At 36.4% G+C, this 72,089-nt stretch overlaps 2 protein-coding genes across 2 annotated transcripts; both read right to left on the bottom strand.

Moving 5' to 3' along the window:
- Window positions 1-20,632: 20,632 nt before the first annotated feature.
- LOC149572442 (glutamine-dependent NAD(+) synthetase-like) lies at window positions 20,633-47,810 on the bottom strand. Its single transcript, XM_089815839.1, has 4 exons — window positions 47,635-47,810; window positions 21,558-21,603; window positions 21,229-21,357; window positions 20,633-20,888 (listed from the first exon to the last, which is right to left on the bottom strand). The coding sequence occupies exons 1-4, from the start codon at window positions 47,808-47,810 to the stop codon at window positions 20,664-20,666; spliced, it is 576 nt and encodes a 191-aa protein (XP_089671965.1). The 3' UTR covers window positions 20,633-20,663.
- Window positions 47,811-52,859: 5,049 nt separating this feature from the next.
- On the bottom strand, window positions 52,860-57,282 carry LOC149572441 (sugar transporter ERD6-like 4). The gene is made up of 18 exons (XM_089811295.1): window positions 57,055-57,282; window positions 56,885-56,947; window positions 56,705-56,794; window positions 56,433-56,492; window positions 56,251-56,316; window positions 56,048-56,113; window positions 55,861-55,936; window positions 55,697-55,761; window positions 55,483-55,572; window positions 55,167-55,247; window positions 54,944-55,028; window positions 54,641-54,687; window positions 54,492-54,554; window positions 54,331-54,390; window positions 54,052-54,117; window positions 53,807-53,866; window positions 53,547-53,661; window positions 52,860-52,972 (listed from the first exon to the last, which is right to left on the bottom strand). The coding sequence occupies exons 1-18, from the start codon at window positions 57,280-57,282 to the stop codon at window positions 52,860-52,862; spliced, it is 1,494 nt and encodes a 497-aa protein (XP_089667421.1).
- Between the last annotated feature and the right edge of the window lie 14,807 nt (window positions 57,283-72,089).

Here is a 72,089-nt window from a genome sequence, read left to right as displayed (position 1 = left end):
TTAATTCTCATGAGAGATGGGTTTGTGTGAACTAATTAGAGAAATAAATAAATTTACACATCTTCCGCACAATCTATGAAAATGACATTGTCATACATCTAGTATAAAATTCTACAAAGACAAGAAACTACCAAGAAAACGTTGCCTCAATATAATTATAGATAGAAAGGAATGCAAAGTCTTCTCATGGTTGTAACTAAAACTTTTTAAAATTTAGATTATATAAAATAATCGAAAGGAATTTTGCATTTGATATTATAACTTTTTATAAAGCATTTAATAGTAGTTTGAATGACTTTTTAAGAGACCTTACATCTATTGTCTATTTAATAAGCTTCAAAATTAGATTTCCATCATGTAATACAATGTAATTTAGGCAATAATAGGGTTAAGGTAGTTATTCATTCCTTTTCTTTTGGATTGGTTTATTTAGGAGGAATTATTTTATTTGGAGAAGAAATTTGATAGTTAAGTATAAATTGTGGTTATTGTTAAGGATATTGAGATGATTATTGTGAATGTCTAATATTTTAATGTTTTTTCGATACGGATGATCTTTTGGGAAGATCTAATTCTTCATCTTTGCGAGCATCACCTAGATGCAATAAAGTGTTAAATGTTCCATTCATTCTTTTGAGATATGAGTTCTTCCTAACCATTACTTATGAAAGAAGAATCAATGACTTTGACTTGACATGGATTAATGTAACTATAATAAAAAGATAAGAATTTTCTCATTGAAAAGAGACAAAGTTTGATCTTCCATAAGAGTGAGTTCATTCATAAAGCTTAGTATGATTATATCTATTTATTTATGTAGATAATATTATATACACATAGCTAACAAAGGCCAAACTACCATACATGTACCAAAGTAAATATTAAGGAATTTAATGTTTTAATCATGTACTATCATTTATATGATTTTTCAATTTATTATTAATGATAATGTAAAAGAAATAAGAGAAAGGTAAGGATAAAACTTCAACTTTTATAAATCATCCAAACCAAACTATGCATTAATTTGTTGAACACGAACTTCCATATCCCTAAAGAACCCACATAAGGTAAATCAAACAAGTAGTTCATTAAGAGTCCATGTAAACCAAATTTAAAGATGCAAAGTATGACATTGTTTGCTTCTATGTGTGGATTAATATGTTGAAACTCATATTGATTCGAATGATAAATTAACTCTTTTATTTGCTTTACATGGGATTAATCTAAAAATAGAAATAGGTTATATTAGAATTATAGTTAAAATAACATATGATGCCCATGTTTATTGTTCGAGTAAGAAAATAATGCATAACACTAACATTACCATGTTTGTAGTGTAATGCCTCGCCCGGAGATCCTTGGAAACAAGGATTCAAATCAAGCCAAGATATATATATTTTTTACAAATATGAATGCACATGACAACATCATACAGGGATCACAACGATCGCAACGGAAGACTTCAACACAATCCCGGCAACCAACGAATCTCCGAACGCCACTACCCAATTGACACACCCAAACAAAAGCCAACAACCACCACAACAAGATGAGGGCACAAGAAATGACCACTCATCAACAAAACACCAAGCTAGGGTAAAATGCAGAATCCCATAATTTGGCTAAGCCTGAAATCCTGAAAATTGGCTAAGTCTAGATTTCTGAAGCCCTGAAATTTCCTAGAATCCATAACTTATCTCTGAGAGGTCTGAAGCCTATCTCAAACGATTTGTCGCATATATTAAAATATATCTTAAGTATATACGTCAACTTATACTTAAACGATATATTTTAAACCCCGAAGGACTACAACAGAAACCCAAAAATTGAATTTCAAATGAAACATCCTCAATTCAAAATGCAACAACATAGGCTTGAAGAACGCCCAAAAGGGTATCCATAACAACTCTCAAAAAGATTGGATCACGAAGAAAAGTGCCCGCTGATGGCACGCGCAGGTTTTTCACAAAAATTGTGCGACACTTTTTACTAAGGGAGGGCGACACTTCTCCCTTACTGAGTGCGACACTTCTCAAGAAGGCGTGCGATACTGGAAAAGTATCACGCGACATTTCCCATAAAGCCGTGCGACACTCTTCCAGTGTCGTACGACACTTCTCCAGTAATACGTGCGACACTTTATAGTCTCGTGCGACATTCTTTCTATGGGCATGCAATACTTTATCAATGCCGCACAATGCTGAACAAATGTCGCCCATAGAAAGTAAAAACACTTCTAGAACTCAAAAACGGGAAAAAAATTGACAAAAGAACCTCCACACCAGGGAGTACCGGATCCACGAAGGCTCGAGGAATGAACACTTGAGTGCAAGAACAACACAGAATGAAGAACACCAAACCATCTAAACTATAGTAGCAAGAACACACTGAATTAAACATCTCAGAGAACAAAAGCATCATCGCAATGTACATAAATACATCTCAAGAACAAAAAAACCAAACTAAGTACGCGGTTCCTCCCAACCATCAATAGCATCATAAGACCATCGTGGGTCCTAGCCATCCCCCGCGTGTAACATCCCAAGCCACCGACCAGATCGTCGGTACTGTCGTAATAGCGACGTCACTACTAAAAACATGCAAAAATATAAGCATAAGAAAATCTAACATGCTAGTAGAAAAGCATAAGATAATCCTACAGTAGATAACATCACCTATCACATGCTAAACAACAATAAGCAATAGATATGCTAATACAACAATTCACAGCATCTAATCATATGCTAAACATCATAATAAGGGAATGCATCAAATAAACTAACATCATCTAAACATGATATACAAGCATCCCAATGATAGCATAAATCACAAGAAAGCATACTCCGGAACCCAAAGTACCAAGTGAAGACATCCAGCAACGGTCGCACTAGAACAAAGATCATCTCTGTACACCGATCCCTAGTAGTGGTGAAGGTAGCTACACCTCCCAACCACATGGCACCCGTGGGTCCACACCCGCCGTGCTAATGGAGATAATAATCCAACCAAAAACACACAAAAGAACATCCATGGCTAACACTCACACCAGACAGTATGATGGCTGCAACCAAGAACCTAAGACAATGCAAGGAGTAAAGGTCCTGGTCAGACACTCAAAAGGCTACTAAGTAGGGGTTGACATCATGGAGAGTCGCTTGGCATCGACAAGCCCAAGCTCGGATCGTGCGTTTCAACTCCTCAATGGAGGGCCCCACACACACATTTTATTATCTTAAGTTTTATTACCAGTCACACATTTTCTTTAATTATCACTAATTTAAAACTTCCTCTGCCAACCCTATGGGACTAAGGTCACCAGGCTGCGAGATAGAAGCCCCCTCCATATGCTACCCTACCCTACCCATGCTCATCCTATGACAAGTGCCCGTGGGCATGCATACTCCCATCCCAACCCAAATGATCATAACTTTCGGCAAATCCACAGAAGATCGGGCCTCGCAAGTCACCCAACAAATGTACGCGTACGTACTCGTGTGTGGCGCACCACCATCATGAAGATCATAACACAAGGATATGAATGAGAACACAATGCAAAGAAAACACCCAACTGAAAGCAACACGGGAAGGACGGATTCTACAGGAATCCCAAAGCCAATAAAATCATACATCATTAAATCACTCAATCAGACTCAATTCGAGAGTATGGATTCTACACGAATCACAATGATGTAATAAGACCAAACTTCATGAACTCACTCAACCGGCCTCAATCCGAGAGTATGGATTCTAAACGAATCCTAGCGTTCGTGAACAAAAGCAAAGGTCCAAAAAAAACCATAACAAATATAATATCACTCAACCGAACACAATGTCGGGAGTACGGATGCAACACGCATCCCAATGCAACATAAAATTGCAAAACTGGTCTGACTGATATCCAAACGGATCATCAAGGTCCACGACCCACATTGTGCCAAGAAAACTCGAGAAAATAGGGCAGTACGCAAAACGAGGTAAAAACCCAAAAAATTTGGAAAACTTCAAAATTAAAACCCATTTGGCCTTTGGGTTCAAAAACCCCAAAAATCCAAAAATAAATGGAATCGGACACCATATGCAAAAATCGCCAGCATAACGGTGCAAAATCCCAAATCCTCATCCCAACAAATAGGAAAATGTTCATACCTGCCCAACTGGGTAGAACTAGCATACAAAAATAGAGGGGAACACTAGTTCTCAGCCTCCAAACAAACGGCTACCAAAAACAGAAGCAGAAACAATAAAACAGGAAAGCCCTACCTCACAGCCAAAAGGGAAAAACGAGAATCTGAATCATAAAATAAATATCCCGCAGAAGTAGCTGAAAAATTGCGGCAATCCAAGGTTTCCCTGAGCTGGATCCAACGAGCCCAACCTCGCGATGATCCCACTCCCGTAGCTCCCACAACGAACAAAACAGTAAATCCTCATGAAGAGGATTTTGGGTTTTACTCTCCAACTTTCCCATTTGAAAGTGAGAAGTGAGGAATTAAATTCCTTTTTGGATATTTATTCACTTTTCAAGTGAATAATCAATTAGGGCATTTAACCAGCCAATCTAGTTAAACCCCGAATCGACCCAAACGAAAATAGGCTATTCCTATAAATAGGAATTCATCTATGGCAAAGCTGCCAAAAATTAAAATAAATCAATTAAAAAGCTCGAAAACCCAACAACACATAAATCTCCTAAACAACTTTCGCAACAAAGCGAAACTCTAAATGCACAGACACGCTTACTGGTCTAATCACATAATGCAAATGAGTTCGGATTTAATAATCATCGAAAGGTTTAAATTAAACATTTAATTAAGGATACGTCGACCATACAAGGATGACATTGGTAAAATATGAATGGTTGAGTCACTAACTCCATGTGCCACTGCCAGGGATATAAATCCTGCACACTAAACAACACGATCAAGTGCAATTGCATATAATAACATAGCCGAAGCAATAAATGCATTAAATCACCTAATTTAACCATTTATTTAACTATATTAAAATAATCTATTTACATCACTCACATTCGCAAAAGGCATAGCAACGCAGGAATGAAGTAAATAACCATAGCATTAAATCCATCACATAACAAAATCAGAGGTATGTCCAAATACCAGATAACCAGATAACATCATAAAACACACTGTCATCTCAAAATGGCATCATCATGCAATATGATTAACTGAACAACATAGTAGTCTAATATCTATGATACTGGAATCAAAGAGTAACATCTGACCCTCGGGTCCTCTCAAATGTAAACATAATATGAGTAACAAATATCTCTCTAATCAGAAATATAACAAGGTAAATATCCGCAGCACATAACCCAATAAATCAACATGGACAATCCATTTAATTACTTACGCATTAAATAAGGCACTTAAAACACATAAGCGAACACAGTCATAAACATGACTAACCACTGCTACAGGTACCCAGTCCAGTGTAGCATGCTAATAGAACATAGTGCAATCTCTGCACACATCTCAAGGTAATCACGGAACAACCTTATGATACCACATCGATCCTGGTAACCACTGGCATAAACCTCAGTGAACCAAAAATCACATCATAATCTCAAAGATCAGTCAAAAGCATAATCAAAGCAACTGATACAAAAACATAAATCCAAACACCTCAACGGTGTAGACCACTCAGGGTCACAATCATGATCCCATCACAAAAAAAGATCAGCAAGGTTGCATCCATCAGGATGACTTACAAAATTCAAATGGGAGAGGCACTACATCATCCTCCCCCCCCCCCCCCAAAAGACTAGGCTTACTCCTGGAAGCCTGCAATCCAAGAATAGAAACCAAAACACACAAGAACCAAAATCAAAAGCAAGCAATAGGAATGACTCAAAAACTTTTTACAAGTCAAACCCAAATCACTCCAACATTCTCAAACCATCATGTTAACCCCCAAATAGGTTAACCACGAGAGAAAGGGTGACACATAGGCACAAGGTCCTCCAACAAGGAACCTTCTATGCGCTAGGAAAAACCATCTAGCCATAAAATCAACAATACAAGGTAAGGAACAAGCCTCTCTACCTTGTCAAAAGGTGCCCAACTACAACATGCACCAACTACAAGACCACAAACAAGGTCAAAATAAGGCACACTTCCAACAAGAGTTGGAATCATGGGGAAATAACCATCCCAAACTCCCAAGAAAACTATCATGTCACACATGATCATTCTAGAATCCACGTAAACTCACCCTTAGAATAAAGAGGATGAAAGTTTACCAACAAAAGGACACACTCCAAAAGACTACTCACCACCAAGCGTAGGAGCATGACACCTCACCAAGGCACAAAAACTCAACTACCACTGGAAACTAGGGTAACACAACCCAACCAGACAAGATATCACCTTCTCACAAGGTTCAAAGACTTTCGTCAATGGACACAATCATCAAATGTCTGCATACCAACTTACGAGATGGTACCATGTGTCCAACGATACCATGTCTCTCTAGCACCATGCTAGGAAAACTACACCCAATCTACTGCTAAAATCAATCTCTAGCCTCAAGTCAACGGTTAAAGAGAAAACTTGACTGAGACAGTCCACATGAAGATATACGCTTAGGGAGAAGGATACTACAGAGTATTAGGACTAAGAGGGAGTCTCTCTCTCAACCTCTACACTAAACAGTCCATGATGCGTTAGGAAACTCACAATTTCACCAACCATCAACATACTGACTAGAAAGCACTAACTGAGCTAGTGGCATAACCATACTAGCCTACTCTCACAAGAGAGAAAAGGATAAGGAGATGCACCCAAGGCAATGTCCAAGAAGGAGAATCTAGACTCATCAAAGAACTGAGTCACTCCCAAATGACAAGGCAACATCATCCTCAACCAAGGAACGCTCACAAACCACACTACACCTCACAAGGGCGGTTCAGTGCAATAGGAAATACAAAACCCAAGCACAAACCCCAACAAGTACCTAGTAGATTATAAAGACAAGATAACTCTTCCGTTATTGAATCACATGAGGAGTTAAAGTTCTCCAATGGCCATAAATACGATATGTCATGATTGAATTGGCCTCTACTTGAAAAGGTACTCAAAACATTGATCAACAACTCCAAAAGCCAAAGCCTCACAACTGAACTCGGATTGAATCCATTTGAAAAGCGTCGAAAAGATATTGAAAGGGACTACAACAAGAAGAAGCTAAGAGAGACCTAAGACCTACGATCTGAGCCACCACTCAAATCAAAACAACAAAGACAAAACCAACAGCCTTGGTCACCAAGACAAGCAACAGACGAAATGTCCAAATCCACACAAGAGCACACATGCCCAAAACAACATAAGGCATGGAATGAAAGATAAATCACACATTGAAACCATCATTACTTTTCTTTCATAAATTCATTAATTAAACATAATATAAGCACTAATGCACAATGAACTGAAAGGTTTCAAGCAAGGGTCCAAGAGTCACCATAAAACAAGTACATACCTTTCAATTTCTTTCAAAAATAACATTCCATTTACTCATCTTTTAAACCATCCAATTACATTAACACTTAAAATCTATCAGACACACTAGCATGTTCTCCATGATAATATCTCTTGTACATACTACCAGAGGTTCGAGATGAACATGATAGAGTCACAACACACAATAGGGCAGCAGTGAAACACATCTAGAATAGTCATCATGAAACAAAATCAAAGAGCCCAAATGGGGGAATTATCAATTCCAACAGTAAGTATCAAAAAGAGCTCATTTCAACAATAAGTCAAATGTGACAACTGCCACAAAGAGAGCGATAGATAAAATTTGATGACTACTCCAAGAGAGGAAAATACTAAAAACCAATGCTAGCCCAACAACATGAGGAAAGTACCTCCATCCCAATAAAATAAGGCATCAAACAAATCACATTACAGGTGATGACTGAGTACAGTCACACAAGAGGGATAAATCACCACACAATGCTAAGGAATACATCATCCTAGCAATGTTAGAGAACACACTCACACACATCAAACAATATACCATCAGTAATCTCCTGCATATGCAAAAAACAAAAATTTTCATGCAATGCAACATTTAAATGTTCATCAAATTAATAAAGTTCTACATAAGCTTAAGAAGCAATCAGATTGGGAACTTAAGTCATTAACCCAAATATATAATGCAAAACTACAACTTTGCAATGATTCACAATAAACACTCATTTTCAATGAAAGGAACCATTTCATCATTATATCAACAAAATAAAGAATCACAATAAGATTCATTCATCAACTTACAATCAGGCAAAAACAGGGAAACAATGCACCCACTCCACAAGGAGAAACAAAAAGAGGCACACAAGCCAACACATGGACACCAATCAGTGGTTCCATCCAAAAGGAGTCACACAAGCAACCAACCAACAAGGCGCAACGATTTTGCTCACAAAATCAGGAAGACTCACTTCCTTCTCCTCACACTACTCTAGTTGCATCTACTGGACAAGCAAGTCCATCATGAGTAGATACCAAAGCAACAAAGATCACGAGTTCTCATCAAGACACTCACACTCAACAAACGCAGCAACAACTACAAGGGCAACATAACACAGAGATCCCAATGTTTGAACATGGGCTCTGATACCAAATGTAATGCCCCACCCGGAGATCCTTGGAAACAAGGATTCAAATCAAGCCAAGATATTTTTTTTTTTACAAGTATGAATGCACATGACAACATCATACAGGGATCACAACGATCGCAACAGAAGACTTCAACACAATCCCGACAACCAACGAATCTCCGAACGCCACTACCCAACTGACACACCCAAACAAAATCCAACAACCACCACAACAAGATGAGGGCACAAGAAATGACCAATCATCAACAAAACACCAAGCTGGGGTAAAATGCAGAATCTCAAAATTTGGCTAAGCCTGAAATCCTGAAGCCCTGAAAATTGGCTAAGTTTGGATTTCTGAAGCCCTAAAATTTCCTAGAATCCATAACTTATCTCTGAGAGGTCTGAAGCCTATCTCAAACGATTTGTCGCATATATTAAAATATATCTTAAGTATAAGGAATTAAATATACATCAACTTATACTTATGAATTTCAAATGAAACCTCCTCAATTCAAAATGCAACAACATAGGCTTGAAGAATGCCCAAAAGGGTATCTAGAACCACTCTCGAAAAGATCGGATCATGACGAAAAGTGCCCGCTGATGGCACGCGCAGGTTTTTCACAAAAACCGTGCGACACTTTTTACTAAGGGAGGGCGACACTTCTCCCTTACTGAGTGCGACACTTCTCAAGAAGGCGTGCGATACTGGAAAAGTATCGCGCGAAATTTTCCATAAAGTCATGCGACACTCTTCCAGTGTCGTACGACACTTCTCCAGTAATACGTGCGACACTTTACAGTCTCGTGCGACATTCTTTCTATGGGCGTACGATACTTTATCAGTGTCGCACAATGCTGAACAAATGTCGCCCATAGAAAGTAAAAACACTTCCAGAACTCAAAAACAGGAAAAAAATTGACAAAAGAACCTCCACACCGGGGAGTACCGGATCCATGAAGGCTCGAGGAATGAACACTTGAGTGCAAGAACAACACAGAATGAAGAACACCAAACCATCTAAACTATAGCAGCAAGAACACACTGAATTAAACATCGCAGAGAACAAAAGCATCATCGCAATGTACATAAATACATCTCAAGAACAAAACAACCAAACTAAGTATGCAGTTCCTCCCAACCATCAATAGCGTCATAAGACCATTGTGGGTCCTAGCCATCCCCCGTGCGTAACATCCCAAGCCACCGACCAGATCGTCGATACTATCGTAATAGGGACGTCACTACTAAAAACATGCAACAATATAAGCATAAGGAAATCTAACATGCTAGTAGAAAAGCATAAGATAATCCTATAGTAGATAACATCACCTATCACATGCTAAATAGCAATAAGCAACAGATATGCTAATACAACAATTCACAGCATCTAATCATATGCTAAACATCATAATAAGGGAACGCGTCAAATAAACTAACATCATCTAAACATGATATACAAGCATCCCAATGAAAGCATAAATCACAAGAAAGCATACTTCGTAACCCAAAGTACCAAGTGAAGACATCCAGCAACGGTCGCACTAGGACAAAGATCATCTCTGTACACCAATCCCTAGCAGTGGTGAAGGTAGCTACGCCTCCCAACCACGTGGCACTCGTGGGTCCACACCCGCCGTGCTGATGGAGATAATGATCCAACCAAAAACACACAAAAGAACATCCATGGCTAACACTCACGCCAGACAGTATGATGGCTGCAACCAAGAACCTAAGACAATGCAAGGAGTAAAGGTCTTGGTTAGACACTCAAAAGGCTACTAAGTAGGGGCTAACATCATGGAGAGTCGCTTGGCATCGACAAGCCCGAGCTCAGATCGTGCGTTTCAACTCCTCAACGGAGGGCCTTGCACACACATTTTATTATCTTAAGTTTTATTACCAGTCACATTTTCTTTAATTATCACTTATTTAAAACTTCCTCTGCCAACCCTATGGGACTAAGGTCACCAGGCTGCGAGATAGAACCCCCTCCATATGCTACCCTACCCTACCCATGCTCATCCTACGACAAGTGCCCATGGGCATGCATACTCCCATCCCAACCCAAATGATCATAACTTCCAGCAAATCCACGAAAGATCGGGCCTTGCAAGTCACCCAACAAATGTACGCGTACGTACTCGTGTGTGGTGCACCACCATCCCGAAGATCATAACACAAGGATAGGAATGAGAACACAATGCAAAGAAAAAACCCAACTGAAAGCGACACGGGAAGCACGGATTCTACAGGAATCCCAAAGCCAATAAAATCATACATCATTAAATCACTCAATCGGCCTCAATTCGATAGTATGGATTCTACACGAATCCCAATGATGCAATAAGACCAAACTTCATGAACTCCCTCAACCGGCCTCAATCCGAGAGTATGGATTCTACACGAATCCTAGCGTTCGCGAACAAAAGCAAAGGTCCAAAAGAAACCATAACAAATATAAAATCACTCAATCGAACACAACGTCGAGAGTACGGATGCAACACGCATCCCAATGCAACATAAAAGTGCAAAACTGGTTTGACTGATATCCAAACAGATCATCAAGGTCCACGACCCACATTGTGCTAAGAAAACCCTAGAAAATAGGGCGGCACACAAAACGAGGTAAAAACCCAATTTTTTTAGAAAACTTCAAAATTAAAACCCATTTGGCCTTTGGGTTCAAAAACCCCAAAAATCCAAAAATAAATGGAATCGGACACCGTATGCAAAAACGGCCAGCAGAACAGTGCAAGATCCCAAACCCTCATCCCAACAAACAGGAAAATGTTTATACCCGCCCAACCGGGTAGAACTAGCATACAAAAATAGAGGGGAACACTAGTTCTCAACCTCCAAACAAATGGCTACCAAAAATAGAAGCAGAAACGGAGCAGAAACAATAAAACAGGAAAGCCCTACCTCACAGCCAAAAGGGCAAAACGGGAATCTGAACCATAAAATAAATATCCTGCAGAAGTAGCTGAAAAATCGCGGCAATCCAAGGTTTCCTCGAGCTGGATCCAACGAGCCCAACCTCGCGATGATCCCACGCCCGTAGCTCCCACAACGAACAAAACAGTAAATCCTCATGAAGAGGATTTTGGGTTTTACTCTCCAACTTTCCCATTTGAAAGTGAGAAGTGAGGAATTAAATTCCTTTTTGGATATTTATTCACTTTTCAAGTGAATAATCGATTAGGGCATTTAACCAGCCAATCTAGTTAAACCCCGAATCGACCCAAACGAAAACAGGTTATTCCTATAAATAGGAATTCATCTATGGCAAAGCTGCTAGAAATTAAAATAAATCTATTAAAAAGCTCAAAAACCCAAAAACACATAAATCTCCTAAACAACTTTCGCGACAAAGCGAAACTCTAAATGCACAGACACGCTTACTGGTATAATCACATAATGCAAATGAGTTCGGATTTAATAATCACCGAAAGGTTTAAATTAAACATTTAATTAAGGATACGTCGACCATACAAGGACGACATTGGTAAAATATGAATGGTTGAGTCACTAACTCCATGTGCCACTGCCAGGGATATAAATCTTGCACACTAAACAACACGATCAAGTGCAATTGAATATAATAACATAGCCGAAGCAATAAATGCATTAAATCACCTAATTTAACCATTTATTTAATTATATTAAAATAATCTATTTACATCACTCATGTTCGCAAAAGGCATAGCAACACAGGAATGAAGTAAATAACCATACATTAAATCCATCACACAACAAAATCAAAGGTATGTCCAAATACCAGATAACCAGATAACATCATAAAACACACTGTCATCTCAAAATGGCATCATCATGCAATATGATTAACTGAACAACATAGTAGTCTAATATCTATGATATTGGAATCAAAGAGTAACATCTGACCCTCGGGTCCTCTCAAATGTAAACATAACATGAGTAACAAATATCTCTCTAATCAGAAATATAACAAGGTAAATGTCCGTAGCACATAACCCAATAAATCAACATGGACAATCCATTTAATTACTTACGCATTAAATAAGGCACTTAAAACACATAAGCAAACACAGTCATAAACATGACTAACCACTGCTACAGGTACCCAGTCCAGTGTAGCATGCTAATAGAACATAGTGCAATCTCTGCACACATCTCAAGGTAATCACGGAACAACCTTATGATACCACATCGATCCTGGTAACCACTGGCACAAACCTCAGTGAACCAAAAATCACATCATAATCTCAAAGATCAGTCAAAAGCATAATCAAAGCAACTGATACAGAAAGCTAAATCCAAACACCTCAACGGTGTAGATCACTCAGGGTCACAATCATGATCCCATCACAACAAAAGATCAACAAGGTTGCATCCATCAGGATGACTTACAAAATTCAAATGGGAGAGGCACTACATGTAGCTACAAGAACATATCAAACATAATTTGGCTTCATTGAAGAAATCATGCCTAATGACAAAACAACAATTGATGTGTCTTAAGGTTTTGAATTATGTTGTATTTGGGCATTCAACCACAAGTTATAATGCCATCTTATGCAAATTTATAGTTTTTTGCTATCGGCATACCCCTTGCACCTACTTTGGGTGCAAGTGTTAGTTTAAAAAAAATGTTGATTACTTAAATCAAAGTACCAAGATATGTAGTAAGTTTGAGGGGTAATATTAATGGTATTAAAAAATTGGGTAAAATTGTAAAACAGTAGAAGATAATAAATGTGTTTAAAATAAGAAATATATTTAACTTCATATTTGATTAAAATATCTATATTTGAATAACATTTTACAAATTACAAAAATAAACATCAATGTAAAACTAGTAATAAATATATTTAAAATAAGAAATATGGGTGATCCCACAATAATGGGTTCCACTTTTTGACCAATTTTGACACTGAAATCAATATTTTTGCAACAAACATCACGTTCAAGTGACTATATCTTCAAAACTATAAATAATTTCAAGATGACATAAACTAGTGATTTTGAGTACTTTGTTCCTACTTTGCAATCATATTTTTTAATCTAAAAACAAATTTATTTATGTCAATTTTTTTTATCTCCTCCGAAAGGTGGTACATAATAAAATTCAATATTTTAAAAAGTGACAGTTTGTTTGACACACATAACTTTTTTTCGAGAAATGATAATGAAGTAATTCTTTCGACTTTAGATTTGTAACATCAATATCCAGAGGATGCATTTGGCTTGATTTATTTTGGTTGAATATTGTATAGTTTATGAAGTTTTGAAGTGACATGAATCGTAATTCAGATATACGTTCCGTTTGACACAGATAATTTGAAGTCAATTTATCATAAACCATTTTTTTTTGAATAGAAAGGTATCTCAATAAGCTAGTTCCTCCATATTTTTCAAAAAAAAATTGACCTAATTTACTAATTTTTCCGAGGTGTCAAAGTCGGTTGATGTTCAATCGGTAATGAACCTATAATGAGTTAAACTCATATTTGAAAGTCTTAATGATTAAATTATGTATTAAAATTATAGTCATTGGAAAGCTTGCTCCGAGAAGAACATTTTGACATTTTTAATTTTATAGTAGGAGATCATTCTCTTGCAATCCTCTAACAAGGTGACATTTCTATTTGAAGTGTCTTAAAGACCTCTAATAAGGCCAGTCCTGATAGGGTGATCAAATCCTCTAATAGGTTCACACCTAACAGTGTGTTTTGTAACCTTTAACAAGGTTGAATCCTAATAGGGCTCACTTCAGAAAAGTGAAAATCAATAACTAGTTGGAATTGGAGGTTTTTCCCAAATTGGGTTTCAACGTTAAATCTTGGTGTCACTTGTGTTCATGCTATTTATTTTATTTGTATGTAACTAAGTAATGTAAGATTAATCATAGATAATATGTTAAGATTTTCATGTTAAACAATTTCCAAGTTGGTTCAGTGTTTGTCAAGTTACAACATTTTCTAGTTTAAACCGAGTGATTGTGTGTTTACTGAGCATCAATATTTTCAATAGTCTGACATCTAAGGGATCTGAGATTTATTATTGTGGTAATTGATTCACCCCTCCCCTCTTAGTTACTCCTCTTATATTTCCAATACTGGGAAGGTAATAAAGAGGTAGACTATTTGTCTAACTAAGCATTATCTTTTGTAAATAAAGGTGAGATAAAAGTCAAAGGCTTTAGTGAATTAAAAGATCGTTACTATATATTTATTTTGAATCATACTAAGATAAGTTGCACATTTTGGAATGATGTAACCAAAATATATAGTAACCAAGACAAATTGAGTTATTAAGAACTTTTCAAATGTTATGTGGAAACTTATGGTTCACTCTTTTGGGATCAAATCATATAAATCTCATAATGACCTATGGAAAAAGTTTGATCTAAGTTTTGACCACATTTGAAAGAAAACTTATGTAGCTTCAACCTTTGTAAACATCTCTCCATACTTTTGATTAAACACAAAAGTTTAGTGATGACTTGTGAGGGGTGATAGAGAGAACTACTCGAGATACTTCAAATGTAAAGTTAACTCAAAATTTGAAAAGCTCCAATAGGGTTAAGATGCTTGCAATAGCTAACAATAGTTTGAATATAGATATAAATATAAAGAGATATGAAAAATGCTAAAGAAAAAAATATCTAGCCAAAAGTAGAGGGATTTTAGCTTGGTTTGTGTATTAGGAGTGGGTAAGAAGAAGGGATTATAGGACAATATATTTTTAGAATAAGGAGATTCTTTAGTATGCTACCAATACACGTGCTATAACCCAAGTTCACAAAGTGAAGCCTCTATGTGCCCTTTGAAATACTTACTTTTTAAATTTTCTTCTGATTCCTATCTATTAATCCTTACTTGATTCACATGCTTAATTTTTTTCTCCCTTCTTCATTTGATGATCTCCTCTCGAGAATATGACCTTCCTTTTATATCTTATTCTCAAGGGACTCACAACCTCTCATGATTTCTATCCCTTTGAAAGAAGTACACCTATTCATACTTAATTATTATCTTTGGAAAATAATTATTCATTTCTAAACTGATTGATTGCTTCCTTATTTCAATGATTATTAATTGAAGAATGGATGTCCTTAAATTAAATGATCTCCCTTTACTATCTCAAGTTCCAAGGAATCACAACTCTTCATTTCATGCCTTTTTAAATGGTAATAATTGTTATGTTTTGTTTAATTTATAAATTAAATGTCATATCACAAAAAGGACATCACACTAGAGTTGAAATTATTTTTAAGTATAGAAGCTTTGTAGTTCAAACACTAATGCATCTATGTTATCATTTGTAATTTGTATTACAATCTATATTTTGTGTTGTCTAGAAATGTCATACAATTGAATTGCTTTTATTAATTTCAATTTTTTTTGGCATGACTCCATATAAGTAAAATAGAATTTGAATATTTTTTTTACTATAAAATGAAGAAAATAATATAATATTATCTTATTGAGATAAGGAAATAAATAATAAATACAAATATAATATGGGAAATGGATATCACCAATGGTAAAGAGAATGAAACTTTCTTGGAAAGTTGAGTTTTCAATGTGTTACTTTAACTGCGATGAAAACATTGGTTATTGATGTCAATAACGTTTTTTTCCAATCCATTTTACCACTTTCTAGCATTAGCAAGGTAGATTGAGAGTCTTTTTGCACATGCTCAATTGTTTAGTTAGGGAAGTAAGAATCATTCAAGGTCTTCGTTGACCTTGAGTCGTCTCATCTCAAAGGATTGAGATATTGCCCCAGATTTGTCTAATCTTACATACTAACCTTATATAAGCAAGATAGCACATGCAAATTTTGCCTTCAAAATAAATTTAGTCATTAAGCACATAATTAGACAATATATTAATGAAGACATCTTTTGGTTTCACAAGTGATCTATAGGTGTTGAATCCATTAATGACTCTAACATGGTATTAGAGCTTCAAGTTTGTAAGTCACTTCTCAAATCTAAGAGATAATTGGGTAGAAGCTTCTCTTAAATACACGTCAAGACAAAATGAACATCATTGTTAAATTGTGGCAACTTTATAAGGCCTATTTGCATATGTGCGACAATATATTGGAGGCAAAATTTCAAGCATATTTTTAGGATTTAAGAGTATCTTGAAAGACATTTTATTTTACAATTGTATGGAGTCCTAATTGTACATATCCATACATAGGATACACCATTGTTAGGGGTAGTTGTATCCACAAGTGTTGATGAGATGAAATCAACACCTCAAGAAAATATTTTGCAAACTACATCATTGTACCCATTTGCATCATTGGTGTAAGAACCTACACCATTGGGCATGAATTGCTTTATTTAATCAATTAAAGACTTTTCTTTTTGAAATCAACAATTGGTCTTCATTATTTTGCACTTTTATTGGCTGCTCCTAGCTCGTTGCTCCCTCCATCACTTGGGCCAAATGGCCATTGGGGTCCCATCCGCTCAACCTGTTTCTTCCGACAGTAGATCAGGGGTTAGGTTTTATGCTTCTGTTGTTGGTGGCAATGTTGCCTCTTTTGTGGATGTGGCAGATTTTGAAGCCATTGTCCATGGTTTGGGGGTTCTGACTGTGGATTGCCCAATTTTTTCCTTGGTTGTGACTCCTGTCATGGTTTGCAAACCTATCTGGTTGGAGTTGGAGGATGATATTGCCGAAGAAATTACTCATACAATTGAGGACTTGTTTGAGAGGGCAACTATTTTCAGATTTCAAGGCTTATGGCCTTCCCTTCAAGCTCTTCATGCTTGGATTTCTAAGCACTGAGACCTGTTGATTTTTGAATTTGTCCAAATTTACCCTATGGCTAAGGGTTTTCTCATAGTAAAATTTGATGTTGCCGACAACAGGAGGGCTATTTTGTGTAGTCAATTTAGTTAGGAGGATCATTACCCTTTGTTGGCCAAACCCTGGCACGAGGGTTTCGACCCTATATATGAATCTTTTTCTTGTATGCCTCTTTGGGTCAAGCTCTCGAATGTTCACCTTCACCTGTGGCTGGATTCGGTTCTTGAAGCTGTGGGTGATGCCATCGGTGACTCCCAAATGGTGGATTCTAAATCTTCTGATATCATGCATACTACTTATGCTCACATCCTCGTGGTGGTTGATACTTTTTAGAGCCTCCCTGAGAAGATCAAACTTGAGGTCCCTAATGGTTCTTGGATTCATACTCTAGACTATGAAGGAATTCCTTTGCATTGTAAGGTCTCCTCCAGGACAGGATATATTGCAATGCATTGCCCTATGAAAATGAGGAAATCAAAGAAAAGACCTTCTTGGTGGTCTGGGGCTTTGGTTCAACATTATTCTATCCTTAAAGACTTTGCTTCTATGGTTTTCCTTGTGACTATGGTTGCTGCGAGTGTCTGTAGCTCTGCCTTGTCTGACTAGGCTATTGATTCATTGTTGATTGTAGATGTCGAGGGTGCCCCTCCCTCTACGGGTCAAGTTCCTATGGGCAATTTTTTCTAGTGAGGTTTTGCTTGTTTCTCCAGTTGGGTCAGATGTCGATGCTTTGGTTTGGGAGGAGGCTTCTCTGGTGGAGGAAGGTTGGACAAAGGTTAAAGGAAAAAAAATACAAACGTTCCCAACAGTCATCTGATCGACTTCTTAGATCTCACTCTTTTGGGATTAAAGGGTTCTAAATGGTTCTATTGAGTTTTATTAGGTGGCAAAAGTGTACTGTGTTATCTGTGAGGCCACCTTGGTCACCTTATTTTGGTTGGTGATCTATTTCACTTCTGGTCTATTGTATATTTTGTTTGGGCTCCATTGAAAATATTCTGATGTGCAAAGGGTTTCAGGCACCCTTCAAAACCTATTTTACTTAATTAAAAAAAATTGGTCTTCATTTGGCAATCAATTTCAAATAAGCATCTTCCATGATCATGTAGCTAACAAGAGGGCTAAATTCAAGCAATGTTTACAGAACACCCAAAATGTACCATTTCTTGAAATTGTCAATTAATTAAAAATTAAAATAAAATGAATACATTATTTTTTCTAATTAATCATTAATTACAATAAATTGAGAATTTTGGTTGCTTTGTAGAAAATGATCTAAAGGCATGTGTGGAATGTCCTTTTTTTTTTGTCTCCAAGGCTCCATCTAGATCCATTGCCAAATGTAACAACTGAGAACATGTGTTTTTCTAACTTTAAGAGCTCTACTTGAACCCACTTGGTCAAATGGAGTTCGACGACCAATACCAAGGGCCAACCTTGCCCTTCATATGCCCAAACATGGCCCTCAATTTAAAATTTGCACATACAAGAAACCATTTGGGCTACATTATGAAAACAAGACATCACCAAAAAGCTAGCTTTGTAAGTTTAGTAGCTAAGAAAAATATTTTTTCTAGTTTTTTGTTTCATACCAATTTTTGCTTCTTGTGGTGAAATCTAGTTTCTTATCCTTTAAGCTCACAATTCTGTTCTTGTCCCTGTTTTTGTGATTCTTGTGACATCATAAAGGTATTCAAGAGCTCTTGATCTACATGTTCACTTGTAATTTTAGTCTAACTCAGTTTTAGTACTTTTGGCATATTCTTTTGTAAATTTCCTAAAAATAAGGAACTTTCTTTTGAATAAAGGGGTCAATTGCTTGTATTGTCAAAAATAAATTGTTGTTCCTCTATTTTATGATTTTAGCATATATTTTTCAAATGTTGTTCTGAATGCATTTAATCATCATGAAGAGAAATCACAAATAGATGTCAAATTGCTCAAGTTGATATTGGAATGGATCAAATTCCACATAGATTGAGAACCCAAAAGTGTTGTCGAAAGAAGAATATAACTTGCTAGGTGAGATGAAATTGTTGGTACTTTGATTTTGTCCATTTCTTTAGATCTTTGATATCACGTTGCATCTTCAACATACTAAATGACATTTAGACTTTTTCGAAGGGTCTCTTTGTGAAGCAAAATAAGAATATGCAAGTTGAAAATGAGCTCATTGGTCTTAATCTATCAAGATTTGACAATATATAAAATCTTTTCACAAGGGCCAATTCTAATAGATTGCAATGGAGTTAAAAAAGAGGATGATCAATTAATTGTTTCTATCCTTACTATTTGATTATTCTATTTCTATTTCTACAATCTATACTATTATTGTTGTTTTAGATACTACAAAGAAATGTTTTTTCTTAAATGTTTTTGTAGCTTCTTATAAGGGAAATAAACAAATTTTAGATTTTCCTAAGACTAAGTAGAAAAACAAATTATTCTAAACGACCACCAACACCATAGATAATAGCCATCTAAGTTAAATAGTAATTGCTTGCAAAAATTGGTTAAAAGGCCACCCGTAAAACTTATTAAACTAATTTAAACTGGATTAAGTCTTTTGTGTTCATCAAAAGTGATTATAAACTCTTTTGACATTTTGTGAACAATAATATTATGTAGTTATCTCAAGCTTAAAATTATTTTGTTAAACACATGATTTTGTAATATTAAACATATCATGTGAGAAACTCGTTTTTCAATCATCTCTATTGATTAACCATTCCTCGATTCACCTCTACCCCTAGGACTTATTATTGCTCGGCCTACCAATCGGTCTACCAGTCTACATCTAGACATGAGAAAAAAGTGGAAACAATATAATAGATTGTAAATAGGGAAGTTTCTACTAAAATTTAAATACATCTATTAAAAAAAAATACTTTCCCATACATGGATAAATCTATGAAGGGAAATCGAAATTAAAATATGATTTGTTTAAAGGCCAAAACCAAATTATAAACATGCAAGCAGAAATTGTTGTCATCACGATCAGAATAATGTTAAAGAACAAAGGCTATAAATAGCATATCAGTTCACAACGGGCTATCCCATAACTAAATCTTCAATAAAATAAGGCGAGTTTCCTGTGACATATAGCTTGGGCCAAAAGTCTCTTTAGTCCACTAAGATATCCAATGATAATAGAACACTGAATAGCCGAATATTTATACAATATAAAGCGTAAGCAGCCAAGCAAGATCTTTGAGGTCAATTACTAAATCCCAGCAGATGGGTTTGCTGAATTTGCCGCTGGCACACCCATACCAGAGCCACGGGCACTTGCAATTTCTACTTGTGTTGGACCATCACACGTTGTGTAAGGACCATTGATAACCTGATCTTGCTCTACAAGTTCATCTATTTTTCGAAACTGCCAAGGCCAACGAGTATTATAGAGGAACTGCCTAAGATCAAACCGGTTGTCCTCTGGAGAATAACTCTGCGATCAAATGCAAGATCCAAAACAATTAGAGGGAACCCAATTTAGTTTAAAAAGGAATCTTGGATTCTCTCATTCAATGTTGAGCATGAGATAGGGTTACATGATCTAAACTAAATAAATCTTTATAACCTTTAGGACATCCTACAGAAGCACAAGCAGTTTTAATTTTTTCCTTGACTTATGTTTAACGTGCCAGAGTCATGCGTTGAAGAACGAATATTAGAACTCTTGATCAATTCGTAAAACAGTCTTGCAATGTGCATCCATACGGCTTCTACGATAGGTTTTTATGTAAGAAACAATATGACTTCTAAAACCAAATGATAGATGTACGCACCTCAGCATGGTACGAAGGGGTCAAGGTTGTCATCTTATGTCGATTTAAAGAATAATATCGGAAGAAATATTTAACTTTTTCTGCAACTTCTGCAGGAGTCAAGCGACCACACCATCTGTGGCAAAGGTGCTGGAGGTACAACCAGAACAAGAGAAAATTAAGACCTATTGTTGATTACATAAGTGATCTAAGACATGCTTTTATTATTAAAACCTCTCCTCAATCTCATCTCGTAAGTTATCTCTACATAAATGTCATGATTCATTAGTCCTACGAGTACTTCAATGACGACTTGAAACTTAACATAAAAAATGGAAATTAATTAGTACATAGAACCCGCAGACTGTTTTGCATATAACACGACCATATAAATGCCTGTCAAAAATGATTCAGCCAATTAGGCAGTTCACTGATTTAAACAAATGACCACCTTAAAAAATGGTTAAGATTGAACATGAAGGCCAAAAATTGTGAAACTCAGACTCCAAAATTTAAAGCAAAATGGGACTCGTCCTTCTCTGTGCAACAATCTCTCTCCATGCAGTTGCCAGAACCTAAGGCGTAATCAAAAGTTAAACTTACAGAAAAGAAGTCATTGAAATCAATTTCACTTGGCAAGCCCAGAGAGGAAAAATTAAGCGAGAAAAAACTGCAATGAGTTGATTAAAAGTAGTATCGATTCATCTAATTTTGAAGGTTTCCAAATTTTATGATTAGTTTTGAAGTCAATTATACATAGTGCTTCGTGTCCTAATGATGTGAAGACATTTGTATACAAAGAAAGTCCAATTTCACAATGGGATGTAGAGCCAAAGGAACCAGCACAAATTGGCAAGGAAGCTACAATTACAGGGGGCAGGGCTGGTTGGTATTAGTTTGGCAGAGATTGACCATGTGTGATTCAGTAGTTCTAATGAGTAGTTTGGGCATGATTAAAGGTCTCCCTTCACTACATTTAGTTATTTTGACATTATTCTACTCATTGTAATCATCTTGATAAAATCCTGAATATAACAAAAAATTTGAATTTGACATTTTCATTGTTCAGACTATAATCCTAAATTGTTAATGTTGAATGTTCACTTCGAATTTCAGTAGGATTCAAATATTTTAATGTTTACTATTTTACTAATTTGCCAAAATTCCATTTGAAAATTCAAAATTGCAATTCTTATACATCCACTTGCAACATATAGCTAATTTGGAGGAGGCAGCTGAATAGAAAGCGAACATGACAGTGTATGAACAGACATAAGGCAAACATGGTAACCCACCAAGGGCAAGTTGCCTGAATACGTAGCTTGATACTACCACTATGAATGAAGCTATTGAGGATATTGCAGCTATACCATCCACTACCATAATACCATTAGAGTGGCAACATGTTTTTTTGAGTTTTAGTCTTTAGAAGAAATTTATGATTTATATATTTTTACTAATACTGAAACTTCAAGATCATATGTTTTAGAGGTTGAGCTCATTTTCTGGTCTATGATATACATTAAACACTGATGCTGATTTATATGTAGTGAAAATCAGTAATATGTTCTACAAATTTAGTAATATATGTTTTCAAATGTTCAACAAATACGCTCAATTTTTCGTCAAGTTTTTGAAATTATCAGGCCTGAATTTTACAACTACAGCTTAAAGAACATTTAGGAGCTTTAGCAACATAATAAATAGCTCAAACACTTAAAAAGTATAAAATAAAATGATACTCTATAGAGTCTATCAAATAGAAAAGACGGAAAAGAGCATCCCATTCGGTTGGACAACCAACTCTACAAAGCAGAAAGAGAGGCAGTCTCCGCCAGAAGCCAAAAATCCAGAGCTCGACAAAGATTTCATGCAACTTGGGCATCGATTTTCATAACAAACTCAACTGGGATACTTGTAGATCGAAAAGAATCCAAGGGGGCTGGAAGGCGTTATACTCTTTACAAAACAAGTGCAGGAACGCAGAATTATGGGATTGGACGACCATGAAAACTCTGTTTGGTTTGCTGGTCACTCCGGTTATTCTATACGGATGTGAAGTGTGGGGCGGTAGTATGTCCAAACAGAAATGGCGGCAAGTAGAAAGAATTCAAAAACACTTTATCACATGCAATCTTAAAGTCAAGACCACAGTTCCGTATGAAATCCTTTTGGCGGAGGTGGGTTCCTTTCCATTAGAAGCCGTCGCATTGACCCGAATGCTAAGCTATTTAAAGAAAACCCAAGGTCTAGAAACACATCGTTGGCCCAAGTTGGTAATAGAGGAAAAACTTGTGAGGCGGAAAAGCACATGGATGAAACAAAATGACAAATGGATGCAGAAATGAGATATCAAAATCCAAGCTTGCCCGGATAACATTAAAGAAATAAAAAAGTTTGTCAATGAAAAATTTCGTAATATTCTGTGGACAAGACACATAGGGAGGAAAAAATCTTATTACATTAAAGAATTTAATCCCACTTCTAGTCATGATGAAAAGGCCTATATAAGGGCACCTATTAACTGGAAAGCAAAAATGTTGATGGCACAAATTAGAACTAGTTCACATCAGCTGCGATGTGAAACTGGTAGATGGCAAGTTCCAAAGGAAGAGTGGGCAGACAGAACATGTTTATTTTGCAATATGGGAACAGTGGAGACAGAGCAACACTTTGTCATGGAATGCTTGGCTTACAACGACATCAGATCTGATTATACAAAAATTCTGCAGAACAAGGACTTCAACTATTTATTTGAGGAAGATCAAGTGAAGAGAACAGCGGAGTTGATTATCAAAATTCAAAGAAGAAGAGACAAGTTAACCAAAACTTTGCAACTGACTAGTTTGGCTCCTGACTCGAGAGGGCGATTGCATGGGTCCCATAGACTACTTTAGTCTCGTGGACGTCATTAAAATCTATCATCTCATATCATATCATGCCTTGGCCAAATTTTGTGTCAGGAAGTTAGAACTATTGCCTCTCCATTTCAAATCGGCAGATTTGTAACGATTTGATCTTTCCCTTAAACATGTTGTACGGCAAGGCACGGATGACATCATTTTTCTGCCCATTAAGCCTGGAGTTAATGCAAGTCCGATCATTGAAAGCCTTGAGCATGCCGAAAATAAATGAAAATCCAATTGCATGGATTTCTAGCCAACGATCGAAAAAGGAGATATATAAAGTAAAATCCACCTGGCAAAAGTTGATCATTCCTTCTCCCTAATGCCCATTTTCAAAATTTGTAATTCAGTTGCTTGCTTAAGTGTTATAGAAAGCCATGTCTACGAGGTTTATGGGTTATGACAGTCTCAACGGGATTGATTGCACACTGAAAAATCTAAGTGATACTTCATAGAGGTTTTATGATTTGGGTGATTTGCATCAAAGGCTGAATGTGGACCCAATTCACCCTATCACACAGAGGTTGAAGGAAAGCAGCTTAGTTGAAGCAGCCATGTTTCCAGTTGCAGTTCAAGCGCTCGAGCTTATCATGGAATGCATATCGCACTATGATCCCAGCACCAAGCAAATAAAGATGCCTGGAGATGAAGTACTCCTCACCCTCGACCGAAACACGCTATAGACCAGTTTCAGACTGTCCGTGAGGGATGTCTAGAGCAACATGGACTTCTGGAATTTAGCCTCCATGTTCAAGGGAAAGAAGACCTTGCACAAAGGAGATATGATGACCTCTTGGTTATAGACCACTCCAGGAAGAAAGAGCAAAGTGCCAAAGACTTTGTATGGCACGAACTTAAAGAGAGAGATTATCCACATAATGGTTCTGTTGCCAGCTGAAGGGCAAGGAGGTTTCTCTGAATTTTGTGCACTCCTTCTATATGGTGCAAGCCGTGTGCGCGAAAAGAAAGCATGTAGATTGGGCTCAGATCATGAGCGACAACCTCTCTAGCTAGCTCCAGAGCACTAAGGCCCAAATGGAGTTTTTATATGTCATACCTAATCTATGCCTTGGTGACCATCGATTTGTACCCAAGATTGCCGCATGTACAGGAATTCAACGAAGATATTTTGGTTTATGACTTTTACCCATGCCTCCAGCTGCATAGGAGATATGTAGATTTTGTAAAGATAATTGATGCATTCATGATGTGAATTTTCTGTATGTTGCACAGGTGCCCTGAGCATCGTGTCTCTCTAGAAGCTATGGAAATGGTACTTCAGTTTGAGAGTTTCTTCATTCAGTTTCCAACCTTCTCTTACCTCAGAGTAGTGTGTTTTGATAGATTTCCGTGGAAGGTGCCCTGATCTTCAGATGACCAAATAGTATGGGTAGAAATGTGCAGGCAGATCATGGAAGTTAATGAGCTCTGTTCGGTCGTGAAGAAAGCAAGAATCCCATTCCTGATATAAGTTGGAGCTTATTCATGTGCCTCGAGGTCGAACGCGAAGAATGTAGTGAGGAACTTTGAAGATAGGTACAAGCCAATCTCTTATGAGGTAATCAGATTGTAATTCGACCCTGTGGATTATATAAAAGACAATTTGCAGCTAGGCTCTTCTTACAAGCATGTTCTGGCCTTAGAAGATTATTGGGCTAACTGCAAGGATGAAGTTGAGAACCGAGAAAGATTCTTTTCAAGGATGATAGTGGATCAACTAAAGCTTTATGGTGTGAACATAAACATGGAGGGAGTTGTAGATGATGTTCAATTCATGTAGTCTTCCACCTATTTGAATGAGGTGAAGAATACACCTATTGATTTCATAAACATGGAGGGAGTTGTAGATGATGGGCAATTCATGTAGTCTTCTACCTATTTGAATGAGGTGAAGAATACACCTTTGATTCTACTCCTCCCCTCGGCCCAGCAGTTAGTAATTTGGAGGTATTGACAATAGGATTTAGCAAAAGAACTGTAATTGGGTCGAGTGGACCCAAGTTCAGAGAAAGAGGACAGGTGATTCACCATCGGGTTCTCATCTTGCATAGTTCTCTCCCGCAATCTCAATAGCTACAATAGTTGTGACTACAAGTACCTTAGTGGGACCACCATAAACAGTCGTAGAAGATGGCAGAGATGGAGATTACCCTCCAAAGAGAAACGTCCAAGTCTCTCCAACTTGTGGAGGTGGGCCTACTCTAGTTATAGTTTCCAATGAAGAGTTGGAGAAAGAGTGAGACAAGGGAGCGGAGAAGGGTGAAATGGCAGATCTTGAAAATCCAAAGTAGCAAGGTTCCTTTATCCCAGTGATTAACTTGGATGGATCTGATGGTGACGATGGACATGATGGAGGATCCCTACCACAATAGATACCTCAAGCACCAACAACACAAAGTAATATCCCAGTTGTGGTTTCTTCCTCCAAAACCGTAATATTTCCATTTTCTAGCAAGAAGATGGAGACCACCAATGCCAAGAAAGTTCTTCGACTGTGCAACACTTCACTCTTCTTTGAATGTGGTGCAATCTGAATCATGGTTGGAGAATACTTTGAACTGGAAGAGAAAGAGAGTGGAGGAGAGCGTGCCACCAAAGGATTTGATCTCCCAGACAATGAAGCAAGCTCCTACCTTAAAGAAAATGAAGAAGACTCTAATGTTGGCATTCGTAGGAAAGCATGCAGTGTCAGGATATTATGTTTTAAAGGGTCACCCGTGCACAAAAGGAGGGAAGTCTGGTAGAGCATGACCCATCGTACTTCACTATCCAGCAGTGCAACATGTGTAATGTCCCCATTATAAAATAAATGTATTTAATTAAACCTTGTTAATGGGCCGATTGATTTAATATATCTCGAACCCATTTTTATTTTGTTTCCATAGTTTGTGTCGTCGTCGGTTATCTTTGTACACCCTCGAAAAGTTTCCCAATGGGTATTTAAGCACGACTTGTAAGTAGTCTTTAGGTATGCAGTTTGGATTATTTTCTATGTACTGTGAATTCCTATTGGAGTTCTCTATTGATCACCATTTCGTAAGTGAAAGGCCTTCCCTATTTGGTTTGTTCGGTTTTGGTGGGATTCAACCCTCACCCTATTCCATCACCTGTAACACTTCGCTCGGGTCTGGTAAGTCAGAGCATCATCATATTGCAAATATTCATTGCGTTGGTTTGATCTACTCTCTTGTCCTGTGTATTTCCAATTGTGGTTTATCTGCATCAAATCTTGCTATTTATTTACATTATCTGTTAGTTTGCAAACTCTCTCTATGCATCACCTACAAACTCCATCGATCTCCAGTTCCCACCATACACTGTATGGCCTCCCATTTAGGCAATGGCTCTCACTCTCCCACACATTTTCCCCTCCATCCATACTTGACCTACACTCCACACATTGCCTCCCTCTGATGCCATACGGCCATTACACATTCATCACCGTATTGCACTTTCTTGTGTCATACGGCTTGCTACCTTCTTATATGGATTGGAGATATATTCCTGCCACACATACTCCCCACCTTACACCGTACGAAAACACCCACACACACTGTATGATCCCTCTGGTAACACCGTACAATCATTGTAGTTACATTGTACGGTCATTCTGGCAACACCGTACGACCTTTTTGGGCATTGTCTTGGTACCATACAAACAAATTAGGTGCCATATTCCGTACTTGCCCTCTTCCTCCATCATATGGATACCTCCCTTTACACTTGCAAGATTACTTTTTCCACGTTGTACGAGTTTTTTAGCTCCTTTTGACCATCATCTAGTCCTCTTGTACTCGGGAACATTATATTGGTATTAGAGCTTTTGATCCTACCCGCCTGTGGAAGTGAATGCAAGTTAATACTCAAAGGAGAAGGCAGAGTAACCCTATTGATAGAATGGAAGATTATCAAGATTCCATGACAGAACTCATGAATCTTTTGAGAGAGTTGAACAGAAACCAAATGCAAATCAACGAAACCCAAACGCTTATGCAAGAAACTCTACAAAAATTGGCCGAGGAAAAGACAGGAGAACAAAATGGGCATAGTGATGATTTTGTTTCGGGAAGGACAAATTTTCAACCCTCTTGCTCTCAACCCTTGATACCCATCTTCCTTCCAAGGACGGAAGCACCATGCAAAGGAAGAGAGCCCACTTTTGAGGAAATGCAAGAAAAACTTCGATAAGATTGGCAGAACGTGAATATGGAAGGTGATATATCTTATAGAGACTATGTTGATCTAAGAATGAGATATTCTGGCGGGAGAAATCACAGTTATTTTAATGATGATCTCAAGAGAAAGATCAGAAAGGTAAACTTATTGCCATTTGATGGATTTGGAGTCATTACTGCACAGTCATGGGTGCTAAAGGCAGATACCTATTTCCAACTCAATCCAATGCTCGAAGAGGAAGCAATCAAGTTCGTAGCTCTTCATCTGGAAGGAGTGGTGCATGAGTGGTGGCATCATGGATTGGTCACTCTTGGTCACGACCAAGTGACCTCTTATGTCAAGTTCACTAAGAGACTCATTAATCGTTTCGATAGGAAAGATCCTGAGCAAAACTGCAAAGATCTAGCTCAGCTAAAGCAAACGGGCACGATAGACAACTACATTATTGAGTTTCAAAGGCTATCAATCCTACTCACAGACATCTCTGAAAGACACCGAATTGTGTTATTCATGGATGGGCTGAGGGAGCCTTTGAGAGGTTGGATCAAAGGGTTCAACCCGTGTACACTCAACGAAGCTATTAAGAAGGTGCGTGACATGGCTGCATCTTCCACGAAAACTCACGTAGCTACACCAACACCATCCCCACAAGAAGACAAGGATAACGAGATAGTTCAAAAGAAACCTCAGATTGATGAACATTCTCGGCAAGAACTTCGGAGGAAAAAATTTTGTTTTACATGCAAAGAACCATGGTGACCTGGCCATTGTTGCCTTAGCAAGGGAAAGATTCATTACATTGAAGTGATGCCTGATGACGACGAAGGACAAATACCTGCAGCAACAGATGAAGACATTACCTAGTAGGAGAGAATAAATGCCCTAATACAAAAAGGGGGTTCCATTGCTACCCTAACTACATCGAGTGTAGGTGGTATCTTCAAGGTTCGTGGCACACTTCACAAAAAACGAGTCCCAATCATGATTGATAGTGGTGCCACACTCAATTTCATAAATTGATCTTTGATTACTAGCAAAAGCCTGCACGCAATTGAGCATGGAGGACTTGAGGTTAAGGTTTCAGGAGGAGCCTTGTTACCTTGCACTCATGTGATTCCACGACTACAAATTTCCATGAGAAACTATACCATGACAGATGATTTCTTTGTCATAGATTTGGTTGATACCGATATCATTTTGGGCATTCAGTGGTTGGAAACTCTTGACCAACACACCCAAAGTTTCAAAAGGATGGACTTTTCATTCAAGATAGATGGCAAGAAGGTGCTGCTAAGAAGAATGTCAAATAAAGGATTGAGGGAAGTCACAATCAAGAAGATGGAGACAATTTTTAAATAGGATTTGGTCCCATACGCTGCAAATAAAAACAAGATAGTTAACACCTCACCACATTCTTTGGATAATTGGCGAGCCCATCTATTGGTCGAGTATTCCAAGAACACTTTTGCATGTGAGTTGATGGATGGCTATGTACGTGATGAAAGATACAAAGTTATTGATGACATCATTTACTTCAGCGGGAAGATTTACTTAGTGCTTGACTCGGAACTAAAGGAGCTGACTACAGAAGGTTTCATACAACCAGATGTGCATTTGCTTGAGGAAAAACAAATTTTGGGATAGGAGGACTATAATGTCCCCATTATAAAATAAATGTATTTAATTAAACCTTGTTAATGGGCCTATTGATTTAATATATCTTGGACCCATTTTTATTTTGTTTCTGTAGTTTGTGTCGCAGTCGGCTATTTTTGTACACCCTCGAAAAGTTCCCTGATAGGTATTTAAGCATGACTTGTAGGTAGTCTTTAGGTATGGAATTTGGATAATTTTCTATGTATTGTGAATTCCTGTTGGAGTTCTCTGTTGATCACCATTTCCGAAGTGAAAGACCTTCCCTATTTGGTTTGTCCAGTTTCGGTGGGATTCAACCCTCACCCTATTCTGTCGCCTGTAACATTTCGCTCGGATCTAGCAAGTCAGAGCATCATCATATTGCGAATATTCATTGCATTGGTCTGATCTACTCTCTTGTCTTGTGTATTTCCAATTTTTGTTTATCTACATCAAATCTTGCTATTTATTTACACTATCAGTTAGTCTGCAAAGTCTATCTGTGCATCACCTACAAACTCCATCTATCTCTAGTTCCCACCATACACTGTATGGCCTCCCATTCAGGCAACACCTCTTACTCTCCCACACATTTTCCCCTCCATCCGTACTTGACCTACACTCCACAAATTGCCTCCCCTTGATGTTGTACGACCAATATTAGGTACAACCATTACACATTCATCACTGTACTACACTTTCTTGTGTCATACAACCTGCTACCTTCCCATACAGACTGAAGATATATCCTTGCCGCACATACTCCCCACCTTACACTGTACAAAAACACCCAAACACACCGTACGACCTCTTTGGGCATTGTCTTGGCACTGTACAAACAGTTTAGGCACCATAATCCGTACTTGCCCTCTCCCTCCACCGTATGGATACCTCCCTCTGCACTTGCAAGATTACTTTCTCCATACCGTACGAGTTTTTGTGCTCCTTTTGACCATCATCCAGTCCTTCTATACTTAGAATGGGCCTGCCCTAGCACGATACAAGAGATACCTATGGGAGTTCTTCAATAAAGAGATTGGCAGCGAGCTCAATGAGCTAAAAAATGACTAAGGCATAGCTCAAGGCCATGAACAAGTTGTCAAATTACATTAGGCAGATGTTTGTCTCCATAGCTACTGGAGTAGGCGAATCCTCAGATTCCCAAATTTTTGATTTGTCTGCAAAGGAGAACAAGGCCCTGCTCTTTGACATACTACATTTTCTTGTGAAACTAAAATATTTTGGTTCCTAGCTCTGGTGGAGCATCCTTCCACCATTGTTTTAAGAGGCCATCAAAGTGGGGATGATGATACCATACACTTTAAAACTTAAAAGATGGTATTGAAAAACTAGTAAGAGGAGAATCTGATGGAAGGATGGACAATTGAATAGGGAAATGGCTAAGTTCTAAATATGGTAGTATATTCGATTGGATAGTATAATTCACCAATTTCCAACATTGTGAACACAAAAATCTATCCAATCTAATTGCAATCTGGTGTAACCCAACTCTTCTATTAGTCCAAGTAAAAGATCGATCTTGTGGGGGAACATCAAATAGAGCATTATTGTTAACAAAGTCATTAAAGTCCTGGGTAGTTGTAGGAGGGGAATAATACCTCCATACTTATCTCTAGGATGAAGAATGACACTAAAGTCATTGAAAATAATAAATTTGGCACCTACTGATTACTGGATAAAACCTGTGAGAGTAAGCCATAAACTTTGTTTATCTAACGTAGGGGTAGGGCCATAAATATTAATCAAATGGAATGAAAGTTCATAGTGTTGAATGGATAAAATTTGCCAATTAGTTCCTTGATGAAGATGTTGAGCCTTGATAGTCTTAGGATTCCATAATACAACAAGGCCCCCAAAAGCACCTAAACTAGGAACATGTGAGGAATTCCATGTTGACTAGCATCCAATATTTTTCTGAAAGCTATTTATGGATAGTTTAGTCTCCTAAAGCAAGATTAGATCACATTGGATAGAATCAAGACACTACTTGATCTTATTACATTTTTCAGGGGCATTAATACCCCTGACATTCCATGAGAGAATTTTCATAATTGACAAGGAGCACTCTTGGTGCTCCTTGTTGATCATTTAGAGGTAGGAAAATTACCATCCAAAGTTGACTAGATCCCTGCATCAACTTCTTTTTTAGCTTTTGGTGCTTTCGATGGTCTATCCCTAGGCTTAGAAGATTTCTTAGTTATAGGAGATGATGAGAGGGGGGTTTGCAGCACAGACAATTTTTGGGAGAAATCAAAATTAACATTAGTGAGAGTTAGATCAACAAAATGGGACCTAGACTGAGCAGAATTATCTATTTGAATAGGAGACTTTTTTACTGCCAAGCTAAGATCTAAAACATTCATAAAGCCTTCCATCCTCAGTGAAGGAGGATTTAATTTAAAGTGTACATTGTCCTCAGGTAGGTCATGGAGCATGATATCTTCATCAAAGAAATTGGGAGGAATTAGTACAGTACACTCTATTGCTAAAATTTTGGCATATTCAAAAGACAATGAATGTCCTTGTGAAACTGATGTAGCTTCTAATCTAGACAAGAAAGAAAGAGGTTGATCATTAAAAATGAGCTCATTAACAACAACTGAGAGGGATAAATAACACCTTCTTCATTGGTAGCCGGATATGTAATTGCAAGTTTAGAAGATGTTGATGATGTAAAAAGAGACTGATCTAGACTTGTATACTTATCTTGATGAGTATCCCATTTAAACAAAAGATGGGTAAAAAAAAACATATAGTTTTTAGGAAAAATTAGAGGGAAAAGACCCTAAATTGGGAAAAACCAATAAGAGAAAAAGAATTCCCCAAAAACAACATTGGGAGTTATTAGGACTTGAACAGTCTCCATGGGATTGATCTTTTTGTGTATAACAGTGATCCTTTAGTGAATGGTTAAAAATTAGATTTACAAATGAGAAATGATATGGGCCCCTTGATAGTTTAGCTTTAGATACACAAGCATCATTAGGGTCAGAAGGAGCAGACTGTGTCCTAAAAGTGCAGTTTAGTGGGTCAGAGCCATGGTTACTACAAACTATTAGATTAGAGCAACTTGGATCTTGACATTGATTAGTAAAATGACCCAACCAACCTGCCATCTTAACCACAGTCTATGTGTCCTAAATAATAATTGTTTGGTTCCAACCTCCATATTTAGATGACATAATTAAGGAAGAAGGTCATGGTTTATTCAAATTTAGCAAGCCACAAAACCTTATAGAAAGAGATGGTTCATCAAAAGGCACTAGATCATGTCTGATGAATACCCCTATTGTATATGCTATTAATCCAATAATTTTTAGATCTCTATATTCCATTGGTAAAGTAGGAAGCTCAATCCAAAATGGCATAAAATCACAGGTTGTATGACTAGGTTTAAGGTTTGGAAACCAAGTGTTGGTATATATTCCCAACCCTTTACAAAACCAACTGTTAATTTGAAGAGCATTATCTCGAGAAAGCTTAGAACCAAATATAGCAATTAAAAAGAAAGTCTCATGATCAATGTAGAATAAATCAATAACACCATACCAATAACGCTTTTCCCAAAAAAGAAGATTTGCAGCCGGGAGGAAGGACCAAATCTTACTGATGATTGCTATATGGAGCATGTAAGAGATCTATGGTTCGAGAAGTCCATCTTCAATCACAAGAAGTTGGGCATCGCCATATGTGAGTGTGGCAATTGAACTATCCAGATTATTATTGGGACCAGATGATCTTATTGAAGATGTAGACCCCAAATTTTCCTTCCAAACTTTGACATGCTGATTTCCCACAGATTTTTTACCTCCAAGTGAAATAATATTAGGATAAGAAAAAAATTTTGGATTAATAATGGAGATGTTATTTAGACATGACACATAAGAAGGGAGTTGGTAGTTGAAATGTTCGATCTCCTCACTAGTTTTAGAAAAAATAGGTGTGGGCCACTAAAGTGGCCCATGACAAATGTCAAAATCAGTTGGATCTGAGGTTTGGTAGCCTTAGACCATGATTTGTCTTCTTTGCACCACATCAACTACGATTAGAGCCATATGATATGTTGAAATCCCTTACATCTATTTTTCCACCATGATGACAAAGAAGAGGAAGATGAGCTTGGTTCAAAGACCTCCCATGTACATCAAGAGCTCTAGTCCTTCCACCTCACTCATGCTCAATACAAAACTCAACCAATTCCCCTTTTGCCAGAGATCTAAATCCATTATAGAAAATCAATGTCTTGTGAACAAAAATTTCTTTTCTATCATCATCAGGGGCAATGAATCCATAACCCTTATGTGAATCAAACCACTTGACCTTTCCAGTCCTTTTCCCACTCTGTACCATATTTTTGTTTCAATAATCCAATTACAAACCTTAGCAAATATATACAAAATCGCAGATCTGGATTTGCTGAAGGTCACAAGTCCTGATTTCCTCATATGTAAATATAGTAGCAAATTAATGATTGACAAAAGTCACAAATTGGTATCCTGGGCTACAAATCTAATTCTAACTTTTCTTGATCCAACCAGACTTTTTGATGCAACTTTTTTAGAAGTTGATATCTAGTGCAAGAAATGGTTTGATGTAGTTGTAATTTTATCCAACTAAAATCAATGTTAATTTTGCATCTTCGACTCCGCTTCCCAATAATGAATTGTGAAAACTTGTTGAATCCTTTATGAAACCTTATGAATCATGTGTTGCTATAAATGGAGGTCATGGTGAATTGGAAATGAATTGGAGGCACTTTATTGAAAATTGTTGTTGCTGTTGGAGTTCGTTGCCACTATTGGAGTTCACTACTGTGGAGGAGAAATGGGAACTCTATTATATATTTGTCAAAACCACCAGAAACTTTGTCAAATTCTCAATATCTTCTTTGGTTCTTTGAATCACACACCAGAACCAACAGATCAAAGGAGATTGCATAGATTGTATTCCTCAATCTGAGTTCTGTACTCTAGCTGTTGCAAAAATAAAATAAATGAAAAACCCTTTGAAAGAAATAATGTTCTTCACATCACGACAATGGAAGGGCATTTATGGATTCTTCAAGATGTGAAATGTCTTTCTAGAGCTTACAATGCCAATCTAAATACACCGTTGCCTTCTCTTTCGATGTTTTTTCTTACCTAATAAATAATTATCTCACCCTTGGCAGAGACAACTTTGCTCCCGAATTGTTTCTGTTGTTTCAAATTGCCAAATCTTGATCTGGAAAGCCATAGAAGCACCTCCTCTCTCACCATTGTGATCTCTCCTTTGAGCAAAACCCTAGATCTGAGAAGTTGCCTTCCTAGAAAACCCTAGATCTGAGAAGTCACCTTTACAAATTAAATTCTAGTTTTAAAAGATCAATTTCCTTGTTTTGAAAGTAGAGCTTGAGAGTGGAAATCACACAAAATGTGTCTTTCGCAAAGCATACAACCATGAAAAACAAGTGAGGAACAACTCCGAATTGGAAACAATTTTGAAAATAGTAAACTCTTTATATTTGAGATGTGGGTATGTGCAGGATCATGGTGTGCCAAAAAGTGGCGATGTGAAAAAAATAGAGTTTAAACATGTCTAAAAGTGCTTCAAAATATGCTCTAACTTTTTTCCACCTATCTAGGTACCAAGCCTGGAAGGAAAAGCCAAGCCTTATCAGATATCTGATAATCATATGACATTATTATTATAATATTATAATAATATAAAAATATTATATTATAATAGTATAATATATTATTTAATATTATATAATATAATATAATAATAATAATAATAATAATAATACTATAATATAATAATAATATTATTATATTATAATCGTATAATATTATACTATAATAATAAAAAAGTATAATATATTATAAACTATAATAATATAATATAATATAATACATTATAATAATATAATATAATAATAATATTATATTATAATAATATAATAATAATATTATATTATAATAATATAATAATATAATATAATATTTTATATTATAATGTAATAATATAATATAATATTTTATATTATAATATATATTAATGTAATATAATATATATAAAATATAATATAAAAATATATAAAATAAAATATAATATAATATTTCAAAGCTATATGTTATATGTTATATATCTTATATCTTATATATAAAATTTAAGATATGCGGGCTATTGGATATTCGATAATATCGGATATCCGATATCTGTAACATTACATATTTTAAAAAGACCAGACCCGCAGGCCTTTATTTCTCACATTTTGGGGGCTAGTATTAGTGCGCGACTGGATATCAGATATAGGATCAGATATTAGATATTAAGGTTTTTATTTTTTGTTTTTTAAACTAATTTTTAACCTAAATTCGATAGATTTTAGCATGATTTTGTTTGTTTTAGTTGAATCTAGGGTTTTTTTTTGAAAAAAGAGAGGTTAAAATTAAGGTTTTTTAAAAATATATTACGTTTTGCAATTCAATAGGAATGACAATCAGAATGATGACACTAAGGCAGGAAATAATATTCCTCATAACCCCCCACCAAATGATCTAGTACCCCCACAAAACCGTCCACCAAACAATCCTCTACCCCCTCAAAACCCTCATTGAATCAAGGATTTGATAAATGAAAATCTCACTGAGTCGAGAGGTTTGCATAGAACATATAATAATGTACCCACATTGGCTCTCCATGTTAAACACCATAGTGGATAACATTAAAACCCTTACAAACCAACAAAATGCTGCTCTTCATTGGCGTGATCAAATGCATGAGATGTTTGATGATGGTTTGGATTATGATGAGGTTGCGACCCTCAACATAAGCAAAGACAATTTGGCCAACCTTTTTGTGAACCCAAAAATGGGTTTACTAGTTGACCCAAAATAATCCAAACTATTGATTAAATGGTGCACAAATGACACCATACGTGCAAACTTTTGGGATCGTTGGTGGATGGTCTTTGATATCCCTTCACATGGAAATTTAGACATACCATTTTATTTCCTTAGAAAATTATATGCTGAATTTGTGTTGAAACTTAAAGTGAACTATTGGAGCATGAAGCCAAACATGGGCTTAGGACTAGGAGCTCCTCAAGATAGACCCTCTTCCCAGCAGAAGAAAGCTAGCACTTTTGTCCCCCCCACTGATATCTCCCCTCCTCCTCGAGTGCAGCATCCAGATATTATGATAGAGGCTAGCTCTCAGAATATCAGAGCCATTCATAGGCTGAGTAGCCTAATGATATCTCAGGCTAGGTCAATCCTGCCTCCTCATGTTGATGATGTTGGTGCCAGTTCATCATCAGCTAGCTCATCACACGTTTTTCTGCCTCACACTTGCATTATGTGCAAGAATATTTTCCTGGGTCCCATAGGTGATCTTCTTGAGTATCCTTTTGTATTAGATGAGGATACACTAGAGACACACAGAGGCTACAGACCCTGATGCGAGAGAGGAGGGGAATGCAGAGGCATGGACTCCTTCGGTGTCGATACATGTATATATATTTTTGTTATGACATATGTGATTTAAAGTTAATTTTTATAATAGAGTAATTTTAATTTTTAAGCCATATTGACTTTTATATGTATGTGATCTTCATTCACGTTTAGTTGATGACCGAGGAGGAGCTTAGACAGATTGATGATGCCACACTCTTGACCATTTCATTTGGCCTTGAGACATCTATGGTACATTATGTTGTGTTTGCATTTTTTTTCTATTTTATAGTGTAGCATATATGGTTGCTAATCTTTCTTTTATCTTGCAGGTAGCACCTGTCCCAGAGGGACAAAGTGCGGAGGGTGAGCCAGCACGCATTGACAAAGGAAAGGTAATTAGGCGGTTTCTATTTGATTAAATATCGATGCATTCTTGTCAAATGTTTGTAGTAATCCCATTTAATTACATTCTTTATTGTATATAGGGTGTTGCTACTGGTGATAAGCCTGTACAGATTTCGCATCGTAGACCATCAGGGATTTCCATTCGCACTGAGAGCCCCATTGTATGTATAAGTATCATTTATTTTTTATTATCCTTATCTTCATAAATAAATTCAAAATTGATTTCCGTGATATTAACAACTACTATTTTGTATCTCATAGGAGACTCCTAGTGCACATGAGGTCCGATGGGAGTGTTATGTAGATTTGATGACGCGACCACTCACTCCTAAGGAGGAGCCTACAATAGTAAGTTTTGAATTCATGATTAAATATGTTATAAATTTAGCATGCTATGAATTATAGTGTTATAGTTTAAATTGTTGATTCATCTGACAAAGGTATTTGAACATATACAACCCACAATCAAAGAGGTACCAGCATTGTTGAGGGCATACGAGAGGACTTTTGACCAGCGCAGGAGGACAATGAGAGAGGTATTTATTATGAAATTTTGATAGTATTAATCTCCATTAAAAAAAAGATCATTATGCATTTGAGTAATTCAATGTTAGATACGTAGAATCATATAAATTTAGTAGTCTAACTTTGGGTTTTCCTTTTTTGTTTATGTAGGAGGCATCCAATCCACCTAGTGTAGCGAAGAGGCTGCATTTTGATCATCCACCAACACCCTAGGATAGTATATTTTTTGTAGGATGCATCATGAGACATTTTGGGATGGCATATGCCACATTGTATACAGAAACATTGATATTATACACATTCTAATGGCATGATCAGCCACATTTTGTATATGGATCTATGTATTTTGATATATATTTGAGTACTTTGTCTATGGATACATGATCTTTGATATATATTTCTGTAAAATTTTGTCTATGGATACATGTATTTTGATATATATATTTTTCATTTATGTGCACAATGATATACATATTAATTTAGTATCTAGTATTGTTCAATTTATCATGGATCATGTGTATTATTCATGTTTATGGAATATCATTAATTTTGATTATGTTTGTTATATTCAATTCAAATGCAATAAGTTTTGAATAACATTTTAACAACCTTTATTATCAAATTTGGATGCAATGTATAATTTGAAGTGCTATCATGACATAAACACACTTGTTAATCTCCTACACAAGGTTCAGATAACCCCAAATCTGATTTTAAACTCCACCTTCAACCTTGAAACTAACTCTTGGCTTCAAATCTAATCTCAACACATTTAAGGACTCCACTCCTCAACCATGGATTCTATCCCCAACCACCAAGTCATTCATAGATTCATAATCTTTGATAACTAGCACTTCACTTTGTTACTATCCTCATACTACAACTTTTCAATTTCAACATAACTTCAAAATATCTCAACTTAAGAGACTTGATTGGATAGTTCATCGATAGCCCTCATGAGCTCTGAGTTATTTTAGGCCTCAACATCACCGTCCTATAGCATTCAACGGTTCATTGATAGCCCTCACGAGCTCTGAGTTATGACTCTCAAAATATTGACCTCAAAATGCACTTAGAGCACCTTGGAGACTCCTCAGTATGGGATGGCCGTGGATGATGGATGGTCTCTGTGGCCAGAACAAGGGTGTTACTAAGGTTCACCAGCCCACCCGGAGCTAATGGCACTGATAATTCGATGCCAAGATTAGCAGTTTCAAAGTTACGTTGTGGTGCACCTATGAACTGAGGCACACTACGAGTTTTGGCATCGAGCAAGATCCCTGTGCCGAATCAAAATGAAATGTGATCTCTCAAAAATGAGATAGATTATTTTAGGTCTCAGCATCATCGTCCTATAGCATTTGACAGTTCATTGATAGCCCTCATGAGGTCCAAGTTATGATCGTTGAAAGATCGACCTCAAAATGCACTTAAAGCACCTTGGAGACTCCTCGGTACGAGGTGGCTGCAAATGATGGATGGTCTCCGTGGTTAGAACAAGGGTGTGACTAGGGTTCACCTGCCCATCTGAAGCTAATAGCACTGACAATTCGATGCCAAGATCAATGGTTTCAAAGTTATGCTGTGGTGCACCTATGAACTGAGGCACACTGCGAGTTTTGGCATCGAGTGAGATCACTATGCCAAATCCAAACAAAATGTGATCTCTTGAAAATGACATAGGTTATTTTAGGCCTTAGTATCACTGTCTTGTAGCATTTGACAGTTCATCAATAGCCCTCACAAGCTTTGAGTTATGACCCTCGAAAGATTGACCTCGAAATGCACTTAAAGCACCTTAGAGACTCCTCGGTACGGGGTGGCTGCAAATGATGGATGGTCTCTGTGGCCAAAAAAAGGGTGTGACTAGGGTTCACCCACCCATTCAGAGCTAATGGCAGCGATGATTCGATGCCAAGATTAATGGTTTCAAAGTTACGTTGTGGTGCACCTATGAACTGAGGCACACTACGAGTTTTGGCATCTTTCAAGATCGTTGTGCCGAATCCAAACGGAATGTGATCTCTCAAAAATAAGATAGATTATTTTAGGTCTCAGCATCACCATATTGTAGCATTCAATAGTTCATCAATAGCCCTCACGAGGTCTGAGTTATGACCCTTGAAAGATCGACCTCGAAATGCACTTAGAGCACCTTGGAGGCTCCTCGGTAAAGGGTGGCCGCAAATGATGGATGGTCTCCGTGGCCGGAACAAGGGTGTGACTAGGGTTCACCCACCCATCCGAAGCTAATGGCACTGACAATTCGATGCCAAGATCAATGGTTTCAAAGTTACGTTGTAGTGCACCTATGAACTGAGGCACACTACGAGTTTTGGCATCAAGCAAGATCATTGTGCTGAATCTAAACAGAATGTGATCTCTCAAAAATGAGATAGGTTATTTTAGACCTCAGTATTACTGTCCTGTAGCATTTGACAGTTCATCTATAGTCCTCACGAGCTTCGAGTTATGACCCTCAAAAGATTGACCTCGAAATGCACTTAGAGCACCTTGGAGACTCCTTGGTACAGGGTGGCCGCAAATGATGGATGGTTTTCGTTGTTGGAACAAGGTTGTGACTAGAGTTCACCCACCCATCTGGACCTAATGGCACTGACGATTCGATGCCAAGATCAATGGTTTCAAAGTTACGCTGTGGTGCACCTATGAATTGAGGCACACTACGAGTTTTGGTATCGGGTGAGATCGCTGTGCCGAATCCAAATGGAATGTGATCTCTCAAAAATGAGATATTTTATTTTAGGCCTTAGTATCACCATCCTATAGCATTTTAAAATTCATCGATAGCCCTCAAGAGCTTCAAGTTATGACCCTCGAAAGATCGACCTCGAAATGCACTTAGAGCACCTTGGAGACTCCTTGGTACGGGGTGGCCGCAAATGATGGATGGTCTCCGTGGATGGAACAAGGGTGTGACTAGGGTTAACCTAACCATCTAGAGCTAATGGCACTAATGATTTGATACCAAGATTAGCAGTTTCAAAGTTACGCTGTGGTGCACCTATGAACTGAGGCACACTACGAGTTTTAGCATCTTTCAAGATCGATGTGCCGAATCCAAACGGAATGCAATCTCTCAAAAATGAGATAGGTTATTTTAGGCCTCAATATCACCATCTTATAGCATTTGAAAATTCATCGATAGCCCTCACGAGATTTAAGTTATGACCCTTGAAAGATCGACCTCGAAATGCACTTAGAGCACCTTGGAGACTCCTTGGTAAGGGGTGGCCGCAAATGATGGATGGCCTCCATGGCTGGAACAAGGGTGTGACTAGGGTTCACCCACCCATCCAAAGCTAATGGCACTGATGATTCGATGCCAAGATCAACAGTTTCAAAGTTACGTTGTGGTGCACCTATGAACTGAGGCGCATTGCAAGTTTTGGCATCGAGCGAGATCGTTGTGCTGAATCCAAAAAGAATGTGATATCTCAAAAATGAGATAGGTTATTTTAGGCCTCAATATCACTATCCTGTAGCATTTGATAGTTCATCGATAGCCCTCACGAGCTTTGAGTTATGACCCTCAAAAGATCGACCTCGAAATGCACTTAGAGCACCTTGGAGACTCCTCAGTACGGGGTGGCTGCAAATGATGGATGGTGTCCATGGCTGGAACAAGGGTGTGACTAGGGTTCACCCACCCATCCGGTGCTAATGGCGTTGACAATTCAATGCCAAGATCAATGGTTTTAAAGTTACGTTGTGGTGCACCTATGAACTGAGGCACACTATGAGTTTTGGCATCAAGCGAGATTGTTGTGTCGAATCCAAACAGAATGTGATCTCTCAAAAATGAGATAGGTTATTTTAGGCCTTAGTATCACTGTCCTACAACATTTTATAGTTCATCGATAGCCCTCACGAGCTTCAAGTTATGACCCTCGAAAGATCGACCTCGAAATGCACTTAGAGCACCTTGGAGACTCCTCGGTACGGGGTGGCCGCAAATGATGGATGGTCTCCATGGCTAAAACAAGGGTGTGACTAGGGTTCACCCACCCATCTGAAGCTAATGAAACTGATGATTCGATGCCATGATCAGCGGTTTCAAAGTTATGTTGTGGTGCACCTATGAACTGAGGCACAATGCGAGTTTTTGCATCGAGCGAGATCGTTGTGCCGAATCCAAATAGAATGTGATCTCTTGAAAATGAGATAGGTTATTTTAGGCCTCAACATCACTATCCTATAGCATTCAATAGTTTATTGATAGCCCTCACGAGCTTCAAGTTATGATGCTCAAAAAATTGACCTCAAAACGCACTTAGAGAACCTTGGGGACTCCTCGGTACAGGGTGGCCACAGATGATAGAGGGTCTTCGTGGCTGGAAAAAGGGTGTCACTAAGGTTCACCCACCCACCTGGAGCTAATGGCACTGATGATTCAAACAGTTCTAGCCGTTAGGAGTTAGATTTTGTAAAGTTGTCAAGAAAATTGCAAAAGTTGCTAAGCAACTTTTTGCAATTTTTGCGCCAAGACAAGTTTTATTGCAAATTTGATTGCAAATAGACTCTAAAAACTCCTAGGGACCCTAATAATGTTCTAAACATCTAGACTTACCTAAAAAACTTGGAATTTACCAAAAATCAACTTTATTGGACCAATTAATGGCCAAGGCTTATAGTTGCACCATGGGGTCTTGTGTCCATTACAAATGTGGATGGTCACAGGGAGATCATTAGATCTATCTCTAGACCTTATTACATCAAGAAAAGAAAATTGATTAGGTGCTTTGCACTAGTGTTCCCTTTATTTCATAAAATTTAAACTATGGAGTTTCCTTCCAAAATGCTCATGTAGCCGTTACATTCAAGATTTGAATTTTCTAAAGCAAAAAGCTAAATTTTAAGTGACTTATTGAATGTTTCAACTTATGAAATGACTTGAGATTATTATGAGACCTTATTAGGACCTATCTAATGACTCACTTACCCTATGCAAACCTAGACATTACTAAAGTTCAAATCTCATGGTCCTTTACAACTTTTCAATATGAAAGTCTTTCAAAACATTATACAATATTATGACTCTTTATGCTTTCAAATGCCATGATTGGTTGCAAAATGGAAGAAATCAGGCATTCTAATTGTTCATCCATACTTTCTAGATTTTTCTTATTTGATTAGTTTGATAAAAATAGTTTTAATAATCATAATGTTAGCTTTATGTCAAATAAGGAAAAAATCAAATTTGTAATAAGATATCCACAAGCAATTATCTTTCATATAGTTATAAATGCTCTTAAAATTGTCCTTATAGCCTTGTATCACATGCAAATATGATTTGCAAGAACTTGTTCAATATCTTCCTCTTATAATTCCTTACAAAGAACCTACCAAAATACAAATTAGAATGTGCAACTAATTTAACCTGTCTTTTTCATTATTACAAAAACTATATACAAAAAAAGTTCACATTTTACATCATAATACATCATAAATCTTAGGAATTCTCTCCAATACCACCCCCTCCCCTCCAACTCTTCATGATGTACCTACATTCCAATATCATAAAAAAATTAGTAACTTATTGTATTAAACAAGATAATCATTAGTTCATTGAATCATTATGAAGAAAATAACATAAGAAGTAAATATACTTAGTCGAGTGTTCCAATAGGGTCCTCTCTTTGTTTTAGGGTCTCCAACAGGGCTTCATGATCAACATTAGCAATAGTAAAAATTTCTTTCACTTTTGGTCTTCCTTGATGCTTCAACAACTTTACATTTATTGCTATAATAAGATGCGAATATATGAGAATTATTTTGTGCTTCTGATAGTTTTCAAATGCAGGAATTCCGTTCCTTCTAAGCATGTATGTCTGCAGCCATGTTCTAGCGACAACCATTAAACCAGTAGGATATGTGAATCCATCATCATTCATGATTGGTTGTGCAAGTTTTTGTTTACCTCTTACACAACGTGCTAACCAATAATCAGATTTCTCATCATTCCCTTGTGGTGCAACCAATTCAAAGACATGTCCTAGCTGAAGTAGAAGTGATAAATGGTTATGCTCAAGTGAACTTTCCATGTCATCATTTCTAATAGAGGGTATGATAGACAATGGAGTAAGATAATGTGGAGCCCATGTGTCCACCCACTCACTTGATTCACAGTGATCCCAATCACACTAAAAACAACTAGGACAAAAGAAAGCTAGCTGTCATGTCCAAATGGTCCATGTACTAGAATCAGAGCTCTGAAATGAATGCATTTTTTATGAGTCTCTCACTGTAGCACAATCTAATCTATCAACTATAGACCCTTCCTCAACCAACCAAAAGAACCTGCGTACCACTGAATCAAGAGTCCCCCCCTGTGATAATGCTAAACTACACCAATCACCAATGCTACGAGCATCAAGAAGCTCTGCTACTGAAATCTTCAGTTGCTCCTTAACTAGAGCTCTCTTCACACATGCCCCCGCTCCATCATGTTCCCCTTTTCCATGGCCGAACTCAAAAAAACTCCAAATATGAGGCACCCCTCTCTCTATGTGCATCCTACACAACCAATAAAACATGCGAGCATTCTTGAATTGACCTGTACAGTTATCTGACCAAATGATATGTCTATCCATAGCAATTGCATGCTCATGTAAGAAATCAAAATAATTCTTGAAACAATGTTGCACAAACTCGTGAGAGTGAGATCTATCATCACTCATATAAAAATGATTGTCTAATAATCTTCTGATTATCTTCCGCACTATCAGGGGCATGTCTCTATGTTATGTGAAAAAAAATAGCAATCTGAATAGAGTTGTAATACTGAGATTGTGTCTCATTTTGAGGTTGCAATGTGTAGTTCTCAGCTAAATCAACAACTGATATAATAGTGCCAATGGGAAAAGTCTCTTTGCACATTCTAAATTGTTCATCCAACCACTGAGACCTGTGACTATGTCTTGCATACTTGTAAAAAAGATTTGCCTTGAAATCTAAAATAAAACTAGTCACACTGATATCTTTTCTAACCAATTAAAATCTAGAGCTCTCACCTCCACTCTTCAATGTTTATTTCACCGTTTCATATACCTTTTTTTTCACTATTGTCTTTCCAAAATCTTGTTCGCACCCCTCATGGAAACATGTGTCAAACTTGGATAAGCCATTACATTCTGAGCACTTCTCATTTAAGCAAGCATTTCTATAAAAGAAACAACCATCAACTCTACGACATAAAAGTTGATCTAGCAAGTCTCTTGATGATTTTGGAAGCTCACTAGCACCACAATCCTCCAACATTTCTTTACCATGCAAAGTAGAATGGATGGAACGTAATAGTTCATAGTGCATAGAAAACTCAACATGATATTTGCAGCAACATGTATTTCAAATTTTGAGTGGAACACAATAAAATGGCTTCAAAGATTCAAAAGCCCTTTGTGATATATGAAGACTTGGATGACTCTCTCTAAATCGTTTGAACAACATAGTTTGACTTACCTCCAAACAGTGTTTAGGATGTGGCGTGTGGTCTCTGATGCCAATTCTCAACTTTAACATGTCTTTAGCATTGGGTGATACTTGTGAGTTAAAGTGTCAAAATTGTGTAATTTCTTCCTTCACATCATCAGATAGCTTCTTATCAAAACGTGGAAGTCTCCCACCAAATGCCCATGTTTCATTTTGAAGAGGATCATCAATTTTCTCTTGTTGACTAAGTGCTCTTCTCAAAGTAGTACGATTTAGATTCAAATCAATGCAAGTTTGTCTCATATATCTACCATTTTCTCAAATGATGACTTACCAAAGAGGTTGTAATAACCCTTTGAGCAGCTTTGTTATCCTTCTCCCTGTTATTTTTCCCAATGCTATTGAGAGCACTGAAAAGATTCTTCACAATAATGACATTTCTTTCCAACTTTTTATTGACATGAATCTTCAATTTGGAAAGCATAGGTCTCATCTTTTGCACCTTTAATAAGTGCATGAAAAGCTGACATTGCTCTACCACTGTCTTGTTGCCCAAAAACATCTGATATAGTCTTGAAGCCCATAACCGAATGGTTCTTTCTAAATTTTTCCCTTCCAAACTAATAATAATCATTTCATTAATTTCAATTATCCATTTTGGTGTTTTAGAACCTTCATGTCGATTATAATTAGGAGATATGTAACGTTCTTATGCATTAGGTTCCGGTGCATTGTCATTTTCGACATGGTCAATTATGCAATTTGGATTATGACTTGCTAGCATTTCATCTTCAAAATTTTCATTCTCTAAATTTTCAATTTCGACATTATCGTTTTCAATAGGTACATTTTCATTCCCCAACTGTACATATTCATATATCTTCTTTTTACGTTTATCCTTTCGACGACTGTTGTTCCCCATTTAGATGACAAATTTGAACATCTAAGGTTATATTTTTGAATTTTTTTCGATTGGTTGGGCCCCAAAACACACTTTTTTGCAAAACCCATGAAAAAAGAACTGAAAAAGTGATGTTGTCGAGTCTGTAGGGACGGGGATATGTTAGAAATTGGTGCCAGAAAAAATTTGATATCGGATATCCGATTTCAGATCGGATATCCGATTTTCTCCAATGACATTTGGAGGGAAAATAGCCTTTGCTATAATAGTATTAATATTATAATAATTATTGGAGGGAAACCGACTTTGGTTTATTAGTATTAATAAATAGTATTAGAGCTATAACAGTATTAATATACATATTATTATCATAGCTATAGTATTAATAGATAGTATCAATATTATTATTATACCTATAATAGTATTATTATTATTACTATTGATATAATAGTATTAATATTTAGTGTTTATTTATCTTATTATTATTATGATACAATAGTATTAATATATATTCAGTATGTGTTAGCAAGCTCCTATAAAGAACAAAGATTCATTAAAACATTGGAGTCACTGTGGGTGTATGGAGTGATATCATCAAATCAAGAGAATGAAGAGTTAGTTCATGCTGATAACAGATATATATTCTTGCAGAAGCATGGTCAAAATGGGAAGCTGCTTGAGTCAATACAAATAAATAAAACCGAGGGCATGTTCTTGTTTGGGATATAGTTATCTCGACTCATGCTCGAACTAAGATGACATTAATGGGGTTATAAATTATCTTCCCTGACAAATCGAGGTCGTCTTCACCACTGGAGACCAAAAGTTGTCATGTTGCCATTTGTTTGTGGTTTTTCACTAAATTTTTTTGAGCCTATTTGGTGCAATCACCAAATCAAATTCTTCAACTTTGACACATGTACTTGGGTTGGATTCTTTAGGAAGAGTGTCAGGTTTGTATTTATACATGAATGCATCAACACTGCTGCGACGACAGTCACCGATGCCAGACAGTGAGGGGGTAACTACATGTTGTTGAACATTTTTCTCATTATTGGGTAAACTATCCATGATATTTTGTGTTTCAAACTTCCATTGACATGTGTTAAGAATTGCAGATGTCATTTCAACAGTCAATCCCATAATTCAGAATGGAAGCTCAAGAGATGGCAGAAATCGAATAGGAAATGCTTGGTCAAATTTCAATCCTAACTTTTGGAGTTCACATAATCCCATGAATATCACACTGCAATATCTCACTAGTGTTAAAATTGTGGATTCTTATAAATAGTGGTCGAGAGATTTGATAATGGGTGTGGAACCCGAGAGTACAGGGTTGGTTCGATGCATGCAAACGATTTGACAGAAGGTCCGATAGTAAAAGGTATCTCACAAAGCAGATGAAGTAAATCATCAATGGTTTGATGCGATGTCCTTTTTCATCTCATGAATCTAATTTGGAAGCCTAGGTGGAAAGATATATGATAGGACCCGAGCCTCATATCACGACAACTAGACCTATTCTTCAATGGTCTCAAAATAATATATTTCCCTCTTTTCTCCAAACCTTCAAAATATTAGACAAATAAATGCTTGATTAAAATACCATTTTGGAAGTAATATAACATATCAAAAACTCAAATGCCCTTCCTTTGGACCACCTGTACGAAAATGGGTGATCATTGTTTTAGGGTTCATTAGGTCATTTTTCCAAAACAACTATGCTTCAAACATTGAACTAACACCCCAAACTTGGTACAACAACTTTTTTTCCAAACTAATGATTTTGGCACTAGTTTGTTTAGCCAAAACTTCTAAGTTCCCCAAACACAAGAACCTCACCAAATTGTGCCAAAAACTAGGGCCTTTTGTTTCTCTGACCAAAATTCGCTCGAGGACTCAAATGAAAGTTGAGACAGCTTTAGTTGGACATGCCCAACATTCTTCTATCATAAAATCATCTCCTAATTAGGCTAGATCTTTGATTCAAATCTATATATTATCTCCCCTCTTACAATTGAGATATTGCAATAGGGCATGCTTATCTTGGCAATTTGAGGGAGTCAATGTCTAGTACCTGCAAACCTACATAAAGATGACTATGTACAAATATATATTTATATAACAAACAATAGAAGGGAGTAATACATCATGTAGATCCCGACTCATAGGAAACTACAACTCCCTCCCTCAACCACATTAGGCATGTTAAACAAAAACATAAAATAAACACACACAACATACGCATGCAAGTATGGAGTAAGTAATCCATGATCATAAACATAAAGCATCATCATTATTTGTAAATAAATAATGTAAAAGTAATCATGGACACATTACCATCCACATATGATATCTCACACTCTCCAATAGCTCCTAATATAAATCAAATCACTATATAATATCATATATCAATAACCTCCAACATCACTGACATAACCAACACATACATGAAGCTGACCTAAAAGAGTTTGGCAATATGAACTGAAAAGAAAACTATGGGGTAAGCACTACATGCAGTGTGGAATGTGATAACGAGAAATGGTAAAGGTCATGGAAGCATAATGGTTCTAGTAAAAGAAAAGGATATGTCATTCGGTTGAAAATGGAAGACTCTAAAATGCATTCATGTGGTTCAAAGTTGTGAAAACAATAGTGTTCACAAGATCGCAACATGTCACTTTACCCCACAAGTTTCTAAAATGTATAAAAATCATAGATTAGATCACAAAGATCCTTATGTAACTCTAAAGAAGGATATTATGTTTTTGCAATGAGGGGTCCTTGTTAGATACTTCAAAGTTAGAAAGGAAAATGGTTGGGCTAGTATTTCTAGCTACAAAGAAAGTTACAATTTTATTTGGCTATAGAAAAAGAGAAAAGGTTGATGGAAAAAGAGTCTGACATACAATTTAGAAACTTCTACTTAAATAAGATTGTGACTTTCTTTGTAATTAATATTACTAGCTTTCCCATTTGCCTTTCTAGTAGTCAAATCTATGACAAGGAGAGCATCCCCCGTTACAAAAATACTAGATCTTTAGAGTTGCGTAAGGGCTCCAATCATTTTGGGAAAGACTTGATAACACTATGTGGCAATTAAGATTTAATAATTTGCAATGTCTTATCTAGATGGTGAAAGTCAAACAAGTTCACTTGCAATACTTGCAATGGTGCATGTGTGGTATATTATGCAACCTATTCTCATAATTTATATGAGAGAATTGAGGGTGTTGTGATTGGGGAACAGATATCATATCTCAAATTTGATCATAGACTATTGTACATAAATTTGTTGTGGGCAAATGATAAGCTATTTGGGACAAAATCTCAATTTCCTCAACGATCACTTTCATAAGGGAAAAAATATTTTGACTAAAAAAATGGTAAACATCTTTAGGGCTACAATGAGACTCTATAAGGGGGGAGGACATGCAAGTGCACAATGTTAATAGCTATGCATTAACAAAAATCTTTAAACGGAGTATAGTTAGATAAGGAATTTAAAATGGGTAGGAATATACGAGAATCAAATTAAATAAACCTTGACATTAAAGTTTACAAGAAGATTCTAAAGATGAAATGAGTAGATTTTATGGTCACAAGGAAAGAGGAACTAATTTTCCTTAGTAAAAATAACCCAAACTATTTCAGAAAGAACTTTAGTCTAAAAGGAAACAAACTAAAAACAATATTATAGCCACTTAATGGTTTGATTATGCTAGAAAGTTGTATGAACAAGAAGGTGAGGTGGACCCACCACCCTTGGTCAACAACATGAACAAAAAATCATCGTGAAAGAGGTGAAGATGGTTATTAAGAAACTAGGACCACATTACGAACATCTTCAATAATATTAGTTGACATAGGTTTCCTAAAGATTGGACATCAGCCTGGAATGCCCTATTTTAAGAGTGATGATGTCAATAATCCCTCCAACTATAGGAAATGATCAATCCTCGATTTATAAACTTATTTGGCAACGTAATAGCAAATAGGTTGAAGAAAAACATAAACGTATAAAAAGTCAAACTAGTTTTAGGCCAAAACACTCAACAATTGATCATTGTATCGCTTTAAGGAACATTATCAAAAAGAGTGGGAGAAAAAGGATGAGGTATTTTTGTTGTTTTGTTGACTTTAGAAAGGCTCTCTACACTGTCCCTAAGGACAAGCTTTAGGTCAAAATGGAAGAATTAAGGATCCCTATACAAAACTTTAGTTGACATTTCAAAATCAAAACTTGAGTCCGCATTTTTAATTCAAAACTTTAGCTAACATTTCAAAATCAGAACTTGAGTCAGCATTTTAAATTCAAAAATTTAGCTAACATTTCAAAATCAAAACTTTAATTGACATTTTAAAATGTTTCATGAGCAATATTGGGGTCAAACAAGGTTGCCCACTATTACCTACTATGTTTGTTTGGCTTATAAAATGTTTCATGAGCGATATTGGGGTCAAACAAGGTTGCCCACTATCACCTACTATGTTTGTTTGGCTTATAAAATGTTTCATGAGAGATATTGGGGTCAAACAAGGTTGCCCACTATCACCTACTATGTTTTTTTGGCTTATACATTGACAAACTTGAAGAGTGGTTAAACATGCAAAATACTCAGGGTATCAAGTTGAGAGAATATTTAATAAGGTTGCTGCTTTATGCGGACAACTACTCTCTTTTTCCCTTGAGCACTTTTGCAAAATATTGTTACTATAGGTCAATATCAAAAAGACTAAAGTCTTGATTTTCTCTAATTGTAAAAATCAATATCAACATAAGTTTTATTTTGAAAAAATACCCTTATATCGTAGGAGGATTGACTTCAACAAAAAACTAAGATGAAATGGTTGCAGAAAGAAAAGAACGTTAGAAAGATGGAAGAAATTTTATGCTCTCCAAAACAAGTGTTGAGAGGCAAGCGTTTAGGATTGTTCTACTGATTGTTTTTATGGGTGTGAGTCATTGACCATCAACACTTAAGCCTCACAATGGAAGCAAATCAAGGGAATCCAAAAGCATATGATCACAAACAAGTTTAGAATCAAAAGCACTATCCCATTTGATATAATGCTAAGTGAAATGGGAGCTACCCCTATCAAAGCACTTGCTATGGTGCATCTAAAAAGTTTTCTAAAAAGAATCCAAAAAAGTACATGGATGCAACACAACATAAAGTTGATGAGTAAATAGAATATTCATTTCAATGTGTCCCACAAACAATAAATATCTTTTTTATGGATAAAATTTACAAGAAAATTGGGGGAATTGGTTTGGAAGTATATACATTATATCAATGAATTCAATCTCAAATGTGTCTAACTTCAAAATGTACGGAAGAATGCAAAAGAGGCTTGGGAAGAGAGAGTTTGCCTGTGTTGAACAACACTTTATTTTAAAATGTGTTGCATACAAGGACAAGAGGACCAAGTTACTCGATATAGTGCATTGAAAAGTTAAAAGTGCTCATCATAAACTTGCACATTTAACCTCAAACTTTATAAAATTTCTTTCTTAATTCATCCCTTGCCATTGTAATGACACCTCATGGAAACATGGAAACATAATAAGATGACCAAGTTAATGGCTATAGTGCATTAAAAAGTTGGAAGTGCTCATCATAAACTTGCACAAGGAGTTACTGAAATTGGCTATGTTCCTCATAAACTTCATAAATTTTCTTCCTAATTTATCCCTTACCATTGTAACTTGCCATTGTAAAAACTTGTGAAAACATGAAAACATAATGAGAACCAGCTTGTGCCTTCCCATTAAGCCCACAAAAAAGTTATAACCTCATCTTTCTTTTTGAGATGTTTGTTTGTTACATTCTACTTGTTTAAGGATATTTGTAATTATCTTGTCGGTTTGCTGATCGAATTGCATTGTAAATCATATGTGAAACCCTGTACAAAACCAGTTATTATACATTACATAACAGAACAAGAAGAAAGAAAACTTTATTCTGAATACACGTGTGAATAGTAATTGCAATCAAAGAATTCGAGGTTGGGAAGCAACCTTTTAATGGAATAATGACGGATTAGATTACTGCTCCCAATTACAAATCATTACTTTGCCCCCACGGTTAAAGAATCAACAATGTAATATGCAGTCGCAGACGATGCAATGGTGCATCTTGAATTGAACCCACTTCGTCATCTGCTAAGGGATGAATTCATCGTAGTGGCTCATCTGAAGGATGCTTGGATCTCTTCCAGAGTTCGTCCTTTGGTTTCCGAAACACACAATACCGCAAAGGCCAGTGTGAAGGTGCACACAACAGAATATAGCATGAATGTCCCTGCAACAATAAGACGGTAAAAATGGAACTTCAGAAAACTGTTCATAATGAGCAATTATTTACTCATTTTTTGACAATATGTTTTCTAGCCTACTCTAGACTAAATATGGTTCACAAGATCTATCAAATGGATATAGGTATCTCATCCACATTCCTGCTACAATCTGTTTTCATATCTACAAACGGGGCATACATTCCCTACCCCTGCTGGATTTGAACATGCTACCTCTCTTTCAAGGATATGTTTTTACTTGTTTAAAGATTGAAACTTTTCCCACACAAATAGGCCAGACAAGGCTAATAGACATTTTAGAACTCGCCTAGTTCCAATCTTCCAACATTCAGTATCAGGGGACATGGCATGCCCTGAAGGCTTAATGGACCAATATAGGAATCTAGGAGAGACCACAAATATTGTCGTCTGGTCTAATTGCTTTACTAAAAGTGTATACCATATAAAGAAGGGGTGCACATTCCATCATGTTTGTTATAGCGGAACTCTTCCATTTGGCAATGATTTAGTGGGCGATTTTGGTATGCTTAAGTGATGCACAGCTTAAGGCTAAAAACTCACCAGCATAGCTCCATTGCATTAGTAAATTGATAGTCATTGTCACCACCCATGATGTCATCCAGTGTGCTAGGGTTGCTACACTGCCAGCAAGACCCTTGACATTGAGTGGAAGTATCTACAGTAGCACAGGAAGAGTTAGATAATAGAGAAACAAATTATTAGTAGCATCACTTGAAGTGATTAAAGGACCAGGAGATTCTTCCCAGTGTTTCTGTAAAGGGTGCAATAATGTGACCTAGTCAATGTTACAAGTGTGTTACCTCAGACATAATAATCCATGGGATGGCACCCATACCAAGTGAGAAGGAAACGATGAAAATCTGTAATCAAATCAGCAAACAGCAAATGATATATATCAATATGACAAGAGAACGGTGTGACAGAGAATGTCTAGTTAATGCATAGAAGTTTTGGTATGTGTTAAAAATCCTAAGAGCTATGTTACTCGAGTGTTCTATTATTTCTGATTTCTATATTCATATTTGAGTTTTCATTCCCAACTTACCAGCAAACTTGTTAAAGCTAATACACTGAAGAACGTTTCATATTGAGAAGCTCCTTCCATATGGCTCTGCAATAAGAGCAATCTAGAAATTAGCTTTGGATAGCCAAGAAATTCCATACCATCAGGCACCAGATAACACCACCAAATAAGTGTTCAATAGAAAGTGGAGGCGTGTTTTTTATAGAGCTTCAAATCAACCATTAGGCTTTTTAGAGGCGCTGCATTCAAGTAAGATGAGAGACCAAGAAGGAAACGACATATGGCTTTTAGTGACACTACCTTCAAGTAAAATGAGAGGCCAACAAGAAAATGACATATGGCCATCCCTCCTGATGAGACCTATTGACAAAACAATAAAACATGTTAGTTCTCTCCACCATTGAAACTATGCTCCCAAATGACACAATACAAAATTGTGATAACTGCAAGGTTTTTCTCACCATAAGGAGAAGACGTCGACCAACTTTGTCCATTAGGCATACAGTAAGCCCAGTTGTGAGCACCTGTAACATTATCCTTTATTCATAAGCAACATGAGACTAAATCATGACAGACAAATTCATGCAGGACTTCAAGAAAATAATTAAACCTGAATGGCACCAAGTCCAAGTGATGCAACACTAGCAGATGAAATCCCTGCAAATTTGTGGATAGCACAAATCGTAGCTCAGTGCTTTGTTTAAGAAACAAGATTAACATAGACACTATGAACTAAAAATCACTTCCAGCAACCTTTTATCTCGTTGACTTTAAATTTCTAAGATAATTCTCTGCTGCCAAAGGCTATTGCAAAGCATGCTACAAATTCCATAGTTTGTAATATGATAAATTGAACATGAATAAAGACATGATATAGAACCTCAACTTTAGATACCTATAGGCTAGAACTCACCAGCAGATTTGAAAATGGAAATGCTGTAAAACATAATACCATTAACTCCACTTAATTGCTGCAAAAGTTGCAGCCCAATACCAATCTGCAGTCTCCCATTTCAAGACAATATCAGCATACAAAATTGTGAGTTGTGTCCATTTTGGAAGAATGAAGTAGTTGTTGACTGATAAACCTACTTGTGTAAATTGGCCAAATGGGGAAATCTTAAGATGTAACTCACAGTGAGAGGAAGGGCATATCTCCGTTCAAAGATCTCACAGAATTTGATTCTACTTTGCTGACTATTCATCTCCATGACGCTCTAGACTCGGAATATTTCCATTAGTTAGACAAGCTTCTACCATTATAGAGGTGATGTTAACTAATAGACAATTAAATCCCATTCACGATAGGAAAAGCTTAAAAAAAAAGCAAAATCTATACAAAAGCAGATGACTCCTCAAACTGGTAGAATATTGAAAACACAGTAAGAAGTTTGATGATGCAATTAATGGAACAAGCAAAAAATGCAGTTCATCTTGGAGAAATCGTAGAACCTTGATTTCAATTGCTTCAAGGGAGACATCAATGTTAGATCCTCGGAGTGCTTGTAGTGAAGCTTCAAAACTATCATTACCAACTTTTGCCTGCACTCAAGTAATCATAAATTTGCCAAATAAGTTTCTTTGTATAGTATATGTCATTTTAAAATTGTTAGCGATAATTGAATAATATCATTTCAAAATGTATCTGTATGTGAAATATGCTCACCAGCCATCTTGGGGATTCTGGTATGAAGAAGAGGCCGAATACCAAAAGGGCACAAGGGGTCATACCTGTCCAGCTAAAGTTGTCAACCTATCATTTCTTTCATAAAAGTTAAAAATCTAATTAATTTTTTTAAATTCACCCAGCAAAAGCATAATAAAAGGTACCTGCAACTGCAAGAGGACGCCATGAAAGGAACAGTCCAAATAGATATGCCAACATAATACCAATTGTCACAGAAAGCTGTTGAAAAATCAATTAAGTATAAGATTCAAAACTGTATCAAATTACACTTTATATTAGGACTATTATCATGATTAATATACAAAAGAATTTTGAGTTTACAAAACAAACCTGATTTACTGCCCCAAGACCTCCTCGCAAATGCTTTGGTGCAATCTCAGATATGTATACTGGTACCTAAAAGAACCATGATATGGTTAGATTCATAGCTGTCCACGTGCCTGTATGCTCTTTAATTTATTAAGTGTAATAATTTATGGCTTAAAAATGACAACAATAGGCTTGTTCTAGATTGTGAAAAAAAATTGACTTACAGTGAATGAGATGACTCCCACTCCAAAGCCTGTGAGCACTCTTCCCAAGTACAAAAATGAAGAATCCTGTAACCATAGGGTGATGACATCAAAAAGAGGAATTTCCTTATGCTCCAAAGGAAAATCACTATCAAACTTCTTATTCGTTTAGCTATCATTTTATCAAAGGAAAATTAGCTTGCCTTGGCAAAAGAAATAGCGAGCCACCCAAGAATGTTGGGAATGGAAGCTACTAGTAATGCCTACACGCAAACAAAGAAGAGGTTATGCAAATCTAAATGTGTGTTAATTTCACTCATCTTTAAATACTGGGTACAAAAAAGAATTTATATGACCATCGTTGCTACTAGCAGTACAAGACAAAATCTTGCAGTGTATCCCTTTAGCGGTAGCATATTAGGTCTAACATATAAATTTATTTTAGTAAAGAAAGAAAAACATTGAAGGCACTTACCCCTTTCCGTCCAATATAATCAGCAACTTGTCCACTAATTATTGCACCCACCATGGCTCCAACATTAGTTAAAGATCCAAATAAGGAGAACTGACAGAAACAACAAGATTCTATATTAGGATCTACCACATAAACTATATTCTATCCTATTGCAAAAATGCATTCATCAAATAACAGTACCTGGGAAACAGTTAACCCAAGATCATTGATGATCCCACTTTGTGTGGGCGAAGAGTATCCAATCTGCAAGAACGTTGCTGTCAGAAACTTCCTTTTTTTATTCAGGTCGACTCTTGTAATGGATGCATGTATTAAAAATCAATCTATTCAAATAAGAAACTATAACTTACACAGAAACCAAACTGTACAGGCCCCAGGGCAACTATTAATGTACATAATATTGCAGTTATAGCACTTCCACAGAAGATTTCAACATTATCTGCCTTTCTAGCACCTTTACCGCCATGATGGCCAGATTTGGATATGGTTAGACATGTGCTTCCTTCCTCTAAGAGAGCCTTTTTAATATCTCCATTGCCACCCATGCTTCCCTTTTCCAAATCATCCATGTACCCCATTGTTTTTATAGGGTAAAATCCGTAGTGACCAAATTTTCTGCAAACTTACAGGCCTGCACAGCCAAAATCCTGCTGGCAAAATATTCAACGCTCCCCTCAGGACCCGTGACAAGGGCTTAACTACCTCTTGTGTACCATAAGTTGAGTAGTTCTATTGGGCACTGACAGATCGGTCTTTTGGTGCAATGGCAACTCCACTCTAACAAGTGGTCCAAGTTCGAATCCTCAAAATGTCGGGTAATGCTCAAGTAACGTTGAGGGGATATTGTTGGAAAAATGTTCAACACTCCCCTCTATAAGTTTAGTGGTTGTATCAGACACTGACAGATCAGTCTTTTGGTGATAGCAAGGATAGCAACATGCAACATGCAAAGAAGTAGAGACTCAAAGATTCAACAATTTGGATTTTCAAAACTTAAGCATTCTAGATTCCAGGATTCAAGATTTCAACATTCCAGGATTCAAGGACCCAAAATGAGAGAAAGAGTGCTCATTTTATAATTTTCATGTAGGGTGAGAGCATTGGATTTGTCACCCACAGACATGCGATGTGGCAAGAGATTCCTATTATGCATATGACATGACAGAATATGCCAAATGTAAGATTCTATGACACATGAGAGTCAAATTTGGCTAAATGTGGAAGAGAATCTATGACGCGTCATAAGATTCCTCAACCCACTTAAAGCCAAGAATCTATGACGAATAAGCCAAATAGGGCATGCGTAAGAGGTAATAATAATTCCTATGACGCATATGACAGAATATGCGAAAAGTAAGATTCTATGACACACGAGAGTCAAATTTGGAAGAGAATCTATGACCCGTCATAAGATTCCTCAACCCACTTAAAGCCAAGAATCTATGACGAATAAGCCAAATAGGGACATGCGTAAGAGATAAGAATATTTGATTATGACAAATCTCAGCCAAGTGTCAAAGGAGAATCCACGAGGTGTCATATCCAAGTGTCATGATGATGGAATATTTTATGGAATATTTGAATTAAAAATCCTCTTATTCCAAAAAATAAGAATTAGCAGAAAATGGATTTAATGATGAAAAATGGAACTTAGGAATTAAGAATTTCCATGGTTTGCAAATAATGAATCAATTAATTAATAAAATTAATTAATTGACGACGATGAACTAATTAATTAATAAAATTAATTAATTGAGGATGATAATTAGGAAGAATAATTAGAAAGAATAAGATTAAATTATGGGTTATTTAATCCTATAGAGAAAATTAGTAGATGATTGGCCAAATTGATTAAATGAATGCGATTGTATCCTTTGATGAAAATGTGACGATGATGGATATCGAATGAGATGATGAAAAGGTAGACCAAAGCCATGGTCAAATTAATTGATAGATCAAAATTGATAACATGCCAAGGACACATGACATGAATTAATTGATATGTAACATTTAACCGACATTTTAAATGCTACAAGATTGAAATTGACTGATAAGGTTTGATCATAATAACACTGACGGACACTATCAATATTATTAAAATGGTTGATGATGCCATGATCTGACATTGAAAGCCTCAACAATGTCAAAGATTGAATGACATGAATGATATTTTGACCTAGCACTGAGAGCCATGATAGTACTAAGGTCAGATTGATAAGATTGATAAGTTGATAGGTTTCCAAGACACTAAAAGCCACAAAAATGCCTAGGAGTGGATAAATGATGATTGATTTGGGATGTTTGATATGTTTTGGGTTGATTAGGACTGATTTTGAGTTGATTTGGGGTGATTTCGAGTTGATTTGATATGATTTTGAGTTGATTTGGTATGATTTCAAGTTGATATGAAATTGATGTGAAAGGGGATACAAATGACAAAATATGGTCAATCTAGCCAAAAGATCAAAGTTAGTAGAATGAGAAAATGGGACAAATTAGTATGAAGAAGTGATGAAACCGTAGATGAGAACCATTTTTGAGCATCTACACGAAGAAAATGGTTGTTGCTGCTTTGACAATCCTGAATGTAGAGCTAGAAATTCAGTAGGAGGGGAAAGAAAATTGCTGATCTTAATGAAAAAAATATAGAGAATTTATGCATTGATGAGACTCAAGACAGATGGAGTGAGATGAGACAAATGGCATTCCAAAATGGAGGCTTTAATAACAGAATGCAAGAACATAGGAACAAACTTTCTCTGTGTTTCAGGATAAGGATGATTAGGTTTGCTGAATCATGTCATGAAAGTCATACATCATGGTAATGCAGGATGCTTCTTGCTCAATGATGATACAAAAGTTCCCTCGTGTTTTCCGTTGGCCAAATTTTGAGGTTTTTAAAATGAAGATTTGAGTCCAATTTGTAGATTCTTGAAGAATAATTTTGGAGGGAATTTTTTAACTTTTAAATGTCGTCAATTTCTAAAATTGTAGGAATTTTTGGAAAAATAGTTTGCGTGAAAAAATGTCTCCATCCTAAGGTAGGATTGTTTAGAAGTAATGGTTGGAACTTGGAGGACAAAATAACATGATCGTTATGGGATAAGGAAATTTCATCAATAAATATTTTTTTTATTTCTTTTTAATTTTAAATATTATATTAAATAATAGGATAAAGATCACTGTCATTGCTGAATATCACTTACCTTTTAAGTTTTATTGTGGGGACACTTTCTTGATATATAGTACTTTTGCAATTTTTTTAAGGGAATTGTTAAATTATACTAGTACAAGATTAAAGGGATAAGTCAATAGAAAACTATAGTTTGAATCTAAATATAAATTTTTAGAAAAATAAGATTTAATATAAAAAACATTTTTTTATGGTAATCAAAATATTAATAAAATAAGGTTTGTTTAAGGGAATTTCATCAATAAATGTTTTTGTTAATTTCTTTTTATTTTTAAATATTATATTAAATAATAGGATAAAGATCATTGTCATTGGTGAAAATCACTTAGCTTTTAAATTTTATTGTGGGGACACTCTTCATATATAGCACTTTTGCACTTTTTTTGGTAAGGGAATTGTTAAATTATACTAGAACAAGATTAAAGGGATAAGTCAATAGAAAAATATAGTTTGAATCTAAATATAAATTTTTAGAAAAATAAGATTTAATTTTAAAAAAATTATGGTAATTAAAATATTAATAAAATAAGGTTTGTTTAAGGGCTCCTAAGGGTTGATTCTTCTGATGGGGGTGATGATGATGCTCATGTTGTTTTAGAGAATCTTCTTGTGTCATGATGATGATGCTCACATTCTCCTTGATGTAGAGGAGAATATTCTATTCATAGGAGCAAAATTTCTTCCGAATGGAACCAAAAATGTTGCAAAGTGTCAAGCTACCATCTTTGCTATCCAAGTGGCAAAGTGTAATAGTGTCAAGAAAATGCATATATAGTGTGACTCTCAAGTCATAGTCACTGGTATTGTGAAGGTAAGATGGAAACATGGTTTCTTCACAAATATATTTGTTGCATTGAAAGGTTAATTGACAGTTTCAAAGATTTCAAAATCTCACAAACATTATGCAAAGGAAATCAAATTGCAAAACGAAAAACTTAGGGTTCGTTTGGTGTATTTAGGACTACTACAAATTGCTTTCCAACTGGAAACTTTGAAGCTTCCACAATAAATTGTCGCAATAGTCAATAATTAAGCATTGGAGTGAAATGATTTTTTCCTATTTGGAATGGAAGGAACCTCATTTTAATACAGTGCCTCAGGTTCAAGTAGCCCAGATCTTCCAACTTGTTCATTTGTAGAAGAAGGATTTTGATCTCTTTACATTCAAAGATGTTCAAAGACATCAACCTCTACAGGTGAGCGACAACTGCAAGTAGGGATTTCAGATTAGTCTGCAAGACATCAAGAGATACTCCAACCTTATAGGTACCCCAGGGTGATGGGAAGGGATTCAATCCTAGTCATGCTCAAAGTGAGGGTTCTCAACCATGTCAAATCCTTGAGAAAATTGGGCAAAATGACAAAGAGGCATTCACTATGGCGACGAATCAAAGAGAGCAGTCTGTGGCATCTAAAATATTCAGGGAGACGAGTTATGCGATTATACAGAAGAGATATCCGTTGGTGTTTGTATTGGCTGATCTTCTTGGAAGGGAACTCAGCCAAATTATCTCCAACTCTAAATAAACTCTTTTTCCTCATCGTGGTCCTCCTTTTAAAGAGTGTGTAGGTAAATCATAGAACATGGGATGCACTTGCATTCTCTTACTATATGAAGAGACCCAACTTGAACTTCTACCACTACACAACGATCAATCATTATGTTCAACAACAATCAACTATGGGCGTCTAACTTGCAAGGACTTTTCATGGTGAAGAGCCTCTTTGCAGTCCAGAGATGAATTAAGTCTACCATCTATTATGGTATTCAAGAAAGGAAATCTAATCTCAAAATCAAACTAGAGTGAAGACACTCAAAAATGCACTTCCCAATGACAATATGATTGCCAAAGAAACCATAATCAGTTTGGGCCCATCCCAAAGACTACCTCCATTTCCAAGCACATGTCTTTCTAGCCATGGCGGTAGGAAAAATCACACACGTCTCATCATTAGAGATTTTCTAGCACCTTGATGCAGTGGATGACCAACATATCGTGTTATTTGTCCTTCAGTAGCCTGTGGATCTCACTAACCTCTACATTTGGACAAATTTTCTAGTAATTATGCACAGATGTTCTACTAAAAGTGCACAAATTGGTCGATTAGCAATCAAAAAGATTAAAAATGATGACTAGGATAACATTCTTTTCATGTTTAATAATCTTTAAAATTAGTAATTGGAGATCAAGTCTATATAGTATATAGACTATGTCAAAATTACTTATGCTCTTCCCCATAACTGATTGGTAGTCTTTGACATTAATACGAGTGGTATTTTACTTGATAAATAGATAATAATAAAAGTAAGTTAATAACAAAAAAATAAAAATAAAAGTAGATTAAAAGATGTTGCATTTCAGTTATAATTCAATATTATATGATATTTTTAAAGCTAAATGTAAAAATGTATATTTTCTATTTTTTTCTTATTGTTTTAGACTTATTTTGTTTCTTTTTCCTTTCTAATACATTAATTAGTGTAAAGCTTAACTATCCAACCAAGAAAGTAAAGTATTTTTTTTCTAATATTGTTCTGTATGCTAGTTATTTAGTTTATGAAGTCTATAGGAATTTTTTTTCTATTAAAGATATTTCACAAAATATATCATGAAAACCAAATTTATATCCATCCATAGTACTGATTAAAAAACTAAACTATGAGCAGTTTCTTCAGAGTTTTGTTAGCTATAGTAAAATTATACATGTATTGTACATCACATCAAAACTCTGTAATTAACATTTTTGAGCCTAGTAAGATTAAATTAGAACTTTGGTCATCAGTAATCCCATGTCCCTATGATGTTATTACTTCCTTCAACTTGATCTACCCAAGGGTGGTTCAATATGTGAAGCAACTTAGATTTCCCCTTCAAACAGAGGTCATTGCGTGCATTAATTATGACTTGATACACAGACATGAGGATTTATTCCAATTGTTGAATATGGTACTTTGAAGGGATGATTTTATGATTACAAGGAGTTGGGTGGATTGTAAGAATGGATTTGACAATTTATCGCCTTTTTCTGCACACAAATTTCTTGACAAGGACCTACAACCTTTCAATAACACTTTTCCACATCCTATATAACACAAAATTACACTTGGACTTAGACCAAAGAAAACCCCAAGACTCACTAATTAATGCAGTAATCTAGGAATCATCCCTCAACATTTGATAAGTTTGTTTCACTTTGACATCTTCAAAAGAAGTCTCATCTCTCCACTTCAATTGTTCAAGAAACTGGCATGCATTCATTATTTCCTTGAGGAAAAAAGAACCAATAACCTTGAAAATCAAAAAAAATTATTTCTTATGAGAACAAGGGATATCATATTTAAGGCACAAATCCTCCCAAGAGAAGAGCTTGTTCACCATGATATCACCAATAGAAACAATGCTTGAAGAGTACCATCCTTGAGGTGAGAAACAATGTGTAAGTACAAGAGGCTTGTTAGTGAGCATCACCCCCACCATATTGACCTATTAAAGACAATATACATAAGGTGATGTTCGATGACATCTCTATGAGTCAATAAATGTTTTATCCTCATTCATGCTTTCCTAAGTGATGAAAAAATTTAACCTCAAAGCTACCCATCAACATGTCACAAATGTCACAAAACATGTCACAAATGTCACAAATGTCAATGTCTTTCCAAAACTTACTTTTCTAGCATTTTAAAAGATATATATTATTTATAACTAATATTCTCCATGGTTCAATGCTAGAGAAAGCTTTAAAAAATTAGAAGCCAAGGTAGCCCTTGGACCTTTCAAATCTCCTAAACCAAGCCTCCCCCCCGCCCCTGCCAATGTGTTTAGATACAAAACACTAATCCAAGAAACATTGTCTTTTTTGGTTACCAAGAACATATGACCAAAGGCAATCCCTAAGAATATTTTCTAATTTATTGACTTTGTAATTAGAGCACAATATGTAAAATAAATAACATGTGAGGACATAAATTTTTGTACAAATTGAATCCTCCCAACAAATGACAATAGGCAGGTTTTCTATTTTTGATGTTTCTTTTTAATTTTGGCATATAACCAATTCAACATGTATCTATAGTAAAGGGACTAATGCAAAAAGGAATCTATAAGTACTTATTGATTGTGTATGGGTGAGTCCATCCCCAATTGTTTGAAGCCAACTACCTAGAAGGTGATGCATTGCACCTTATCACAATATATTTTTGAGGATCAATCTTAACCCCTAATGCTTTACAAGAAAGTTAGGGGCTATCAATAGTATGATCAAAATTATCCTCATTAAGTTTGATAGATAGAGCCGTATCATCAAAAAATTGAGCTTTGATTGCGTTATATTTATTAGGGATTTTAATGCCTCTAATTGGTGGACCAATGAAAGTAGATCTCAAAATATAATACAATGCTTTTGCAACTAAGACAGATAAAGAAGGGGTGATAGGGAAGCCTTCCATATCTCCTAGATCTAATGGGTTATAAGTGTTCTATTCTTTCTCATGAGAGATGAGTTCATGTGAATGACTACTCATGAAACATGGGTCAATTAGTTAGACTCAAAAACTACATTGTTGAATCCTGATAGTAATATCAAAATTAGACTTTTTGTGGAAAATATATCCTACTTATCAATTAAAGAGCTTAAGGACTTTCTTATAAATGGTTCATAAGGCACAACACTTGGTGAATGCTTTGCAAATAGAGTTGCAAGAAGAGTGTGCTTAACCATGGAGGAAACTCCATCATTAAGTCCAGTTGAGCTAGAGTAGTACTAGGATGGGTGACCACCTAGGAAGTCTTGGTGCTTCATCTTTGTGAGCATCACCTAGATCCAATGAGTTCTAAGTGTTCCATTCATTCTCATGAGAGATGGGTTTGTGTGAACTAGTTAGAGAAATAAATAAATTTACACATCTTCCGCACAATCTATGAAAATGACATTGTCATACATCTAGTATAAAATTCTACAAAGACAAGAAACTACCAAGAAAACGTTGCCTCAATATAATTATAGATAGAAAGGAATGCAAAGTCTTCTCATGGTTGTAACTAAAACTTTTTAAAATTTAGATTATATAAAATAATCGAAAGGAATTTTGCATTTGATATTATAAGTTTTTATAAAACATTTAATAGTAGTTTGAATGACTTTTTAAGAGACCTTACATCTATTGTCTATTTAATAAGCTTCAAAATTAGATTTCCATCATGTAATAAAATGTAATTTAGGCAATAATAGGGTTAAGGTAGTTATTCATTCCTTTTCTTTTGGATTGGTTTATTTAGGAGGAATTATTTTATTTGGAGAAGAAATTTGATAGTTAAGTATAAATTGTGGTTATTGTTAAGGATATTGAGATGATTATTGTGAATGTCTAATATTTTAATGTTTTTTCGATACGGATGATCTTTTGGGAAGATCTAATTCTTCATCTTTGCGAGCATCACCTAGATGCAATAAAGTGTTAAATGTTCCATTCATTCTTTTGAGATATGAGTTCTTCCTAACCATTACTTATGAAAGAAGAATCAATGACTTTGACTTGACATGGATTAATGTAACTATAATAAAAAGATAATAATTTTCTCATTGAAAAGAGACAAAGTTTGATCTTCCATAAGAGTGAGTTCATTCATAAAGCTTAGTATGATTATATCTATTTATTTATGTAGATAATATTATATACACATAGCTAACAAAGGCCAAACTACCATACATGTACCAAAGTAAATATTAAGGAATTTAATGTTTTAATCATGTACTATCATTTATATGATTTTTCAATTTATTATTAATGATAATGTAAAAGAAATAAGAGAAAGGTAAGGATAAAACTTCAACTTTTATAAATCATCGAAACCAAACTATGCATTAATTTGTTGAACGCGAACTTCCATATCCCTAAAGAACCCACATAAGGTAAATCAAACAAGTAGTTCATTAAGAGTCCATGTAAACCAAATTTAAAGATGCAAAGTATGACATTGTTTGCTTCTATGTGTGGATTAATATGTTGAAACTCATATTGATTCGAATGATAAATTAACTCTTTTATTTGCTTTACATGGGATTAATCTAAAAATAGAAATAAGTTATATTAGAATTATAGTTAAAATAACATATGATGCCCATGTTTATTTTTTGAGTAAGAAAATAATGCATAACACTAACATTACCATGTTTGTAGTGTAATGCCCCGCCCGGAGATCCTTGGAAAATAGGATTCAAATCAAGCCAAGATATATATATTTTTTACAAATATGAATGCACATGACAACATCATACAGGGATCACAACGATCGCAACGGAAGACTTCAACACAATCCCGGCAACCAACGAATCTCCGAACGCCACTACCCAATTGACACACCCAAACAAAAGCCAACAACCACCACAACAATATGAGGGCACAAGAAATGACCACTCATCAACAAAACACCAAGCTAGGGTAAAATGCAGAATCCCAAAATTTGGCTAAGCCTGAAATCCTGAAAATTGGCTAAGTTTGGATTTCTGAAGCCCTGAAATTTCCTAGAATCCATAACTTATCTCTGAGAGGTTTGAAGCCTATCTCAAATGATTTGTCGCATATATTAAAATATATCTTAAGTATATACATCAACTTATACTTAAACGATATATTTTAAACCCCGAAGGACTACAACAGAAACCCAAAAACTGAATTTCAAATGAAACCTCCTCAATTCAAAATGCAACAACATAGGCTTGAAGAACGCCCAAAAGGGTATCCATAACAACTCTCAAAAAGATTGGATCACGAAGAAAAGTGCCCGCTGATGGCACGCGTAGGTTTTTCACAAAAATCGTGCGACACTTTTTACTAAGGGAGGGCGACACTTCTCCCTTACTGAGTGCGACACTTCTCAAGAAGGCGTGCGATACTGGAAAAGTATCGCGCGACATTTCCCATAAAGCCGTGCGACACTCTTCCAGTGTCGTAGGACACTTCTTCAGTAATACGTGCGACACTTTACAGTCTCATGCGACATTCTTTCTATGGGCATGCAATACTTTATCAATGCCGCACAATGCTGAACAAATGTCGCCCATAGAAAGTAAAAACACTTCCAGAACTCAAAAACGGGAAAAAAATCGACAAAAGAACCTCCACACCGGGGAGTACCGGATCCACGAAGGCTTGAGGAATGAACACTTGAGTGCAAGAACAACACAGAATGAAGAACACCAAACCATCTAAACTATAGTAGCAAGAACACACTGAATTAAACATCGCAGAGAACAAAAGCATCATCGCAATGTACATAAATACATCTCAAGAACAAAACAACCAAACTAAGTACGGGGTTCCTCCCAACCATCAATAGCATCATAAGACCATCGTGGGTCCTAGCCATCCCCCGCGTGTAACATCCCAAGCCACCGACCAGATCGTCGGTACTGTCATAATAGCGACGTCACTACTAAAAACATGCAACAATATAAGCATAAGGAAATCTAACATGCTAGTAGAAAAGCATAAGATAATCCTATAGTAGATAACATCACCTATCACATGCTAAACAACAATAAGCAATAGATATGCTAATACAACAATTCACAGCATCTAATCATATGCTAAACATCATAATAAGGGAATGCATCAAATAAACTAACATCATCTAAACATGATATACAAGCATCCCAATGACAGCATAAATCACAAGAAAGCATACTCCGGAACCCAAAGTACCAAGTGAAGACATCCAGCAATGGTCGCACTAGGACAAAGATCATCTCTGTACACCGATCCCTAGCAGTGGTGAAGGTAGCTACACCTCCCAACCACATGGCACCCGTGGGTCCACACCTGTCGTGCTAATGGAGATAATAATCCAACCAAAAACACACAAAAGAACATCCATGGCTAACACTCACGCCAGACAGTATGATGGCTGCAACCAAGAACCTAAGACAATGCAAGGAGTAAAGGTCCTGGTCAGACACTCAAAAGGCTACTAAGTAGGGGCTGACATCATGGAGAGTCGCTTGGCATCGACAAGCCCAAGCTCGGATTGTGCGTTTCAACTCCTCAACGGAGGGCCCCACACACACATTTTATTATCTTAAGTTTTATTACCAGTCACACATTTTCTTTAATTATCACTTATTTAAAACTTCCTCTGCCAACCCTATGGGACTAAGGTCACCAGGCTGCGAGATAGAAGCCCCCTCCATATGCTACCCTACCCTACCCATGCTCATCCTATGACAAGTGCCCGTGGGCATGCATACTCCCATCCCAACCCAAATGATCATAACTTTCGGCAAATCCACAGAAGATCGGGCCTCGCAAGTCACCCAACAAATGTACGCGTACATACTCGTGTGTGGCGCACCACCATCATGAAGATCATAACAAAAGGATATGAATGAGAACACAATGCAAAGAAAACACCCAACTGAAAGCAACACGGGAAGGACGGATTCTACAGGAATCCCAAAGCCAATAAAATCATACATCATTAAATCACTCAATCGGCCTCAATTCGAGAGTATGGATTCTACATGAATCCCAATGATGCAATAAGACCAAACTTCATGAACTCACTCAACCGGCCTCAATCCGAGAGTATGGATTCTACACGAATCCTAGCATTCGTGAACAAAAGCAAAGGTCCAAAAGAAACCATAACAAATATAAAATCACTCAACCGAACACAATGTCGGGAGTACGGATGCAACACGCATCCCAATGCAACATAAAATTGCAAAACTGGTCTGACTGATATCCAAACAGATCATCAAGGTCCACGACCCACATTGTGCCAAGAAAACTCGAGAAAATAGGGCGGTACGCAAAACGAGGTAAAAACCCAAAAAAAATGGAAAACTTCAAAATTAAAACCCATTTGGCCTTTGGGTTCAAAAACCCCAAAAATCCAAAAATAAATGGAATGGGACACCATATGCAAAAATTGCCAGCATAACGGTGCAAAATCCCAAATCCTCATCCCAACAAATAGGAAAATGTTCATACCTGCCCAACTGGGTAGAACTAGCATACAAAAACAGAGGGGAACACTAGTTCTCAGCCTCCAAACAAACGGCTACCAAAAACAGAAGCAGAAACAATAAAATAGGAAAGCCCTACCTCACAGCCAAAAGGGCAAAACAAGAATCTGAATCATAAAATAAATATCCCGTAGAAGTAGCTGAAAAATCGCGGCAATCCAAGGTTTCCCTGAGCTGGATCCAACGAGCCCAACCTCGTGATGATTCCACTCTCGTAGCTCCCACAACGAACAAAATAGTAAATCCTCATGAAGAGGATTTTGGGTTTTACTCTCCAACTTTCCCATTTGAAAGTGAGAAGTGAGGAATTAAATTCCTTTTTGGATATTTATTGACTTTTCAAGTGAATAATCGATTAGGGCATTTAACCAGCCAATCTAGTTAAACCCCGAATCGACCCAAACGAAAATAGGCTATTCTTATAAATAGGAATTCATCTATGGCAAAGCTGCCAGAAATTAAAATAAATCAATTAAAAAGCTCGAAAACCCAAAAACACATAAATCTCCTAAACAACTTTCGCAACAAAGCGAAACTCTAAATGCATAGACACGCTTACTGGTCTAATCACATAATGCAAATGAGTTCGGATTTAATAATCATAGAAAGGTTTAAATTAAACATTTAATTAAGGATACGTCGACCATACAAGGATGACATTGGTAAAATATGAATGGTTGAGTCACTAACTCCATGTGCCACTGCCAGGGATATAAATCCTGCACACTAAACAACACGATCAAGTGCAATTGCATATAATAACATAGCCGAAGCAATAAATGCATTAAATCACCTAATTTAACCATTTATTTAACTATATTAAAATAATCTATTTACATCACTCACATTCGCAAAAGGTATAGCAACGCAGGAATGAAGTAAATAACCATAGCATTAAATCCATCACATAACAAAATCAGAGGTATGTCCAAATACCAGATAACCAGATAACATCATAAAACACACTGTCATCTCAAAATGGCATCATCATGCAATATGATTAACTGAACAACATAGTAGTCTAATATCTATGATACTGGAATCAAAGAGTAACATCTGACCCTCGGGTCCTCTCAAATGTAAACATAATATGAGTAACAAATATCTCTCTAATCAGAAATATAACAAGGTAAATATCCACATCACATAACCCAATAAATCAACATGGACAATCCATTTAATTACTTACGCATTAAATAAGGCACTTAAAACACATAAGCGAACACAGTCATAAACATGACTAACCACTGCTACAGGTACCCAATCCAGTGTAGCATGCTAATAGAACATAGTGCAATCTCTGCACACATCTCAAGGTAATCACGGAACAACCTTATGATACCACATCGATCCTGGTAACCACTGGCACAAACCTCAGTGAACCAAAAATCACATCATAATCTCAAAGATCAGTCAAAAGCATAATCAAAGCAACTTATATAAAAACATAAATCCAAACACCTCAACGGTGTAGACCACTCAGGGTCACAATCATGATCCCATCACAACAAAAGATCAGCAAGGTTGCATCCATCAGGATGACTTACAAAATTCAAATGGGAGAGGCACTACATCATCCCCCCCCCCCCAAAGACTAGGCTTACTCCTGGAAGCCTGCAATCCAAGAATAGAAACCAAAACACACAAGAACCAAAATCAAAAGCAAGCAATAGGAATGACTCAACAACTTTGTACAAGTCAAACCCAAATCACTCCAACATTCTCAAACCATCATGTTAACCCCCAAATAGGTTAACCACGAGAGAAAGGGTGACACATAGGCACAAGGTCCTCCAACAAGGAACCTTCTATGCGCTAGGAAAAACCATCTAGCCATAAAATCAACAATACAAGGTAAGGAACAAGCCTCTCTACCTTGTCAAAAGGTGCCCAACTACAACATGCACCAACTACAAGACCACAAACAAGGTCAAAATAAGGCACACTTCCAACAAGAGTTGGAATCATGGGGAAAGAACCATCCCAAACTCCCAAGAAAACTATCATGTCACACATGATCATTCTAGAATCCACGTAAACTCACCCTTAGAATAAAGAGGATGAAAGTTTACCAACAAAAGGACACACTCCAAAAGACTACTCACCACCAAGCGTAGGAGCATGACACCTCACCAAGGCACAAAAACTCAACTACCACTGGAAACTAGGGTAACACAACCCAACCAGACAAGATATCACCTTCTCACAAGGTTCAAAGACTTTCGTCAATGGACACAATCATCAAATGTCTGCATACCAACTTACGAGATGGTACCATGTGTCCAACGATACCATGTCTCTCTAGCACCATGCTAGGAAAACTACACCCAATCTACTGCTAAAATCAATCTCTAGCCTCAAGTCAACGGTTAAAGAGAAAACTTGACTGAGACAGTCCACATGAAGATATACGCTTAGGGAGAAGGATACTACAGAGTATTAGGACTGAGAGGGAGTCTCTCTCTCAACCTCTACACTAAACAGTCCATGATGCGTTAGGAAACTCACAATTTCACCAACCATCAACATACTGACTAGAAAGCACTAACTGAGCTAGTGGCATAACCATACTAGCCTACTCTCACAAGAGAGAAAAGGATAAGGAGATGCACCCAAGGCAATGTCCAAGAAGGAGAATCTAGACTCATCAAAGAACTGAGTCACTCCCAAATGACAAGGCAACATCATCCTCCACCAAGGAACGCTCACAAACCACACTACGCCTCACAAGGGCGGTTCAGTGCAATAGGAAATACAAAAACCCAAGCACAAACCCCAACAAGTACCTAGTAGATTATAAAGACAAGATAACTCTTCCGTTATTGAATAACATGAGGAGTTAAAGTTCTCCAATGGCCATAAATACAATATGTCATGATTGAATTGGCCTCTACTTGTAAAGGTACTCAGAACATCGATCAACAACTCCAGAAGCCAAAGCCTCACAACTGAACTCGGATTGAATCCATTTGAAAAGCGTCGAAAAGATATCGAAAGGGACTACAACAAGAAGAAGCTAAGAGAGACCTAAGACCTACGATCTGAGCCACCACTCAAATCAAAACAACAAAGACAAAACCAATAGCCTTGGTCACCAAGACAAGCAACAGACGAAATGTCCAAATCCACACAAGAGCACACATGCCCAGAACAACATAAGGCATG

This window comes from Cupressus sempervirens, chromosome 2 (genome assembly GCF_028749045.1).
Source record: "Cupressus sempervirens isolate cs-2001-9-10 chromosome 2, ASM2874904v1, whole genome shotgun sequence".
NCBI classification, from domain to species: Eukaryota; Viridiplantae; Streptophyta; class Pinopsida; order Cupressales; family Cupressaceae; genus Cupressus; species Cupressus sempervirens.
Note: the sequence above shows the minus strand (reverse complement) of the source record. Positions and strands in the feature narration are given on the sequence as shown.

Excerpts from the sequence above, each read along its gene's own strand:
- LOC149572442 (XM_089815839.1), bottom strand. The coding sequence starts at position 47,810 with ATGGGATTGACTGTTGAAATGACATCTGCAATTCTTAACACATGTCAA. Across the intron at positions 21,358-21,557 it reads AAACAGTCTGCGGGTTCTAT|CACCTTTGCCACAGATGGTG; the intron begins GTACTAATTAAT and ends TTGTACCTCCAG. Across the intron at positions 20,889-21,228 it reads CCCCTTCGTACCATGCTGAG|AGTTATTCTCCAGAGGACAA; the intron begins GTGCGTACATCT and ends ATTTGATCGCAG.
- LOC149572441 (XM_089811295.1), bottom strand. The coding sequence starts at position 57,282 with ATGGGGTACATGGATGATTTGGAAAAGGGAAGCATGGGTGGCAATGGA. Across the intron at positions 55,029-55,166 it reads GATATGCCCTTCCTCTCACT|ATTGGTATTGGGCTGCAACT; the intron begins GTGAGTTACATC and ends GGGAGACTGCAG. Across the intron at positions 54,118-54,330 it reads GCCTCTCATTTTACTTGAAG|AGCCATATGGAAGGAGCTTC; the intron begins GTAGTGTCACTA and ends CTCTTATTGCAG.